This window comes from Lygodium microphyllum, chromosome 8 (assembly GCF_053477565.2).
Source record: "Lygodium microphyllum isolate KBCC chromosome 8, Lygodium_microphyllum_v1.1.10, whole genome shotgun sequence".
In the NCBI taxonomy this organism is placed as follows: domain Eukaryota; kingdom Viridiplantae; phylum Streptophyta; class Polypodiopsida; order Schizaeales; family Lygodiaceae; genus Lygodium; species Lygodium microphyllum.
In genome coordinates this window covers 26556332-26628420 of record NC_141142.1, presented here as the reverse complement: position 1 = coordinate 26628420, position 72089 = coordinate 26556332, and positions in this window count along the sequence as shown.

Below are 72089 nucleotides of genomic sequence, written 5' to 3'. Positions count from 1 at the left end.
GATGTCATTTTTGAGGATCTCTATGCATTGCATGATTATGTTGTTGATGTTTCAATTCAACCTGATATTTCTAAAGTTCTTGAGGACTTTGATCAGTCTATTACTGAAGTTGAAGTATATAGAAGTATGCAAGTACCTATAGTGGATATTTATGTAGTTCATATTGTAGTAGAAATGGTTTATGTTATTCATGCTGATTGGTTTTTGAGCATGAAAGAGCCAATTTTGTATGAGGTGGATGCTTGTAGTAAAAGTAATTTATAGTTTTCTGTATCAAGAAAGCTTTATAATGATCTACAAGAACCTAAAATTTAGCAATTCCTACAGTAGGACTATGAGTTCTTACAACAATATCTTGACTTCCTACAACAGCAACAAAACTTCGTATAACAATAGTTTGTCATTTTCCTATACCTGCAACAACAAGCTAAATTTTTGCAATACCTAGAGCAATAAGCTGAAATTCTGTACTTCTTACATGAGCAAAATATACTACATCAAGCTAAAAAACAGCCAGAAGTGCTACAACAACAATAAAAACAACAAATATGACAACCACATGATCATAGTTTCAATAACTTTAAAATCAATAGATACAATTTTTTTGGATTATCTTTTATATTTCTTTCTAGATGCAATGTCTTATTCAAGGTCTAAATTGGGTGGTACATTGCCATACATTTATTATGATGAAAATGCTAGAGCATCATTGATATATTTTTGATTCGATGCAATTATTATATGCAGTTCGAGTAATAATCTACTTATTTTGTTATGGTTTTATATCTTCATTCTCTATTATATATTATGGATGTCATTGTGTATGATGAGTTCTTAGCCCTAGCATATTTCATTGAAATGGTTGTACTATAGAACTATGGCTCATTACTTGTCAACAATTTGTAAACACTTTTATTCTAGCTATAACGCAAGGAGACATTGTTAAACTTGTAGCTAATGGATTTAGGCTCCAAATACTAATTTAAGTTGATTATGATGAGTCATAGAAGGATTCATAGGTTCAATAAGTAGTTCGAATCAATTTTATGCAAGTCACTATTGTAGTGCTTGAAGGAGCAATAGTGCGGAATTCTATAAACATTATGATCATTTGCTATTCTCAAACTTTGGTAGTATTTCATTGTACTTATGTTGGTGATATTTTAGTGTTGGCAATAGTATTTATTTGTCTTGAATGGGCAAAGCAGATGTCATTCGTGTCATAGGAAACTACAATTCTGATGAAGGCAATTGCAACCCTATTGTGGAATACCTTAACATCGTTGTAGAAAATAGGGTTATTGTAGCAAGAAACAAGGTTATCATAGTAGAAAATAATTTTATCACAATAGTATAAGTGATAAGTTCACCGCTGCATGGAATAGGTTCCCGCTAGAGGTGACAGTTAACTTGATATAGGAAATTAGTGACTTGATATAGAAAAGTAGTAGTTTGGAGTGACTACTCATTAATACCATGCAAAAAAGTCAATATATTGATGAAAGGATTTAGATGTTAGTGGGTTTGAATGTAGATCTTGATAGATATGTGTTTATGCAGATTGCTATTACCATGATGAGGAATGCTTTGGTCAAAGTTATGTGTGATCAATGGATTGTCATTGTAAGGAGAATATATCAAGTTATATCTTGGCCATATGTAGTTGTACAATAGTCATTTGTCTCATAAAATTTGGAAGAATTCATTCATGAGAAGGATGTTCTCAAGGAAAAGCTTGAAGGAATACAAGTTGAGTATGATAGACTTTTGGGGATGATTACTAAGATGGAAAGTGTCAAGTAGTATGACAATGCTAAAGCTTATTCCTCGGATTATGATATTGTGAAGGTTGTTATTACTAACTTTTTGCATGATATTAGTAAAAAAGTTAAGATAAGGGAGCTTATATCCGATAGGATTCATAAAGTTGATGTTCTATCTTTTTATCGTATGAGCAGCATGCACATGAGTAATCTATCACTAATTCTCATGATACTCATTAGCCTCATAGCTCATGAGGTTCCTTGCCTATCACTATCATACTTTATATTTTTCATCATATTTATGATATGTATGCATGTGTTTTGTGAGACTCTTTTGAGGGTTTTATGTGCAACCATAGTAGAGGGCTATAAGTATCCTATTGGAGAGCCTCTACTCATCCTTACTCTTCGGGGCTTACTTCATGGTGCAATGCTATGAGTAAGGCATACTTTTTCTTGTGAGGTATGTTAGTTTTGGATAAGGTATTTGACACTCTACTATGCAAGGATTTGAGTCATGGCTTTATCAGCTTTCCACTGAGTTGTGCCAAGTATTAACCATTGGCTTGACACATTATCTTTGCCCTTAGCATTGATTAGAATCTTAGTCTTCACTATTTCTTGTATGACGTAGACTTAAAATGTCTCATGAATTTGTATGCCTCATGAAGTGTAGCTATGTAGCTAGTTTTCAAGCATGGCCTGAAGAGGTATTATGGGTATCTCACATTTTTTGCTCATTGCTGATGATTACAATTTGATGTATGAAGGATTTTCTTGAGACTACATGATATAGTCTATTCTTATATGATGAAAATCATTCCTATTATGCATTTTGCATAGATTTGGCGCTGAAATAGTAGCATGCTTTATCTTGTATCAAAGACAAAGAATGTCAGTGATAGTTGAGGGATCATTATGAGGAAACTAGTGGTTGTTGTTGGAGCCTGATTTGGATGTTGAAATCATTGAAAGGTCTATATGGGAAATGGAGTTGTTTTGTGCTTTAGATGCCAAGTAGAAAGCAGTGATGTGGATCAAATGCAGCTCATGAAATTAGGATCTCTTAGTGGGAGACTATTTGGAATCAATTGGACTACTTGAATCTAGGCACCACAAAGGATGCTGGCTCGAGTTAGAAGTTGCAAGCTACTATATTTGCTTATACTTGCAAGGGAAGACTTCTTGTGATCTCTCCATAGGGAAATGCTAGGTGGATTTCATGCACAAGAAATATGTATGGATTGGGAGATGGGTCGAACTCAAGGTAAAAGCCAGAGTGTTGTCCCACACTTGGGGACACAATCCGTGTATAGGTTATGATGCGATTATTATGTGAGTGCATGTGCTTACATAGGCTATTACATAGTTAGAAGGTAGCATGCTGACTTTAATTTGTCAATGGTTCATGAATTAGGGGCATCAGCTCTATTGATGAATAAGTGATGGAAAGTGTTATCATTGCTATTGAGGGATAAAAAAGTCAATGGTGCATCATGAGAAGTGATGGAAAGTATTGTCATTACTATTGATGGGTAAGTGATGGAAAGTATTATCATTGCTATTGAGGGATAAAAAAGTAAATGGTGCATCATGAGAAAACCCTCAAAGCACCATGTGACTAATCCCAAGGAGTTTAGTCATAAATATATGTATATATCATGCGGGTTCAACATAAGGAATTTTTAAAATACCATTTTTACACATGTTTTACATACAAAAGGGTCCCATATAAAGGGTTTACTTACATATTAAATAGAAAAGGGTTATGCTTTATTATGAAAAAATTCAAAGATAAGGATATTTACAAATAGGCCTTGAATGCACGTGATATAGAGGGTATACATATAGTGAATTCCCTAGGTGACTAATGGGGCTCACATTCATGGATATGATGATCGAGGTTCCCTATAGCAATGCTTGGTAGTAGGAGTGTAGCCTTATGCGATGCCTAGATGACTTACTCATTGTCGTGCTTCCTATATTTTTGTGTAGTTGTGAGAGATTGGAAGGATTTTTGCAAGTGAGAGAGGGAGACGTCTCTGACTAAGGTTCCCTAGGTGCAAGTGACACATGGAGACATGTCTAACTAAGGCTCTCTAGGTGTTTCCAACTCTTCATGTGTCCTTTAGTTTACATGGGGAGCTAGGAAGCAAGGCTAGGGGGTTAGGGATAAAGTGAAGTGACCAAGGCTACTAAACATACCTAACTTAAGGACCTCTAGTTGTGGTGTTGTGTTTGTGCATGCTTATTCTCTCTCTCTCTTTTTCTTTTTCTTCATTTCTTTTGAAATACAATATAATAGTACTAAAGTACATTCCAACCTCAATAATAAGAATACAATGGCAAGATCAACTAACTTGAGGGAGCTCTTAAAGAGGGATAACTTGATTTAGATTGAAGAACTAATGATGGAATGGTCATAGAACTCAAGATAGGGTATTGTTGAAACTATGGCATGATTGATGAAGGAGCTCTCACCATTGATAAGAGCTTGTTTTCTCATCAATATTATGATAGGTTTGATGGCAAAGAGAATAGCTAAGAGAATGTTTATGGAGGCACACTTGGATGTGGAGCATTATCTTGCATATGTGATCTTTAAAGTCTCTCCTAGTGACATATTTGGACTTGGCCTTCATTGCTTGGTAGTACTTTTGGTCATTCTTCCAAGAGGTGGTAGTCCTTGATGGTTTCAAACATTTGATCTACCTATGTAATCATCTAGCTATCCTACCTTCACTTGATAAACATATCAGAGAACATGCAGTTGATGTGCTTCAAAATCCATTGATATGATTCTTTTTGAAAAAACACCATTTACTCGAGTCTAGTTGTGTTGATCTTGATTCTGGTCATCTTTGCTTGAGAATCATTGCTTGTAGGGTGTGCGTTTCTTTTATTTCTCTCTTTTTCTTTTAAAATTTTAGAGAAAATTAAAATAAACAAACAAAATGGTGATTGAGTTGTACACAAAATAATTAATTTATATACATGTTTACAACTACGAATCCATGTTACTCTGAGATGTTAGAAGCTAATTGTAAAACTTAGGATTATACTCTTATGCAGTGCAAGCATTAAGGAGTCGTGGAAACTTCACTAGAAAGAATAAGTATTTTGCAATATCGAGTAGTATTGTTCTGTGTCCTAGTCTACTAGCAATATGCAATTCCTCTTCTATTAGAATTTTGTCAAGAAGGGGATAGTCTAGGATGGGTCTCACTAAGGCCATATCACTAACATTAGCTAGCACATGAAAAGAAGTGGGGGCTATATAGGTCAAAGGTCTCTTTGAGAATGCCATATAGCTCGTTGCTCCTCTGAGATATTCATTAGCTCATCCATTGAAGCTTGATTATTAAACCACCGTGTCTCGAACTAGCTTTCTCCCTCAATTTTTTGTTTGAACTTCTCAATGATGAGCACATCATGATGACAAAGCATTTCATTGAATGTAACTATTAAGCAGTGCTCTTTGGCTTTCTCATTTGAGATGTGACATAGAAGATTATCTAGACGCCCATCAAACTGTTCGCCCAAGATGCTCTTGTTCCTCTCAAGTTAATGGATAACCTAGGTATTCCTCATGTTCTTTAGGCAATGTGCCCGTGTTAGCATGGACATTGATGAGTGCAAGAAACTTCAACCTAGCATCCAATTCTATGAGGCACTCAATGGCATTCCTATTTTCTAAGCATGCTTACTTTGTTGCCATTTCTTTTAGGGTTGTGATAGTTGATTTGGCCTTTAATTTGGCAAGAGGTTTGGGTCAAGACACGATCAAGATTGAAGGAGTGTAGGATTGCTTATTCTTTTAGGATTATTTTGTTTATCCCGAGTCTCAATGGCCACCATGTCTTGTTGCTTATTAGATGTGATAGGTGTAGTCACAACTAATGGGTGTGACTGTTCTATTTTCACACTTGATTGGACATCATGCACCTTGTTATCCATGGATTGATTCTATCTACAATAGTTGGAAGCATCTATTGCTTGGAATGCCTAGAATTTTTAGAAGCATTCACAAGTTTAGTGCTTTCAAGAGAATGGAAAATGGGGATATCTAAGGATTGGTCATGTATATGGACTATCTACTTGATTTTATGGAATCCTTTTTCATGGCTTCTATAGTTTTTGCTATTTTTATTGATTCTTTTTCTTCCTTTTCTTCCTCTTTGACAACGAAGGTGTGAGCTTCGGGGATTATGTGCCCTTCGCCTCATTTGAAAATTGTATTATCAGTTGGCTCATTAGTGATTTCTTCTCCTTTTGTCTTGTCATGGGTTTTTCCTATGTCAAGTTGAACATTGTTGCTAGGCTCTAGTGATTCAATTGACTCTTGTTTTGAAGAGTCAAGCCTTTTTGTTGTTTTATCTTCATTAGGCATATTAATTGTGGATGCTAGTGATTGTTCCTACTTAATTGATGACTTTAGGGCTTTATCATGTTCAATTATGAAAGGCTTGTCCTTAGGGATTGTAGTCAACATTGCCTCCTTTGATTATTTCTTTTTATGTTTAGATTTGTTTTTCCTCTATTGAGTAGACACCCATGTGTGGTGTGACAAAGTTGGTCTTGCAGGACATGGGTTGGGAAACCACAACAAATGATTTCCCATACTACCCTTGACTAAGTAGGAGGGATCCTAGAACCCATCGCTACATACTAGCCCTCTGCCGATGTGTTTGCCAACAAGGTTTGCATCTTTCTCAAAGTTTTCTATGATTTCTATTGGTCCATCTTGTATCATTGGCATTTCTCCTTAGATTTTTTGTTTGAAGAATCATCATGCTGACAGGTTTTCTTTCTTCGTAGTGTGCTTGAAGTAACTACTCAAGAATCTCCTTGCTTCTCCCACTAGTTCGTATCTCTTTTGAGTTGTGGATTTGCTCCTTGCCTATTCTTGGTTGAGGACTGGCAAGATCACCCTTGCTAAAAGTTGTGATTATTCTCACATTCAAGAGTATTAGATATATATATGTTACATTACATAATCAACCTTGCATTTTGTTGCTCACTTGAAAGCCCTACCTATAAGTATTTTCTTTTCCACATCTTCACGATTTGGGAGCACATGGAACAAGATGGGTAGAGTTTCTATCTCGATGTTTGTGAAAATTATGCATTTTCCTAGGAGAGAATATGGATTTCTCCCATAGGTATTGAGGATTGCATTGGTTGGTATAAGCTTTTGATTATCTATTTTAGTCTATGATTCATAGGTTAAAATATTAAACTCCACCCCATTTTCCATAAGAGCATCCAAAACATCTCATCTTTTTGCTATTAGTTTGACCCTAAAATAGGGGGGAGGTCTTATCTCATCATCTTTCCAGTCTAGGTTTATAACCCCAACCTTTTGAATGTGGTTCATTAAACTCTTAAGCTACACTACCAAATGTGGTCTATGCATTAGAATTATGGCTCTTTCATGCAATGTGACTCTTATCACATTCAAGATCAAGATTGTTGAGGTGATTCATCTTTGTGTTGGTCCTCCAATGGTGTTGCATTATGTTCAAACGGAGTGCAAATTGAATGCAATGTGCAAGTGCTCTTGTGTGGCCTTGTTGCCATTGATGGCTAGCATGGCCCATTAGAATGACATTGTCTCGATTTTTCTGTCATTTGGGTGCAAGTTTTCCTTGCTTCCAATTTTTCAATTTTCTAAAGTTGTTGAGGTCTATTACTTGGGTTCAGTCACTCCTCTTGCCTTGGAGAAGTTGAGATGCTCCTAGCTAGAGGTGTGAGGCACTCTGATTCTGTAAGCATAGCACTTTCCCTTTGAGAGGGGTCTTGGAAAGATAATGTTTGAGCACACTAATTCAAGGGTATCTGGCCTCTCCTCGTGCAATGTTTCTAGCTCCACAAAGCACTTCTTGCACAAGTTCCTTCAAGAAAACTTGAGAAGTTAGGGGATATTAGTATGTAATGCAATCAAACTACAAGGATCCTTAGGAATGTTTTGTGTGACTTCACCTCAAGTGTTGGCATCTTTTATCTGGACAAGGGTCATGGTTTGATGTGCTTTACTATTATGTAGGCTATTTCACTACCACCAAGGTCTAGAAGAATTATGGGTTTTAGATGTAGACCATTCATGTGATGATGTCTCCTTGACTACCCCTAATGGTCTCAAGAGATTGTTTCTTTTGCTTAAGTCCCAATACCAGTAGTTTTAAAATGGTGGCACAATTTAAGATTTTTCTCAAGTCATTGTTTATATCAGTACTTTTGAGGATCATTTAGTAGCCACGAGAGACTTCTTGTTGAGCCTAGGATAGTAAGTAAAACTTGCTTTTGCCTCAAAGGAGAGGTGAATGTGGGGTCAAGCTACGGGGTCTCTAAGTGCAAGTTTCAAGTGGTTGCAATGACTAGGAACATTTTTACCTCATTCCATATCTTGTAGACAATCCATAGACTAGTGTGGACCTTCCATGTAAGGAAGAGAAAAACACATTATGTTGTGCTTTTGGAGGAGTAACGATGATAAGGAGCACACACTAGTAGGAGAAGATGTAATTACTTAAAAGTACTCCCTTTAGTTTTCTACTTGGATAGTAACCAAGACTCGAGAATGTGAATTTTGTTCCTTGTTCTCCCTAGGCCCCAGTGGCTCAATGAAGCTCTCTTAGCAAGTGGACTATGGTTAGTAGCCACACAAGCTTAAGTGCATGGTAGTGTGGAATGCACGAATCACTCAAGTGGTCTCCCAATGTAGCTCCTACCTCATCATTGTGAGGAGTCTTGAGTCACAAGCAACTTGATATGAATCAAATTCCCTTACCTATCATATGAGCCCAAAAGAGGCAACCGAAGTGGCCCTCTTTTTCATCCTTAAGGGGATTTAGTGGTATGCAACTCGAGGCACACATTGCCCTCAAGGTGATGGTGTTGCAATTTGAGCTAGCACTTTCTAATGTGTTGAATAAAGCTTCCACCCCTTTCCAATCACCTCTAGTGAGCTACCAACATTGTCAACAAGATATGTAACAATTATCCTCAAGGTGGCTCAGGTGTCTTGACACGAAGTGGCAACATAAGCTAGAGGTGGTGCAAGCAACATACTTCTTTTCTCAAGTTATCATCCTATGAGAAACTTGCTGGTAGTCAACTCTCATCAAAGGTTGTACTTTTCCTTGAGTATCTAGGTTGGCGTTGGCCACTAGGGACACTCACTAATCCCCACTAGGTACACTCACTATAGCCTTGGAGTCCTAGTGTGATGTCCAACTATGCTTCCCTAGGTTCATTGTGCAAGGAGGTACTCTTGGGTGCCACCATGATGAGATTTTCTTGCACAACTACAACGCCATAGACTTAGGGGATGGAGAGAAGGGTTCAACAAGCGTCCAAGTATTCCATAAGTAGAATTCTAGGTAGTTCCAAATCACGCAACTGGTCGATATCTTAGCAAGACCCCGGTGTGATGCTCTCGTTTCTAGCTAGGCTACACATGTAAAGCATCAAGGTGTGATGCTCTCATTTCTAGCTCTTGCAATAGAATTATGATATTGTAATATATTGCATGGTCGGTTGTGGGACCCAATCTATGTCCGAGTTGTTGGCAGCCGAATGGATGGCAACCAATTAGAGCATAGCCATCGTAAGCTCACGTGGTCACCAATTAGAGCATTGGTGGCAACTCTGAATGGCTGCCTTGTAGGGACCCAATTAGCCTATTATGAGGTGGGGGCTCGGCAACGTGAGAAAGTGGTCAACCTCAGAGGACCCACGCAATGCAAGGGTGGCATCCGAATTATGTTGGCGTCCGAATTAGTTATGCCAAACTGAGCTATCCAAATAAGGTGCCCGAATGAGCTATGTTCGAATGCGGTGGGGAGGAAAGTCGGTCGAGTCGTGAGGCTAAGTGATTTTTACATTATTTTTAAGAAAAAATCATTTGGAGGCCTTTCGGTCAGCCGAATGCAATATGTAGGAAACGGGGTATCAAATGGCCAATGTGGCGACGTCCGAATGTATGATGGGGTGCCATCCGAATGCCATGTTGGGGAGGTGGGCAAAGAATTGGATTAAATGCTACAGTCAGAGGTGGAGGCTGGTCGACATTAAAAGCAACATGTTGATTGTAGAGAAAAAGGATAGCTACTAATCCGCCTTGGTCTCACCAATTGTGGAAGGGTCTGTGCTCAGGTAAACAAATGACAGTGTGGTCGACATTTTGACCATCGCAGTCACCATCATCGTAGTGGCTATCAAGCTCATATTATCCTATTCCATGTGGAATATGATGCTGGATAAAGCTCTGGGCCAAGTACGCTCACCATCGCAGTCACCATCATCGTAGTAGCCGTCCCGAAGGCCTTCGCTTACTAGCCTATCCCATCGTAGTAGTCACACTCTTATTATCCTATTCCATGTGGAATATGATGCTGGATAATGCTCTGGGTCAAGTACGCTCACCCTCAATCCAATGACCGTTATCAGGTCTGGATTGCAACGGCACTTACAGGGTATCATGAAAAGTTTCAATTTTGCTTATTTTGTGGTCGTACCAGCAAGCATACTTTAGTAGCGAGAGAGAGCTTTATGGTCCCTGTCAGAGCGGGCCATAAATAACAAAAAGCGAGGAGCGCAATTGGATAGGAAGCACCAATGAGATGCCGCACACCTTCTAGGCTGGCCAATGGAATTGCTTAGCGCTCCTAAAATTCTTCGAGAAACAACCTTTTTTGTCACGTACAAGCTAATGACTTTTGTGAGTTGATATACCTGCGTTAGTAGCTTGCATGGCGAAGCCTCTTCACTTGAAATTGTTAGGTGAGTAGTAACCCCACGGAGAAGGCCCTCGTACAATGGGGTTTGCAACGAGGCATGCCTTTCAATGCAACCAGCGGGACTGAATGGACATTTTTGAAGATAGATACATTCAAATCCAAGAAGAAGCATGCAGGAGTTCTCTCTTACTAAAACATGATGGGAGTTTGGGAGAAGGAACTCCAAACCACTTCCTATATAGGTCAGAAAAGAGAAATTGTTAGTTACATTTATACATAACTAGATAAAGTCTAATCTAAAAAAACAAACTTTACTAGGTTGCCAATCTAGAAAGATAGCTTTCAATATAGCAAGATTCTTCTAGTTGACTTCTTATATAGAAAATTTAATTTTCTAAATTCCTGTATAGCAACTTTGTCAAAAAAGTTACTATATAGCAACATTATTATATAACTTTCTATATAGTTCTTAATGTATGTAAAGATTTTTGTAGCTATGTTACTATGTAGCAAGTTTATTATCATAAACTTATTTAGTAACTTCTTCAAAAAAGTTACTATATATAGTAGCATTGTAACATACATTATCTATATATGAGTTGCAATGATTTAATTTTAGCTTCATGAACTAACATTTTATCATCTACATTACCCATACCAAATTAGTTATTTTTAATTCACCTCCTAATTGTGATTGTGTTTAACAGGCATCAAGCCTCTCTAAGTCTTGATTTGAAAGAACGCCAACTGCCCTATTGACCTCTCATTCTAGTCACAAATTTAAAGCATGTTGCTGATGTAATATGCTTCAAATTACCTCTCACATCTCATAAGCTGACTCCATAATACTGCAACATGATATTTATCAATGAATCTCCAACATTAGAACATGTTACCAAACCCTCATTACCAAGGATCAACGCTCCAATATTTGATGAGATGCATCTAGATATCTATGATCGTGATCTCTTTCTTACTCACCTTGAGATGCAAATACTAGATTTAAGTTACCATGGACATTGATATCCTTGTGAATACATAACTTTGAGGAGAGGATGTGGAAGAACACAATTAGATATCCCTCAAAGTTTACGTTCTACTTCTAGTGAGGGGATATACAATGCACCATCGTTTAACTAATGTCATTACCTACAACAAACAATAAAAAAACAATAAACAAGTTGACCTATTTCAATAAATAAGTCTAGTGCAACTTTTGATGCCTCTCCTGTGAGTAGTTCTATTTTCTATCAGGTTTCTTCTTCTAGGCATTTAACATTAGACTCAAAATCTCTAGCTTACTTGAAAAGAGTCATACTACAATCAACTATAACAATGTAAAGCCCTCTAAACAAGTTAAAAGTAATCATGTATGCCCTTTTATAAACATCTACATGGACAACTAGCATTCACATAGAAATGGATATATGCACCAACGATAGCAAGGAAAACTACTTCAGAAGCTAGAACATTGTTGCCTATCTAATGCTAAGAATGTAACTATGGTCATGAATATATCTACCACCAACTAGCATCATTGCAAAGCATAGAAGATGATTGGAAAGAGTGTTTGAAAAACACAAAAATTGCTACATGTTTGAATGGAAAATCTTGAGTCCTGGCATCAAAGAGTTTCCATTCAACACCACTGATCACTCACTTTGTGACAACATGAATCCATTTTTCAATGAAACATGTTCTTCACAGTTGTATCAAAAAATTAATTCATATTAGCTCACGCACATACAATCACTTACCCTAGTCTAAGTAACATTCAATAAATAAATCAAGTTAGGCAAGAAAAACGACTAGAAAGCCAATGTAACTAAGAGACAAATCATTTTGGACTCCTTGAGAACTTCAATCTTAACATTTAAAGTTGAATGCACTTGTGACTAATTCAAGGGTCTGAATTTGATGCTTCATGATTTAGCAAAATTAAGGGTGTACAATACTATATAGTAGATCCAAAAAATTTGCTTGTCACATTCCCACAGGGGAGAATTAAACTTTAGAACTAATGCAAGAAGTTAATATCAAAATTTTCCAATTGAATTGTAGTGTTGCAACCCCTTGCCAAGTGCATGACACATGTTGGAAAGCTAAGAACAAGACCCTAGCCTAGGTACTTTTAATAAAGGAAGAGCCATTGAGATACATCAAAACACTAGTATAAGTCAGCAACATTCACAATACCTCTACAATCTTCTACCTCAACTTAGCTTCCCATTATGCTTGGTATGCCGAGACTTCCTCTCCACTTCCTCCTTGGCTTGCTTTAATCTTGTGGCCTTGTTTGCAATGCATAATCACACAAACTTCTTGTTGGTAACAACATTTGAGAACCAAGATGCATCTAGAATGCACAAATCTAAACTTTAAAAATGGTCAAGCCTTTCTCTAATAATCAGAATTCAAGGCAATGATCAAGCAATACCTAAACAAATGAAGAAGATAAATGACAGTGATCCTTGCCATGGATATGTTGTGTACATAACATTGTAAAACAAAGCTTTGTATGATAAACACAATTATTGCTCTAATCCAATATACCCCAACTCTCTATCCATCCCTTTTCCTCATAGACTCATCAAGGTTTCCTTTTGAGGCCTCTTAGATAAGGCCTTCTAGTCCCTTGTTCATGCTCTTCAAGCACAAGAAAAAGCACACATGCTAGTATAACACATATGTAAACTTGTTTATACACAATCCACTACTTTACAAGTTAGGTGCAATTGAAATCATGGTGGGAAAGAAAAAAACACCCAATGCTTTCACATTGAAATATGCATGCATTGAAAAGATTGTGTATAATCAGTGCTTATTGCTCTATGCAAGATGTTCACATAGGTTCTTTGATTATGTTTAGGACCCTTACTCTCTAGATCCATCACTTTCTCCTTAAGGTGTTCACCCCCTATTAATGTCCTTCAGTTGCCTCCAGTCCCTCCCTTGGAGTGACTGCATACTTTTTCCAAGAAGCCAATGGACTTTCCTTAGCGGTATTTGGTGTAGTTCACACAGTCCTTGTGGGAGAAGTTGGTGTCAGTGGGGTAGGCAACAATACATTGATCTATAGCTTCTCTGTTTTCTTGAGCTGGTAGCACACATGACCAACAATGGCTGCAAGTGAGGAGCTATCTACTCACCTAAATGTGACAACAAATAACCTAAAGCACCACTACTCCATACATAATCTATAGGAGCCTACCATCCTATGATTGGAATGTTATTGCATGCTCACAAACTCTCGATCATTTTCCACCTTCTATGCATCCTATATGCTATTTGTAGTACTCAACCGAGAAGTTCAGGGTTTCCAAAGTACCTCAAGCTTCTTCAGAATTTGTGTGACTTGGAAACTATTTTTCTTGCTATCCTTAATGCATTGCTTTCTCCTTTAAAGCATATCTACCCCGTGTTAATGTCCTTCAACTACCTGCAATCCCTCCCTTAGAGTAGGTGCTCTTTATTTTACCAAAATTATTGCTTCCCTTAGAATAGTTGTCGAATGGAAGAAAGAATAGCTCATGCTCTTTGTTTTTTGGAATTATTTCTTCCTCTCCATCACTATTATTTTGAAGTTCATGTTGATCACGTCTAAAAGATTGGTACTTCACTTGAAACAAAGAGGAAAATGTGGTCTCCCATATTGTCTGCTGCTCCATCTTTGCCTCTCCTGATGATGTCAATGCCATGTATTTAGAATCTTGAGTTTTAGGCACATGATAACTACTCTTCAGGGGTGTTCGATTGTTTGTTGTTAATGTTTGAAGTCAAAATAATGAGTAGGTTTTCCTACTATTGCAAAGGCATGTCCACACACCATGTATCATGCTATAGGAGCCACTTCACCTCATGGTACGAGCTTTGCAAGCTGCTCTTTGCACTCTCCCAAGAGAAGAGATCCTTGTGTTTGTCAAGGCTTTTTTTCCCTAACATGGATGGTATGCTTTCATGCATCATCAAATCCTAGGTGCCTGTGACTCATCTAGCATTCTATCTGTGATTGACCAATGTCTTTCTCTAATTCTTTTCTAAACGATTTGTCTACAAAACTCGCCTTGCCTTTCTCTATTTCATATTCACATAACTTCCTTTCTACAGGTTCTAGGCTTGCTATCTTGTTTCTAGGATCCTTTTAGTATTTGTTGTGGAACTCTTCTTTGCTCATGAACTCCATAAGAGAATTATGTTAAATGAATTTCCTTGTTCTAGCATGATTATCATCACTATTTGGCATCCTTCCTACTTGCATAACTACCCATAATGCTTCTTGCCAATAGAGCTACAACACAACCTGCTTTAACCCCTTGTTGAGATATTAATTCCAATCAATGATACAACCATCATTTCTCTTGTAGAAAATCCTGGGACTTTACAACTATCTCGTCTTTCTTGTTGATAGGAACAATCCCTTCTTCTCGTGATTTTCTTGGCCTTCCCACTAGCATCTTACTTATAGACTTAAGTTGATGGCTATAGCACAAAGATTAATACTCATTCTCAATGTGAAGATGGAGGAGGAAGGAGATGGAAGTAGTAGAACTCCTTGATTGATACCTCCGTGCTTTATTTTTGCAATACCTCCTTTCTTTTAGATTGGGGATCACTCTTGACGTCTTTGTAGATCTCTGTTTTATCCACACTCTAATTTTTTCTATGTACTTAGAAGTCTCTCTAGAGACTATCATCAAGATAAGAACCCGCCCGCTTCCTTAATCAAAATATCACATTGTACTGTAATTTCCATAGTTGCACCATGGAGATCATTGCTTTCTAGTTACTATCCACTACTTCATGCCTTGTGGTGGCCCTGTTACTTGCAAAAGAATAGCTAATCAATCCACTTCCAGCCCGCGGCTTCTATACATCTCAGCCTCTCTCTCTCTTCTTCAGTTTCCTCAGCTTTTTGGTGTCCTAGCTACTCAAAATAGATGACACCCATAAGAAGCCTCCTACTTCTCCTACTAGCTCAACACAACCCAAAATCACTTTCTTCAGTTTCCACTTCCTTCCATGGCTTTCCTTACAATGTTTAGCAGTTGAATCACCTTTCTTCTATCGTTTCCACCTCCCTTAGATCAATCTTTACCTCTTCTTCATGGTTGTCATAGAGCACACCCAAGCCCCAAGAAAACATAAAACTGTGCCTTTCCAAGAAAATATGTATGTATTATAACAAAAAATTACTATCTAGCCTACAAACCTCCAGTGAAGAGACTCTGCAAGTTGGGGTGTGCATAGGATGCATTGGATGCAACAAATTGTCCATTACATCCATTGGATGTTGATTGACAGCAAAAATACCTCCAAATTTGCATTATAGTGGAAAATTGAAGCAAATATAAGAGCTTGGAATCTACCTTTAATCTTCAATAGTATATGTAAGAGTTTTTAAGGCTCCATTTCCATTAGTACATAAAACTCTGCGATATTCGTTAGTGCGTAAACCTTTATGACATCCATTTTCCCCTTCTAACACACATCGTCCCAACAACTCATTCAACATAACTAGAATTAAAAATTTTCATGCTTGTCTACTATCTTTTTTTAAATTTCCATTTCAGACTAGTCCAGACGGACAAGTCCGATCCTTTGATAAGTGGGCGGGAGATCTTTCACAACTAGTAATATAGCTATTGAATTTTTAAACAATCAAATTTGTGAGCTTTCTAATGAGCTAATGAGAAAGGTTCAAGTCCTAATTAAAAGTCCAAAATATTCATTTTCAACTTGGGTGCAATGCTACTACCTAACAAAATTCTTCAAGGGCTAACAATTTTTGCAGGTCCCTATGCATGACACATCAAGGAATGACCCTACAATTGAAATATGTTCGAAGGTGGGGTATTTCCCCTTATTCATGTGAGTTTCTCTCCATAATGTATTCCCATTAGTTCAATTAAATTTTAATTAAAATCGTACCCTTGATAATGTTAAATAGTAATGGTAATGATGATCGTAAGTTCAAGCTAATTTCAACTCCTAACAAGCCAACAAGCACGATTTATAAATGGACTTGGAATGGTGTTGCAAATTTGGTTGCAAATACTAGATTAAGGATATAAAGAGCCAAAGGTAACATGTGAGCCCACATCGAGGAGTCATAGCTCAATTTGTTGAGGACGGTGTATGCATTTCAACTAGTCTAATTGGTTGAGATTTGTGTACTTGTGAACCCATGTCAATGAGCCATAGCTCAATTGGTAGAGACAAGTATATGTGTTTCAAGTGGTTCGAGGATGCATTCCTCCCAAATTTTTTGTAGCTTTGCAACACTTGCCGTCCCTAAGGATGGTGCCCTCAATTGGTTGAGTGGGTGTATGCATTTCAACTGGTCCAAGGATCAATATCTCCCAACTACTACATGGCTCTAGGGCACTACCATCCCTAGAGATGGTGACCTCTAAGTTCTTCAGGCAATGTTTCACAATAAGAATCCAGATAATAAATGCATCCAAGTGGTGTCACATTGGCAATTGAATAGAGAATGTTATTTTTTCAATAGTTTTCAATAGTTTTAAGGTTTGGGAGGAATTCCATGAACATCATATAGGCATGGTTTTTACTTTGGCATTTTTAAGCCAATAATGAAGTTTGACTCCTCATCCTAGAGCATCAACATGCACCCCAAGCTAACCCCATGCAGAAATCACATTAGAACTTTTCCATATCAATATCCACATGGTCTTAAAGGAAATACATCAAAATAATTTAATATTTTATAGTTTTACCATAGCATATTCTTAACTTAAAATTATTCACAATATGGGAATCTAGGAGATTTGGAAGAACTTAACTATTCAAGGTCTAACCCATTGTACATAAAATTAGTTCTTAGATATTATGACTCCAATTCTAGTTCATAGTTTATCCTCCTATGAAGAGGATTATTAGATCATGAATACAAGATGAATGCTTACTAACAAAGACCACGAGTTGAATTGTTGGCATACTTAGACACCGAATGTAACAACCTACGTGAATATGGCAATTTTCATACTATGCCCAACCATTAGTCGTGGAGGCTAAATAGGATGATGATGGAGAATAGAAGCAGAGTTAAAGACTCACAGAGTGGTATGGGTGATGATACAAGTGACCCAACACACTTTCTACTCTTATTGAGATGAAATCAATAAAAATTTAGGATTTTTCTTATGGGGCACTCAAGTACCCTTAGTGAATTTGAGTTTGGGATTACTTGATCATCTTAGTGAAATTTTTAGTATTGATCTAGCTTCTTCAATTTTCCACACCCTCTCGAGACCAAAATAAGAACCAAGAGAGATTGCCAATGTTCATATGTATAAAGCATGGGAAACTTGTGGCACTTTTAAAGCATAATCACAAGCATGTGTGGAAGGATAGACATTGCAAGCTTAAACCATACCTTGCACATAGCATGGAGGGGTAATAGGAGTTAGTTGCAGACTTGGGGAGCATGATGCATGACCAGTAAATATGTGTAGCACAAATGGCTTCCTACTCAATCTTGAGATCTTCTTTGTGTGCTCCATCATACCAAACAAAGGGGGCTAACAACATACTTTGCATGGCTTTTGTCACAGTATAGGTCAAGTTTAAGGCTCAAATATAGTAGCCGTGTTAGAAAGGAGCTAGGTATATCACCATGTATAGCTAGATGCATGCAAAATGTATAGCCATGATCATGTAGATGGTGCAAGCTGCATGAAGTGGAACAATCTATTTGCCTCAAGTTCATCATAAGCACTATTATGGGACATTCCAGTAAAGTAGGAATGCAATGACAAAGAGACATCCTAAAAAAGTTGGCAAGACTAGTCCATAGTTCTTTCGACTAGGCCATAGTTCTTTGGATCATCAACTAGAATATCTAAAACATGTATATTGTAGTATCTCTAATTTCAGGCTTATGAATAATAGGCAAGGGAGGAAAACATCATATTCAACCTAGCATATTTGGCCATATATTTCATATTTGAGGCCGGGATACAATATCCATGCTAGAAAGATATTAGCTATATCACTAGTATGCATGGATGCCTACATGTTGTATGGCCATGATGAAATAGTTAATGCCAACAAAGGCCACATCTTTCCCAAGTGAAAGTGTGCCACATAAAACCAATATCAAGTACTTGCTTAAAGCTATTTAATGGCAACCAATACTCAATTAGCATTCCACACAACAAGCTTTGTAGCAAAATAGGTGTGTGGTGCGTCACTATACAGGGGGGGAGCCAAAGAGATTTAGGACCACACAACCAAAGGTAGACCATTATATATCCATGGAGTATCGAGTGCCATGGGCAGCTATTAGAGACCTAGTTTAAAGCGATCAATATTTTAATATATACCACATAAAAAACTCTACAAGAGAAAACAATACCATAATATTAGTAGGCACCATCATCAAGGAGAAGTCCAATGCTTGACATTACAAATGATACATGCCATGAAGAACAAATTGGCCATCATTTTGTGTGTATTTACATACATATATACACTTATATACACATAGATCCACATCAACAATATGTAAATATCATCATCATGGGCTTAGATTCATGTATGTGTAGTGTGCTTTAGGTGTATATAGTTGCAAAAAGAAATATACATGTTTACATATATATTCATAATGTGTGTTAGATGCACATACTTGCATCATCTATATAGACCTATATGAGTGGAAGTTTTTAAATATGCATATGTGTATAATGTACTTATAAATAAATATATAAATATAAATATAAATAAATATATATATGTACATGTGTGCAAAGTAGAGAAGTAAGGTCATGTTAGTACAATAACCCTTCATCTAGCTAAAGGTACACTCATATCCAATGTAGTAATTTTTTCATATATAGATTTTGAATTTAGCAAGTATTATATGAAACACTATTCTAGTTGAGGACATTGATTTGCATGTTATAACTGGGAAAATCATGAGTTCCTAGAAAGACTATGTAGTTTTTGCCAATTACAGGATAGTAATTTATTAGTTAAAACTAGTGAAATCCAAAATTATCAACTTATACAACAAGTTACTATATAATATTACTAGATAGGGATTTAATTTTCTAGATAATAACTAGAAAAAAAGCTTTACTAGTTAAAAGAAACTTGTGATGCCGAAATTTTGTAGTTATAAGTAGGAAATTTTGCATTGTTACTAGTTTCATTGGGATTCTTATTAGTTACAATATGGATAATTTGCTATATAGTAAGGGGTTAGAGTTCCAGCTTGTGCATGATTGTCCATTGGAAGGGAGTAGCTAAAATCATTCTTTCTTGCCAAAGCTAGCCTTCATTTGGTGGCTTTTGCAGCTATACAGGTACAATAGTACTAGATGCCCTAGGAGTCTACCATTGCAAAAAGGATAGTATCTGAGTTGCCACATAGACAGATTTGAGGATCTGTACAAACTAGGAATGAGAGAAGAAATTGGTGTGGTGAAGAAGGGTCAAGTGAATGTGCCCCTCAGGGGGGTCACTCATGAATATATGTATATATAACGTGAGTTCAAAATAAGGGGTTTTTAAACACCAATTTTATAATTTTTTACATACAGAAGGGTGTCATATACAAGGGTTACTTATAGATTGAATAGAAAAGGGTTGCATTTTATTCAAGAAAATTTCACAGATTAGGATATTTATAAATAGGCCATGAACGACGTTATATAGAGAATATATATATAGTCAACCCCCCGAGATGTGCCCATGGTAATAGAAGACACCCTTATGGCTGCCAGAGCGATTGTAATGGCTAGGAATGTGGAATTTTGGAGAGTAGTGGTGATCAAAGTTAGGATAAGGAGAGGCTGAGGACATCGATATGCTTGTGGATGCGTCGATAGGCTTTGCTGGCAAGGGCTTTCAATGAGCCTTTCATCACGTGCATCATGTGTCACAACGCGCCTGGCCCTCTAGGTACCATACTAATTGGCCATGCTGCTCACTTTGCACTTCTATGGCCAGGCCTTGGCAACACACCATCATCTTCAACACCTTTGTCTTCTGCCAAATCTTCAATGTGGTCAATGGCCCATAACCATAGTGCAAGGACATCTTCATGGGAATCCTCCATAATCACCTCTTCTTGAGCATCATCGCCTTTGATTTGTTGTTGTAGGTGGTGATGGTGGAGTTCTTGAAGGACTTCACCTATGCGTTGCACTTGGGCTAGGAGCAATGGCTTAAATACATAGGCCTTACATCTCTATCTTGGCCCATTGGCCTTCTAGGCAAGTTCAATGGCCACTTCTAGTGGACCACAAAGACATTGTCCAAGAAAAAAAGAAAAGTTTGGCATGTCAACATGTGAAAGGGAATCTTCCTCACCACATAGAGCCTTTGCTAAGCTTTTAGGAGATTCCCCCCCCCTTTTTTTAAAGAAAGGCTTGAAGTTTGAAAGATGCCTCAAGGATGTACCCAAGCTTTGAATTCACACACGCATGTACACACTCACACGCTTAAACCACTTGACCTACAACCCTATTAGCTTTATAAAATCTTTCAATGTACAAGAGGTTTAAGCTTGGAAATGATCCTTTAGCCCTATACCACTACCTACTTTAAGTTGTACGTGACGTGCTAGAGTAGCATGCAAGTCTAGCAATTGTCACATGACTTCTTGGACATGGTCTTGCTACGGTAGAGTTCTTATAGTCTAGCAGACCTGCACCCACACGCTTAAACCACTTGACTTACAACCCTATTAGCTTTACAAAATCTTTCAATGTACAAGAGGTTTAAGCTTGGCAATGATCCTTTAGCCCTATACCATTACCCACTTTAAGTTGTACGTGACGTGCTAGAGTAGCATGCAAGTCTAGCAATTGTCACATGACTTCTTGGACATGGTCTTGCTATGGTAGAGTTCTTATAGCTTCTAGCAGACCTGAAAAACATTGCAGTACAAGATGCCTAATGAAAGTGATAGGTCCTAATTCAAAACCAAAAAGATCATATTTATGCATATTACATTCAACCTGCTACATTGTACAAAGATAGCTAGATTTTAGAGACGAAAGATTATAAGAAAAAGAGATGGTATCAAATTTCAATGTGGATAGGGAACCAAATAGACTCAAATCTCACCTATAACTTATGCATATTTTATACGAGCTTGCTTCAAAAGCATGTATAACATAAACATTTGCATATATATCAATTTTTGAGACTTTTACTTAGTATAAACCTACTATGAACAACCCAATATGCATATAATTTAGCATATATAAGTTTAGATGGCATACAACATTTTCTATGTAACTAGAATAACCATGTTCATAGATATAAACAATTTTGCATTGAATTAGCCCATAAGTAGTTGAAAATCCCTACACTAGATAAAAAACAAACCTCTTTTTCATCCCAATATATCTAACTTTCGACCCAAGATAGTAGCGAACAAAGATTCATGCAAAATTATCCATTATCTCTCTAGTTTGAGGACAAACAATGCATCTAGAATAATAGTGAAATTTATAATAGTAGTGGGATATTATAAAACAATCCTAAAATACCCTATTTTAGCCATAGACATTAATCCAAAATTCTCTAGATATCTGTTGTCTTTCTTTTTCACAAACCAACCTTGCTCATACCCTATAATGATCAAGATAAAGCTCTCCAAAGATCTAGCCTATTTTTTCACAAAGTAACCTTGCTCATACCCTTCAGTGATCAGTCCAAAGTATGCCCAATGTATGACCTATACATGGCAAATAAGAAGAAAACAACTTATAGCCCTAAAAATCTAGTTTTATTTGGGCTAGAAAATCTATGCAAAGCACGTCTATATTACGGCCTCTCTTCTTCAATTCTTCTCTTGTTACCTTCCTCTAAACTAATAGGACACTCTTGGTTTTTTCCCTACTTCACTTTCAACCCTAAACCTACACATTCTCTTTGGCATGTTCTATTTCTTCTAATCTTTTGCATATTCAAGTTCCTCATCTTCAATGTCTTCTTCTTCTTCTTAGCTATGATGAACATACTTTGTAACTTATTCTTCTTCTTTATAGGTACTCACATCCCTTCTTTTTAATAGCTAAATCCTCTTCCTAAATATAGGAACCTTGAGCTTTGTACCATCAAGCTCACATAAAGAATAAGTAGCATTATCATGTATGTACTTCACAATGTATGTGCCAAACTTTCTCTTTGAAAACTTGTTGACAATGTATGCTAATTGTCAAGATTTCTATGATGAACTAACACCCAATCTCCTTCTTCCATTGGTTTAAGATGAAGCATGTGCTTCTTATCAAACATGTCTTTCTTCTTCAACGTGACTTCTCTCAATCACATTATTGCAAGCTCAATATCAAGTCTTCTTTATAATTGTCAAATCCATACTATAATAAAATATTCTCTACTCATATCCTCCTCCTAAGGTAGCACATTTCAAGTAATAGGAATATCCTCTATGAGCAATATATGGTTTTCACCATATATCATCTCAAAAATCATATATCCTATCATTGTACTATATATAGTACAATCATCCCATAAAGAATAAGGAAGTAGCCTTGGCCATTCATAAATTTACATACATAAGGCTCGGGGGGGGTCACTCATGAATATATGTATATATAACATGAGTTCAAAATAAGGGGTTTTTAAAACACCAATTTTATACATTTTTTAAATATAGAAGGGTGTCATATAAAGGGGTTACTTACAAATTGAATAGAAAAGGGTTGTGTTTTATCCAAGAAAAATTCATAGATTAGGATATTTATAAATAGGCCATGAATGCACGTTATATAGAGAATATATATATAGTCAACCCCTCGAGACATAAGGGTGTAATACAAAGGGGTTATTTACAAATTGAATAGAAATGGGTTATGTTTTATTCAAGGAAAAATTTACAAATAAAAATATTTATAAATAGGCCTTGAACACATGTGATGTAGAGGATATATATATAGTAACTTCCCGAGTACCAAAGAGAATATCTTGCAAGAAGCACAAGTCTTTGTAAACAACAAGACATCTCTATGCATGCCTTTTTATTAGTATCTTTCTTTTATCTTTGTGAATGTTGCCCAAACACCTCGATGACCACCCATATACTCTCATGAAACTCTTTCATGATATGTTGTTATGTCTTTGTTACATAATAATCTCAATGAAGTACCATTTCCTTACTTTGGATGCTTCTGTACAAACCCATTCTTGAAGAAATATCCATATGGTTTCGTTTAGATCGTCTTGAACTCTTGCTCAATCTCCCCTTCTTGCCTTCTCAAAATAGCCAATCTATAGCCATTCACCCTTATATATCTCTTCTGAAAAAGACTCAAGTGAAGAAACATAGCATACATTGTGAAGTGTTGCTCTTGCACTTTCAACTTCTTTGCCATTCTGAAACCATATCTTCCTCATCCTCATACCTAACCCTTGATAGCATATCAGCAAAGCAACTAGCTTAGCTTTACTTACAATATGATGAAACACTAGAATCAAGGTCTTGATATAAGCAACCCATCAAAGCATAGCAATATCTAGAATCATGCAACTAATATATTATGCCAAGAAGTAGTAGGCAATCTATTTCAAAAACAAGTAAAGCTCTAATAAAATACTCTTTGTCACACTTCAATGTTGTAACCACTTCCCACAATTCCCTTTTTATCTAAAGATACTTTCTTTCATATTAGTTCAACCCTTTGTCTCCAAAAACTCATAGTGTACTTGTTTCTTTGCTCACCATCCTATCCAATATCCCATCCAATCCCTGTAGGACTAGTATCAACCATAGCAATGATAGATATGCCACTTTTATAATTATCCTTTCTCAATGAAGGTATTACTTGCAAGAAGTATTTTAATATTCTCATTGTTTCTGTATGCATTTCATCCCACTAAAACCTTTTTCCTTTTCTCAACAACTGAGAGTGTATTTGCAACATGAGCAAAGTGTGGAATCTATATGATATGGAATACACAAGCACCCAAGAATCTATATACTTCTTAGACTGATGAAGGTACAAGAGCTTTGAGGAACCATGACTCAATACTTAAAAAGCTTCAAGTTTAGGTTAAGGAATGGGAGATTGCCATGAAGAAGGTTCAAGATAGACTCAAGGAGCAATATAGTAACTTGCAAGCTACAGAATAGAAATAGTGGAACTAAGCAAATACATAACACAAATCAGCCCGCCAACTCACCAACGCTAAAATCAAAGTGACACAGGAGAAAGCAAAGATAGATTGGTCGATGAGAGACGATGTTTAGTGAGCAATGTATAAAGATAATCCTCTCACACAAAACAAGACGTCAAGGACTGTTGCTTAGGGAATTAACGTTTTCGAGGTTCAATACAAAATGAAAAATTTCAATTTTTGACAACCACAACACAACCAACACACGAGCACAAATGACTAATTATGCCTCTTCTAGCCTTAATTTCTATGAAAAAATACAGTCTATGAGGAGCATCTAACACCTTGCACAATGTTCTAAAAGATTGTGAACTTCGAAGAAAACAATTGCATAAATTTCTCATGCCTCTTCGGAGTTTGTACACTACTTTGAACCTTCAGCTCCGGAGTTTTCAAAAATGTCGACCAACACAAGGAGTCCCCACACACTTGTGTGTCTCCCTCTTTCGTCGCACAATGAAAGAGATTTGGAATTAAGGGAAGGGGCCCATAGCACTTTACTCTCCTCCCTTTATATAGCTTTAGTTCTCTCAAAACACGTTGTGAGCTAAAGGCTTCCCTAGCGTTTTTTGCTTTCCATTAACCTTTTCCAAGCCTTTATCGTCTTAAAAACTTGAAAAGCCTAAAAAGATTATTTCCTTTTGGTCGTTTTTCCTTTGTTAATCTCCACCCTTCAAACGATCGTTCGCGAAATGCTGTAGTCCATCACCCTTCCGCATCTCTGCGTCACCAACTACATTCTTGAGATATTGAGACTCTCCAATGGAGAGGGGTAAAGGTTTCCAACAAAACATCTCGTAATGGCTGAGCAACTCCTGGCAACTCTGGACGCCCACCTCCTTCAAGCTAAATGCCCGATGTAAAATATCCATGTCAAATTCATACAGACGCGTTCCCAGTAAGTTGTCCCAATCAGATGCTGCTACTTGCGCCTTTCTGAGAAGTTCTGATTGTTTTGGCTCCGAACTCTTTTCCTCCACCTTCTGCCTCAGTAGTTCTTCAGCCTTTTCCAGTTGTAGCTTCATGGTCTCTCTTTGCCCCTTCCGATTTCCTTTGCAACCCGATTTACCTCCTTACCATACATTACTTCTTTCGCGTGTGCATCTTTTAGCTCTCTCTCTCTCAGGACTCCTTTAATTTCCTTCTCTTCTTCATAAAATGAGCATCTATCTCTTATTATCGTCTTTCGGCACCATGAATGACTTCTAAAAAATCAAAAGCATCTCATATAGACTCCTATTGTTTTCCTGAGATCTCATCACCAAGATCTTTGTTGTGGAAACTTTCTGCTATGTCATGCTGAAAAGTACTTGATCCAGCTCCAATTTCTTGAAATAACTATTCTTTCTTCTTGTCTAGAAGAAGGTATGCTTTAGAAATACGAAGCCTCCTTTTTGGGTGTTCTCTAATTTGTAAGTTGACATCTTTATTGTCCTTCAGGTCTGATGCTTTTTCCTCTACAAATAGCTACTCGCAATGTGCCAAATGACAGGAACTTTGAGAGGCTACACACTTACCTGTATGATAAGTATCCTAACTCTCTCTTTCAAATCAAAAGCAATGTCAAATCTCTAGATTGTTGATAATTAGTGTACTATTTCTAACCACAGTGACTTCAGTGGTCCATTTTGCAACATTGCTCTCAAAGACTTGATTGTGTTCAGGTGTTACAGACAGCTCTTGGCTTTGCTATCCTAATAAATGCCACCATCTAGAACACAGCTCCCAACCATGTTTGACGAATTCATGATATCATTATCACCCTTTGCCACCACAATGTCATCGTATAAAATGCCAACTACTAACTCCCCTTCTCTTCCATTGAGTATCTTGGAGTCAAGAAGCCAATATACATACTGATCTAGTTTCCCTTGACACTTCACATCACCTTGCTCTTATTTTGATTGGCTAAAGCCTTCCAAAACAAGTGACATTTTTCCAGATATATCTACTTTGATACCATGCAATGTGTCCTATCACAACATATGCTTTGAAATGGAACTCCATGCTCAATCTCGACCAAGGCTATCAAGTTTCCATATTAAAAAATCCAAACAAAATGACAAAAACAATTTCTAATCTAGACAAACACAAAAAATTCAACTACAAAACAACCACACAATAACTAAGCTACATGAAAATGCTTAACAACGATATCTAGAGCATCTAAAAATATAGGGTCAATGGATTGCCTCATATGCAGGCTTATATGAGACCATCTCCACTAGCTTGTCAGGGTCCATGAGGATGATAGAACATGATATGCAAAGACTCTTGAAACAACCTCGATGAAGCTCTCCAATGACCTAGAAGCAATAATGGATAGTAAAAGCTAGCACAAAGCCTAGGTAGAGGTTTGCTAAATCAACAAGATCTATTCATGGAAGTTGTGATAACAAATTGTATCCTCAATCTAAAAATCCAAATAAATACTTAAAGCCTAACTCAGATTTCTCTCCAACACCTTGAAAAGCACAGAGAGAAAAGCATAGAAAGGGCAACCAATAGTACCTAATCCAACAATTCAGGCAAAAGGGTTATGAAGCATGCAAACTCAAGACAACAAGACTAATGCAAACTAAGTAGCCCCAACTGACCTCTCCCCTTGCCCTAGACCCATCCATAGTAATGACATCCCCCATGGACCTACCATTCTCACCAAATTGTTTCAAAGGATGAGCCAATAGTTGAAGAGGAAGACCTGAAGCAAAAGGAGGGCTACATGGCTATAATCTAGACCCTATGAGCTCAATCACAAAAGGGTAACAAAGTATCACATCCCCCCTGAGCTGCTTCCATAGGAAGAGGAAGAAAATCCCAAGGAGACCCACCCTCCTATAAAGTTTTACTTCAAGGTGAATGAGGATAGCAGATTCAAGAAACAACTCCCATTATGTATTGTATATCTAGTCAAACAAACACATGAAAATATTGCTACAAAATGGTTAGACTCCCCTAGATGTGGAAGCTTATTAAAATTCATGCATGATTCAAGGAAGCAAGGGAATGTACCTAAAACTCAAGCCTATCGAAGTATAGCTAGGATTACCAAAATGGCGTAACCTCTTCTATAAGGTAATAACATGACCTAGGAGGATTTAATCTATTCCTAAAAGGAGTGGAAAGATCCACTTTTTTGTCCCTATCCACAAGAAGGCATGGCCAAGATTATTACGAAAAGCTACATGTTAGGTACAATTTCCCAAGGATCCCCAATATTAGAGCAATCCATATTGAGAAAACTTACATGCTCCAACCTATTGGCCTAATCCCCTCTTTGGGCATTTCTCAAGAGAGTTTTCTAATTGTCTAGATCCCTCCTTGACCACCACCTACAATTATCTCCACCTCCTCATCAGGCTCATCCAACAATTGATAATCTCTCATGAATATGGGCTATCCCTACTCTTTTTTGACATCAATGTTGAAATTGATCGAGTGGCAATGGTTTTGACTTCATCTCCATTCCCTATTATTGCCAATCTATTGTACCTATTACTAGAGGACATAATGGATAGCAGATTCACCATGTATATACACCCATTTTACACAAAGGTATCACCTATGGGAGTATGTCAAGCAATAATTTTTAGCAAGGGTTGTGTCTAGTGAATATTCATGCCAATAATTGAGTGATCTATTCCTCTCTTATATCTAGTCATTTTTTCCATATTTTTTTATTCAAAAAATGAGAAAAAAATAATTAGAAAAGAATAAAGAAAAGAAAAGAAAAAGAAAAGCACATGCACATTCGTTGTACCTAGGGTAAAACCCTAGCCCCTTCTCCATGTCACAACGTCAAGGCACATCAAGGGTAGAAAATTCTAGGATTGCTTGGATGACCTTCACCTTAGGATTGTACTGCACCACACTCTTTCCACCAATTGGGTCCTTAAGTGTGGGACATTATTCCAAGTTTACTTGGAGTTTGACCTAGCTCCCAGTTACACATGCAAGAGTATACATTCACTATAGGAATAGATAGAATCACCCCTTAGGAAGAGAACAATTGAACATTAGGGGGAACATAGACATAAGAAGGGTCCTTTAGCTTTAGAGTTAACGACTTTCCTAATGGCAAGAGATTTGAGATGGACCAATGTGAGAAGGGATGGTGTGCACATTTTATCCACTCCATTTTTCCTCTTGTCCCTACCACTTATAGGCTTGTCCCCTTTTATCCCCCTACTTTTACCACCCCCCCATGTTAGATGGATCCCACTGGGCATCCAAAAATGTGACCCAAAATTCTAAAATTTTCTCCCCCCTCCAAAAATGGCTCATCTGCCCCCTCTCAAACTTCTTCTGATGACATATATAACATTTTTTGGTGTCTTTCTACGAGACATGCGTTCAATTTGGTCATTCTCTTACCTCCATTCCATAAATCTTCTCAACTTTCTATGCTCCCAACATCTCTCAGCCATAGTCACATAGCCCCAACTTCTCTCATTCTTCCATGGTCATTCTCTTACCTCCATTCCATAAATCTTATCTTATTTCTATCCTCACACAGCCATAGCCACATATCCTCCAACTTCTCCCAACCATAGCCACATTAGACCTAGCCTCTCTCTTTCTTCTGAGCATAGCCATAGCCAAACAACCCCCATATTCTCCTAGCCATAGCCACCCAATACCCAACATCTTCTCTTTCTTCCATGGTAATTTTATTTCTTTCATTCCACAAAATTTATCGTCTTTGTGACTCACACAACGATAGCCACAAAGCCATCCTTACTTTCATTTCCACTCCAATAGCATCTACATATTAGCAAAGGTGACCTTGTGATTCCATATCTCTTGTCTATATATACAATATAAAGGATGAATATGGCAAATGGGAAGAAGCAATTTTTAAGAAGAATTCATGGGTCTACATAAAAATTTCAGTAATAGGTTCTCATCGAGTTCATCTCGTGGTGGTGTACTACAAAATCATTGGAAGGGCTGAGTACTTCGATTTCCAGATGCTCGAGATGGTGGTCTTGTTGCATTAGTTCAACATGTGTATGGTGTGAGAATGACTTGAAGCTACCTCTTGGGACAAAGGTAACATATTTTTATGTAGAGTGGTGATCTCTAATGTTACATTTCACTACTTGATTTCACATTCATCATTGTACATGCACTTCTATTATCGATATTGGATGAAGAAAGCAAGCCAATGGATTCCTTGTCCACTAAAGAGATGAAACAAGCATTCAATATTCAAATTCATATACTAGGTGGAATGATCGAGTCAAATCACAATGAGTGATTATTGGAGTCTCCTAAATCTATGGGAGCATCTTGTCTTGATGGGAAGCATTCATACGAAGAGCTTCAACTTCTATATTGATGGTAGAAAGATTAGCTTTTTTAATATTGAATTTTAAAAATTTTGGTTGGGACATAGTAGTTTGAATCTTATTTGGTTTTTCTTTTCCTTTCAAATGAGCAAAATAATGGAGAAGAACTATGTGTTATCGATTGCTTTGCAATAAGTCAAAATTTATGTACAAAATGATATATGAGAAATCAATAATGAATAGATCATTGAATTTTATTTTTAAATTATTTATATATAAATTATATTTTCTAACATTTTTTAAAATATTTTTTTGGTTAATTTTTTTACTTTTTAACATTGTATTAAAAAATTTAATGGATTTTTAAAACTAAAACTCTAAGCCTATGGCCTATAAAAACCATTCACTGAGTCTCATTTTCATTTTCCAACTCTCCAATAACTTCTCCTCTCCCAAGCACCCTTGCACTTGCCTCCTTCACCCCTTCTTCCCTCATGATGGATCACACTCTTAATAGCTTCATGCAATTCCTTTAGCGCACAAAATTTGCTGGGTGATTAGATTTGTACAAGATCTTTTATCCCAATCTCGAGGGGGGGTCACTCATGAATATATGTATATATAACGTGAGTTCAAAATAAGGTGTTTTTAAAATACCATTTTTTACATACAGAAGGGTGTCATATAACGGGGTTACTTACAGATTGAATAGAAATGGATTGTGTTTTATTCAAGAAAAATTCACAGATTAGAATATTTATAAATAGGCCATGAACGCACATTATATAGAGAATATATATATATAGTGAACCCCCCAAGATCCCAATACAAGTACTATGATATGGTCCAAGGCAACAATACCCTATCGAGTACATGAATACATATTTACAAGAATATACCATTGGGTTTGAAGATTCCGATGAGAAATGGGTGCCATGCAATCTCTTGAAAGTACATCAATGACACTGAGGCATTTTGAAAACGATTAGGTTGTTTTATACAAATCTCACCTCCATCTACTTCAAGCACCTCACTCCTCAACAAGCTAGGAAATAGGATTTGATCGACATGGCACTGACTACCTCTCATGGATTGCAACTTTCATTTTGTTACTCAATGAAGGTAAGGACCCACTTGTAGTCATAGTTGATGCTGAAGAGCATGTAGGAGGCTTATTGAAGGATGTCCTTAATCTAAAGCCTTCACCATGGACAATGCTAGAGGGGAAGTAGAGGTTGTAGAAGAGGTAAAAGTCCTAGACCTTATGGTCATTAGAGCTATGGTTGTTGTGTGGAAAACACCTTAGGAGGTGGCTCAAGTGAGCAAGTGGCTGCACCCTCTACCATCATCAATGCAGACTATCACATAGGTAGTATCAGTAAAGTCTTCATCAACAACAAAGAATTTGTATTTCTCCATAATGTGGAGAATTTTTTTAAAGGGAGACAAGATAAGGCATTCTTAATGCTAGCAATCGCCAACAATGACTTTCCCCTTGTGTTTGATGATCTACCTACAAATTATAGCAACCCAAAGCTAGAAGACATAGATGGCATACTAATAGCTCTCACAGATATCGTGGACTCGATGGAGCACGCTACGTGTTTAGTAAAAGAATACAAGTTGACCCATGCAAAATTAAGGTTATTAATACATGGCCTACACCCAAAAATGTGCATGAAGTCTACTCATTTTTAGGACTACCCAATTTTTATTGTGAGGAGGCAAATCAATCGGATCCAAAGGTAAGCTCACTACATTTGTGTGTGGAAGAGCATGCACTGTTATATGAGAGGTAGCCATAGCTGTTAGCTTGAAATGCTTGAAGCAATAAGTAGTTTGTGGGTCTTTGTGATGCGCTCACGAGAGCCACAACATTTTGGTTCCTCTCCAAATCGAGTGACGAAGTAGGAGTTTTCTCTAAAATGATGCTTGGTTTTAGGTAGAAATCTTTTGATTTACCAAAGCATACATTAACTTATGCACTTGTTTTATAACTCCTTAATTTTAGTAGACTATTCTTTCTAGTCATTGCTAATGCTAGTGGTTCTGGCGTTGGTGCCGTATTGATGCAAGATGACCTTCCAATTGCATACTTTAGCTACTATAAATTGAAACCCTCTGAACTTAAATATAGTACATATGACAAGAAACTTTTGGCTGTAGTACATGCATGATGAATATGGAAACATTATTTAATGGGCTCAGATTTTATGACTAGGATAGATCAACAAAATATCAAACATCTTCTTTCTTAACTATAAATTTTTTATAAGCATATTCAATGGGCATCTTTCATTTAATCTTTCCATCCTTTAATCTAGTATCAACTTGGTAAAGAAAATATTGTAGCTGATGCATTAAGTCATAGGCCATTTCTAAATAATATTTCTATGCTTTCTACATATTCATTAGATGCTATAAAAAATACTTATTTGGATGACTGATCTTCATGATGCTTGGTTGAATTTGTCTCAAAATCAATGGATTCCTATTATTATATTTTTTTTTCTCTCTAATGGATTCCTCTTTATGAGAAACATTTGTGTGTTACTCAGACTTTTTGTCACTTTGTTCTCCAAGAAGTTCACAATCCACCTTATATGGGTCCTTGTGGCATCATTTTTACTCTTCATAATTTGCAATAAGATTTTTATTGGCCTCACATGAATCAAGATGTTTTTGCCTTCGTTTTTGAATGTCTTGTTTACCAAAGAATTCAAAGACATCATGTTAAGCAATATGGTTTGTTAATACCTTTAGCTATTCCTAACTTACCTTGAAAACAAATCTCAATGGATTTTATTATTGGTTTTCCAATGACTTCTTTTTCAAAATAATATGCTTTGGACTATTATAGATACCTTTAGTAAGGAGGCATATTTTATTGTATGCAAGAAAACTCTAACTACTTCACAGTCTACTAATCTTTTACTTAAGCATATCTTTATACATCATGGTCCACTGAACATTATTGTATCTAATCGTGATCCTTGTTTTTGCAATAATTTTTTGGATAACTTTATTCTCTAACCTTAGCACTAATATTGATTTTAGTTCAGTCTTTTTTCCAAAAACTAATGGAGAAATTAAAGCTACTAATACAAACGTTCTTAATTTAATTCATATCTTTACTATCTCTTTACTCAGCACATGGGATCAACATTTATATCTTTTATAATATGCCTACAATAATACACCTCACTCTTCTACGACACACAAAGCACCTTCTGAAATTATCTATGGTTGCAAAATGCCAATGCCAACCTTTCATTTAAGTTAGAAAATGCCTTCTGCTGATGATTAGGTACATACTCATTCTACTATTTTTGAACAAGTTAAGCAATTGATTGCTGAGGCCCAATAATCCTATGTTAAGCGAGCTAATAAGAAAAGACAAGCTATGCTTTTTAAAGAAGGTGATTATATTTGGTTATGAATTGAGAAATGTAGATTGCTTAGTGTTGAGAAAAATCCTAATGTTAAACTTGCACCTAGATTTTGTGGACCATTTAAAATTATTCATTCTATTAATACTAATGCTTTTAGATTAGAATTGTCTACACATTGTAAAATTCTTAATATCTTTCATATTAGTCTTCTCTATTTATGTAAAGGATCCTTACCTGCCCATCTCATGTATGATCCTCCACCGTTGCTTGAAGATGATACTAAGCTTTTAATTCATAATTCTATTATTGATATTGATTATATGACCACCCACATTGGCAATAATTATCCTCATTATCTTGTAAAATTTTAAAACTATCCTATTGAGGAAGCTCAATGGATACCTACACATGCTTTGTGTAGTTTTTTTCAATTTATTAACTCCACATCTAGCCAATAGCAATTGAGAACAATTGTTATCCCACCCCAAGGGTCTGTTGCTACGTGTCATCTACATAAGGGGATGAGCACCTTCAATGGTTCTCCCTTGTATGCACATTGATGAGATGAGCACCTTGAATGCACATTATTCATTATAGCGTGGGGCACATTCCTAAGAGTGATTACTTTTTGTATTGGGTAGAAGGTCGATGGAGATGCCTATCCTTTCTGGGCGTCAGACTTGTAGGTGTGAAGGTGGGAGAAGTCGTACATGGGTTATGCCACAATATTCATATCTCAATGTCAACCTCTATGTGATTTGATTGTTTAATGGAATTCCAATCATTATTTGATTTATTATGGCTAGTTGCATTTATTTAGTTAATTATTTTTCTAACATGATTTTTAAAATTTTTAGCAAAGCTAATGTGTAGAGCAAGATGAATTGGATACATGAGACAAAAATATAATTTATTCCATAGACTTATTTATTGAATTATTTAAATAGGTACATCACCATTTACTCTAAGGTGTGTGCACACTCTCTTTGTAAATATTTATTGATAGTAAAGATTTTAGGAGATATATTCTAGAAGTATTTTATGGCTCTTAGCAATTGTGAGTTGTGCAATTGATTGCAACCATTTATTCAGTGAACTCATACTCTTTTTTAAAAAGAGTGATTGTAAAGGGCCTATCTTTGAGCAAAGCAAGATTCATTTTAATATTATAAATACGGCATGGAGGAGATGCCCACTCTATATATGGGGGGAGATCACACCCATATGTGTGTTGATCAATTTTACTTTACTCTTTTTTAAGTCTATTTTGAGTTTTATGAGTTGTGCTTTCATTTTTATGAGTAAAAGAGAGTGAGGGAGAGCTTCTGCGCTTGCTACACGTAAGCCTCGCATTTGATTTGAGCAATAGGACAATTGCTCTAACCTTCCTACAAACATTTAATCTAATACTAGGACTTCATGCCTTGAATGCCAATCCCCAACAAAAGAAAAATTTTCTAAGTATATATACACAAATAATTAAGGGAAAGAACTCGTAAAGTTGGCCACAAGAAGCTTCTATGTAGCAAGAGACTCTAGGTACTCTGTTGAATCTATTTAGTGCCGCACTAAAATAAAATCCATTAACGGTACTTACACTAAACAAAGAAATGGCCCACTTGGCCTAACAAAATCAAATAATTCTCTACAAGAACAAAGGGCCCTCTTGGCCTAACCAAATGTAACCATAAATCATACCATTCAAGAACCTACTACTGAAAGCAAATACTTCCTCCCCACATAAACCTTCCTGAAGCACAAACCTAGAACAAAGGGATGGCCATTCAAGCCCTATACTAAATGCATCAAATTATTAGATAATCCCTTGCATAAATAGCAAGGGGTGTTCAATGAATATATTATTAAACGATCTGATGCATCCATGACAGAATAGGAAGATAGTTAGTTACTACATGGCTCATAACCCATACTAACCATTGATGGCCAAAATAGGAGATGTTAATAAATAGTCTCCATAGTAGCTGTGGACTAACATCAAGAGGAAATTGTAAAAGCCCCTTAGGATAACAATTCAGAAAGACATCTTGAACAAAGATATAATTAGCTAGGGAGTCTGCAAAGCCATTCACTAATGGGGTACCAACTGGCAAGTCACTACCTCAAAGATCTCAAGGGTGTCCAAGATTGCACAATTGTATATCCTTAGAATGGGATCCCTTACACTATAGGTCCTATTCAATTGGTTGATCACTAACTGCAAGTCGCCTTTCACCAATAATTGGTGAATATCGCCATGTTTGGCTGGATTTAACCCCATAAGCAAGGCTTTGTACTCTACCATCTTATTTGTAAAAGTTGTGCCTAAATACACTCCCATTTTTAAAACCACTTACAACTATGGGGATCTTTTATGACAACCCCAATACTTGCATGCTTAGTAGATCCTCGAGAAGCTCCATCAAAATATAATGTATAAACCAATGCTTCATTAATATAACATGCCATGGCAATCAACCTATTTGTACTTATGATAATCAAAGTCTAATCGAGAGAGGGGGGTGTAAGATAAGCACAATTCCTCCTTCCTCACTAAACTTGATGGTTGGGATGCTAGTAAGAACCCTATGATAGTAATGGAAACAGACTCGAATATTCCACATGAAAGAGCCATCTTGCCACTTAGTAATGTGATAACCCTTACTCTGTTAGATCACTTTGCCTTAGTGGTAACACTGCTCTAAATATGGATGATCAAGATAAGAAATGACTTTTCCCATCCAATAGTCTTGTTATCCCATGCAAGCTTAAGCTCAATCCTGAAGGACTTGTAAAGACACCAAGTCCAACATCAGCCCAATAGGGCTTCAACTTATTGAATTTTACTTTAGTTGTGAACTCTACCCCTTGTAAGTCTACTAACATGACTGTAGAGCCATTCCTTTCTATACAAATAATCTTATGATGAGGACCATCACATTTGGGTTCTAACTTGCCTGGGAAGAGCTCATGCCAAGCATCATAATATAGGACCAATTGACCTTTAGTAAATTTATACTTCATAACCCAAAGGTCTTGAAGCTCTTTAATTAACTTCTTCTTGCAAAAGCAAATTTGCAAAGGTGCAAGCAAACTCCCATGGATTATAAGGAAAGAAAATGTTGATTACTTCTAATGCTATCACTATCTTGAATGGTGGAGCATGGAAAAGATCTTTGCAAGCATTAAGATTCGTTATTTTCTATAAAAGACAATCTGAATCTGCTTTATCAAAAAATGTCTAGTTTTCCTTATGAATTTTTTCAATGATGCTGGAGGCCATGGTGAAGGCCAGCAAATGGAGCTTCTAAATGCATTCTTAAAATGCGAGCATTTCATTGGAATTTTGAGAGACCCTCGACATCGATCCCTTCGGCTTGCTATTTGAATGAGGTTCTTATAGATGTTCTTACTAGTTTATATGTAGAAGAAGTTTAAATAGCATGTGATACAATCGAGGCTAGTCGACAAGGCTATGAGGCCATATATGGTATGATAGCAAATGCATTGGCTCGTAGCAAAATAAAAGCACATGATTTTGCCTCATCCATTTCAGTTGAGAGATGTAATGAGAATAAAATATATCCATTGTTGATTCAATAGGATAGTTTTTTTAATCACTAGAAAAATGGAAGTGGAGGGAACTTAAATTTGAAATATTTCTTATGACTATGATAACATCAACAATATTTTTATTGACTTGGTTAAGTTGCAATGTGCCATGGCTTGTTTCTACAACGTGCAAGGCTCAAAAGGTATTGACTTGTCCTAATCTAACATTATGGACTCAATATAATACACTTGTTTCTTCTAAGTTTGTATAAATTATGATTGCTAGGTTTTGTTTCAACCTTGGAGTTTGTTATTAAGCTTGACAAATGAGAAATCATAAAGGGACGCAAGCTCGAGAGGATGGTCCTTGCATTGATGAATTATGCCATGGACTATGCAAAATATAGATTAATGCTTGTCCAACTATTTAGTGTGCAATCAGAAAAGGAAATTTGGTAGCTAGTAGCAGTCCAAGTGCCCAAGGAGACCCATAATGTTCTCTCTTGGATCTTCCAATGTAGTTCATATTTGGATATAATTTCCAAGAAAATAAGTGGGAAGAAGCTCAACATGGAAGAAGTTTCAGAATTTAATGGTAATTGGCACTTGGGCGGCAATCTCAAGACTCTAAAGTGTATGTTTATTGTGGCTCAAAGGCAATAGCATCATTACCTTGTCCATTTTTCATGAAAATAATCAATTCTTCTAAGGCGTTAGATAGTGTTACATGGAAGGAAGGAGCATTGGCTTGCAATAGAAAAGCATCACTAAATAGGTCACATCTTGATAATAATTGGAAAACCATTTTCCAATTAACATTAAGAATGTCCATTTTTGCATGTTGCATTGCCTAATGCACATATTTAACAAGTTATTGAAGTTTCATATCAATTAGGTATACACAACGAAGTCTCCCTCAAGGCATGAAGTAGCTATTGAGAAAGTTGAGAAGCTATTAAATTCTTTAGGTGTACATGGAGGCAAGGTAAAGATTAAAAAGGACCAGAAAACATCGAGCCTAACTTATGATGTAGTACAGAAAATATCAATGAGTGAAATGAAGGTGAAGAGATTCCTGAGCAATATGACTAGCAAGCCATCAACGTTAAATTGAGAGTTGTGGAAAGATTTATACAAATGTAGTAGAGATTTGGATAGATACCCTTGTCTTAAGAATGTTGAACTGGTATTCTTTTGATAAGCTAGTGTATATAATTGCTAAAACCATTAACAGATCATTCCACTCAAGTTTAATTTCATATAGTGGTCAATGATTTTACAAAGCTAGTCATTAATGCATGGGGAGAAACCAACATCACCCACTACATGGTACAGCTTCCACTCTACTACTTGCATGTTGTTTAATATTTGGATACATTGACACTCCAAATCTAATGTCAATACTCCATACCTTTGCACCACATATTATATGACCATGGATCATATTTTTTGGAGAAATATGGATCTTTGGAAATTTGGAGTACCCAAGGTATAGAAAAGTCTCCATTAGGGCCAAAAACGCTTCAAAAAATGCACTTTTGTTAATCACGGGATTAAGGAAAGGGCCAAAGAGAGTTCGCCACGTGTGCAAGAATATGGTATTCTTGTCTCCTCTTTTTTAGAGATAGTGGAGTCCATTTCGTGATTCTCTCTTCTTTTTTAGCCAAAACCCCTAAAGTCTGACATGTTTTGGAGTCCCAAAGACGTTATTTACTTACAAATCTGACAAAATACATGACAGAGATGTGATGAAATTAATAATGAGTTTTTTGAAAGTCGGGAGATCTTTCAATATTGTTTTTGGCGCCCAATACATACTCATTTGGGTTCTTGGCGCTACTTTTTAGTTCATTCACCCCTCTTTGAGCTTCTTTCTCTGCGCTTTCATTCTTTTCATGGCTTCCTCCAGGCGCCCTTCTCGTTTAATACACTCTTGCACAGTCTATAGCCAGGGAGTAGATGGAAATTTTGAGCCCAAAACCTTTGCTGTAAATGATTGGGTTACCATGCTGCCATCTTGCAAGGGCTCCCATAAGGTGAAAAGAAGAAAACGAGAAGATATAAAACATCACTGGAAGGGGCGTATCATTGCCTTCAAAATTATGCCCGAAGGCTGGTTTGTCAAGGTGCAACATGTTTACATGGCCAAGGATATGCATTTGCCTCCAAACGAACGTGTTCCCCAACAAACACATTGTAAGTTATAAGTTGAATAACGTATATAATTCTTTTCCATTTATGCAAGTTCTAACAAACGGTTCGTCATTGTAGATATCTTTCCGTCAACAAGTATTGAATGGCAACCTGCGGAAAGCCTAAGTGGGACTTTCCATGCCATTCATACGGTATTGGCAGACATTATTTATGCCGATCAAACTGTGTCTTTTTATAGTGAATGCAAGGTTTTTATATATTATGCACAGTATGTGGTTCCCTCTAAAGCGGATAGGTATGGGAATATCGAAGATTTGCCATTGCCAAGTCTTTCATCTCTAAATTGGGAGATTCCTGACAAGGTAACAGTGCAGAGTTTCAAATTCAAAATATCTCAGGATATTAAAAAGTCCATGACAACTGGAAGGATCTCACGAAGAATACGTTTATCATGGTTTGTACCCCTCCATATCTTCGTGGCTTGCTTCAAAACAGCAAATTTACAAAGAACGAAGGTATCCTGGTTAAGTAGAAACTTTTCGGAAGAGGATTTGGACAACACTATAGGGACGCATTGGAAATCTAGAGAGTGCGATCATAAAGGTGATATCTTGAGGTGCAGTGCATGCCCTCAATCCTTGGCTTTGGCTTACAGTATCCCTCGCCAAAATCTTGCTTTGGCCTTTGATTACAGGCGATACAAACGAAGATTGGGTATTTGGGTTCCCTTGGATTCTGATACAGAGAACACAACATATAAACTTGTGGTGCACGTTTTTCCGCATGAAGAAGTAAAGAAGGTGAGTGTTACTTCCAATTGGAGTCTGAAAGATGTGAGGGATACCTTGGAATTGCTAGACAATACATCCCCTAGATATAAGTTCAAAGTGAATGGTGTAACAATTGGTAAAAGAGCCGAGCGCTCTTTCTTTTGTACGAGTTGTTTGTCTCCCACAATTGTGAGTTTGGGACCTTAAGAATGAAAACTTGGCAGGAATTTATCTTAACAGACTGTCCTTAAGATATTTTTTAATGGGAACTTCATAAGCTATCGTGAAGCAAGTCGCCTTTCGAATGTGTATAAATAAAATGTACATTGCATCCGATTTACAAGTGAAAATTTTCATTACACAATGAGGTACAAAAATTGCATTAAAATGTACAAGGCCAAAATAATAAGGCTCGTGTATAAAATGTACATTACATTCGATTTACAAGTGAAAATTTTCATTACACAATGAGGTACAAAAATTGCATAAAAATGTACAAAGGCAAAATAAAATGGCTCGTGTATGCTTATGTTTGCTATTTTCATTCTTTATCGATTTCTTCAAAGATATTTTTCCTCACAGGGCCTTTCTTTGATTGTTGAAAAAATTTGACCTTTACAGGTAGTCTCCTTTCTTGGGGCTTAAGAGGGGATGGATCAAATTTAAGAGGAGAGAGCACTGGCATTCCTTTTTTCTTAGACTCTGCAGCAGTGGTCCCATTGCCTTTTCCCTTGCCCTTGTCTTTACCATTGCCATTGTCCTTACCCTTTCCCTTGACCTTTCCCTTGCTTGTGCCCTTTGCCATTGAAGTTTTGGGAGGAAGAGGGGAGTCAGGATCATATGGTGTGATTGCTTTGTCTAGAATCAGCTCGATGCATCTCTCCCTTATCCACCAAACATATGATTCAGGATAGTCTCTACACTGTAAGAATAAATGTTATAAGTTAGTGAAAAGACATCATGATAAGGGTTACACAAACATCAAATGAAATAAACTTACATTCACTCCTTCTATTTGTAACAGCTTTGAATCCACTGTTCTACAAATGTTTGAGATAACTCTCCATCCACAAGAATGCGCATCGCTTTGCAATGGAACTTCTTGTAGAAGAAAAGTATACGGCCTTTGAGGATCAGCAAGATCCTCGTATGTTGTATCTAAAAATGTAGAAACGAGTCTACCAGCACTGCAAAAGGAAGCTTTGTAAGTTCAAAATATTATTTATAAAAGAAATCAAAGTAAGTAATTTTCTTCCAACATACATTCGTGCTTGACCGTGAACACCGCTGAGAGAATTCATAAAGATAACTTCCCTTGAAAGACAATTAATGTAGATGAGACTCCAATGCCCTCTGCAAATTCATAAAAGAGGTGAGTAGAAGGGTGAAAGCAAATGAACATAAATTCTCCTCTACAGTAAAAGAAAAATACCTTTCTACATAAGGGAAAAAGATGTGGTAATTTCTCACACTATCGAAGCTACGAAAAAATGGTGAAATATTAGAACCAGATTTTGCAAAAAGACCCACAGAGAGAAGTGGATCAACAATGTATATGGTTCTTCGGATATCGAGAGTGAGAGAGGACACCAATGCCCTGCAGATAATAGCAAAAGCTATTCAATACCAATTTCATCCAAAATATAATTGAAAAGACTTAACTTATGCAACAAAAAACCTTACCTTATGCAACAAAATACCACGGAGTCAGATAGTTGGAGATCCCTTTTTTCCAACATGGGCTTGTCCTCGGGAGATATACTAAGATATTCCTCCTCAGATCCCCCAGCAACATTCACAAGAATCTGCCCATACACTTTGCCCATCCTCTCGCTGTTGACGGGAGCAAGTGATGCGGCTTTCCTCTTGTAAACATCGTCTTCAGTTTCAAACACCTCCTGATTTTTTTCACTCAAGAAAGCCTCTTGCTGGGTGGCACCCCTTGTAGGGTAAAGGTCACTAACATCTTCAACATTTAGCTTTTTCTCTTTCCTGGACAATTTTGGGGGAATGTTAAGGATTTCAAAGGCTTTTTGATCATTGGAAGGCAAGGGCCTCAAGACTTTGTCAAACCTATACCTCACTCTGCTAATGATGCTGAAATATTTATTCATAAGGGTGATCCTATGAGCATGGGCGGCAGCAATGTAAGCGTCGTTCATGAAATCAATAACAAAATCTTCTGCGGCCTCTTGCAGGGCAAGAATGGCTGAGAGTTGCCACTTCTTATTTAGACCAGAGACAGTTGCCACTTGAGACAATCTATCAGAGATCTCTTTAACCACCCTTATAAAAGCAGCTTTTGGAATGACATGCTGTGTAGCTCTCTGGGCTTTCCTGATCTCACTGAAACATCTTTGCATATAGAAGAACCTGGACTTCCTCTTCCTCTTCTGTGGCTTGGGGTGTTCAGTGGCTTCAGCAGATGTGGGCTCAGGTACCATTGTAGGGAATGAATCTTTCACAGGGTTAGCCTCATCCTTTGCTTCCTCAACTTCAGGTGAAGAAACATTTATGGAAGATGTAAGGACAACACCTGGTGTAGGAGGGATTTCTGTTGTAAAATGCTCTGGAGCCTGTGATGGACCAGCTTCTTCTAACCCTTTAGATTCATCAAATTTTAACTTTCTTCTACCCCCACTGTCCTTCCCATCTATATACACTCTTCTTGCAGTTTGCTTTGTCCTTGCCATCCAGAAAAGGTAAAATAACAACCAGAAGGACAATAACTGAAAGACAAACTGGCGAGGAAAGTGACGAAATGAGCAATTCCGATATGGCACGATATGAACAAAGCGAGCAGAATGGAACAATGCCCTCGCTCCGTATTGGAGATGAGAAGCCGATACGGCGCGATTAGGAGAAAACGACCACAACGTTTGCACGCCCTCGCTCCGTATCGGAGATGAGAAGACGATACGGCGCGATTAGGAGAAAACGACCACCACGTTTGCACGCCCTCGCTCCGTATCGGAGATGAGAAGACGATACGGCGCGATTAGGAGAAAACGACCACCACGTTTGCACGCCCTCGCTCCGTATCGGAGATGAGAAGACGATACGGCGCGATTAGGAGAAAACTACCACCACGTTTGCACGCCCTCGCTCCGTATCAAAGATGAGAAGACGATACGGCGCGATTAGGAGAAAACGACCACCATGTTTGCACGCCCTCGCTCCGTATCGGAGATGAGAAGACGATACGTCACGATTAGGAGAAAACTACCACCACGTTTGCACGCCCTCGCTCCGTATTGGAGATGAGAAGACGATACGGCGCGATTAGGAGAAAACGAGCTCACTGTTTGGATGCCCTCGCTCCGTATCGGCACACCTCTTTTTGCTAGCGAACAGCTCGAGAATTGAAAAGTGTACACGTCGGACAAATGACCACTTATATACCCAGGTAAATCATGACACGTGTCCGATACTGATTGTGCCACGTATCTGCATTTATGGTCCGTATGCTACGTGTCAAGTAATGACCGGTCCACTTGTTTGCCACGTGGTTTTCGGCCACGTGTTGCCCAACGGCTACTGCCACGTGTATGACACTAACGGATACTGCCAGGTGGCATAATCCGCGCCTACATAAGGGTGTGTTTCTTATCTGTACGGCTTTTTTCGGTTTCTGACCTTTGTTTCTATTGCTGATACGGCGCGAGGGCGACTATTGGTTTTCTTCGCTTTCCTCTCTTCGCTTCGTTTTGGAGGTTCTGTAGATCTAGTCTTTTTTCAGCGTTCTTGAAGCTTGTGTGACCACCTTTGTTGTGGCTCTTGCGCTTCTTACTGGGATCACCGATACGGCGCGAGGGGGCCTTTCCGTCTGAATCGTTTCTCTCTTATCGCGCCGTATCGTCAGAAGTTGGAAACATGTCTGAATCCATACAATCCAAGGTTTCTTCAGGAACTGGTAAAAGAAGAAGGCTTTCAAAAGGCTCAAGTGCATCAACAGCTGATCAGCCTGTGCATTCTTTTTCCTCTCCATCCTCTGCCACCAGTGTGAGAAAGCCAAGTACATCTCCACGGAAGCGAACGCCAGTAGTGAGAGGTCAAGGAGTATCAGAGCTCATTGATATCACTCCATCAGAGAGGCTACTTGATTTTATGCTTCAGAATGGAATGGATCTCTCATTCTATGGAGTTGTGAAAAATATTTTTAATCCTGATTGGGAACTTGACAAAGTTCTGAAATCTTGTGAAAAATATATTATGGAGGACTTTTTGGAGTTTGAAACTCTTGCAGGTCCTTCTGTTGAAGTTGGCACAATTGACTATGTCCATATTCCCATTGGGTCAACAGGAAATGAAAAGGCAGTATTTACTAGGAAGTCCAGGGCCTACTCTATGGAGAGGTTTCATTCAACAGACATATTTTGCTGCACTCATTCCAAAAACTGCAAGATGATGAGAAAATCTGCTGCTTTTATTATATTCATCCTTGTCAAATACCCTATGAAAGCTGAGGAGCAACAGTTGGAAGGAGCAAAGAGTGCCAGCTTTTGCATGTTGGATGATCTGGCAGATGAAAGGGAAACAGAGGAGGTTGTAGATACAGATTTTGAGGCTTCCATTGCTGAGAATTTGGATGTTGCTTACTTCAAAGCTGAGACTATCATTGAGGAGAGCCAAGGAGATACAAACCCTCAACCTGATGAGAGTTCTCACCATATTGTTCCTTCCCTGCCATGTATACCTTTCAAGGACAAGGAGTACATTTTACTATCAGATATTCAAAAACTTTTTAATCTCAGGGAAGATTATTGTCTTGCAATTATTGCAGAGGCATCTGATGCTGCTAATGGGATAATTGACACAGAAAATGAATCAAAGGAAGAGATTCTGAAACTTGATAAAGAAACTCTAGATGATAAGTTTATTGATGCTGGTGAGGCATTCTCTCTTTGTTTTGAAAAGGCCAAAGAAGCTGAAAAGGAGTTGAGTATTACTGATGAGGACTTCGATCGCATTCAAAGCGAGCTCGGCATTTCCAATTTTGGAAGAGAAGAGTCTGAATATGTTAAAGAATTGACTAACACCAATGAGACAGCATCATCAATTAATTTATGGAATCCGTTTAAATTGGAGTACGATGAAAATCAAGTGGTAAGATAATTTTGAATTTGCTTTTACACATTGGTAGGTTTACATTTCATGCTCATTCAGTATGGCTTTTATTTGCAGTTGGAGATTGCCGATACAGATAACTTCTTGGGGCGTGGCAAAGGATCGAGAGCTGCTAGTAACACCACCAAAGACATTGCACTCGGCCACTACTTGGCTAGGATTGACCCTGAATCCTTTTTTGTACTTCATAGTAGTTTCTCAAAGGACGCAGCATGGCCGATACTTTGTATTAAAGCTCTTACAAGGCTTCTAGGTTTCTCAGGATTACAATATAATGCCCACAAAATAATGTTTTTGGAAAAGACTGCAGCAATTAGGATTTTTGGCTACAGTCCAGGTTACTCTGCTTCTAGAGCAGGATACTTTTTGGCGTTTTCATCCTATGCCTTAGCTGCAGACAGAACTGATGTAAAATCTATAGCTGGCTACAAGAGAAAAAAATTTCTACGTTATAGAGGAAAGATTCCTGAGGAGGAAGAGAATGCGAGAGTTTTGGAAAACTAGCTTTGTATATATTCTTTCTTATATATAAAAGTGTGATTGCTCATGTGTCATTGCCGTCTTTTATTTGCATTCTTTGAAGTTGTCGTCGAAAAAACCAGTTGAATAGCTCCTCCAAAGCATTGCTTTTTGTAACTCCTCCCCCATGCCTCGTGCTTCGAAAATAACTTGTGCATGCTTGATAGTGGGATTTTTCCATGCCTTGGTTGCTATAAGTTGCTAAGGGGCCATGCTCCTCCACAAAGAAAGGTCCATGAATATGAAGAATATGCTGCAATACAAAGTAACACAAATTTTATACCAATTGAAAAACCTGTCAAAATAAGCCGATATTAAATAATTATTACTTTACCAGATAAAAAGTGATATCTTTTTCTCCCCATGCCTCTTTTATCGCCTGAACAAGCTTTGTGATTGATCTTTTGAACTCTTCCGCATATGTATATGTTATCTTATGTTGCCTGAGGAGTTTCAGGAAAACATCAAGGTGTATCCAGACCTCCATTCTAAGAAACGCAAGCCTCGGCGTGCTTGCAACATTTGTTGTGATCTCACATAGCTCTCTCCAACACTCCCAAGCCGCATTCACCTGCTTTCCTGAATGATTTCCTAAGAATCGTCTAGCTTTTGAGCCTCCCATAGAGACATCAGCCAAGATATCTCTTGTTTTTCCTGAAAGTATTGGATCCTTTCTTAAGTGAACTTGGCCCCCATGAAATCCCATTTTCGATAGCAATGCCTCGCATTTATCAATACACTCATCTGATAAAGATAATGGCTTAATGGAATATACGTAGTCGAGATGCAACCTGAGAAGCTTATCGATTATTCTAATCGCTGCATGCAAAGTACAAATATGAACATTCTTAAGAGAGATGGAAAGAATGGGATCCCAGATGTCTTCTATGTTTTTAAATTTACTCAAATCTATAGAGTCTCTATTTGGGGCTCTTCTTACTGGTCGCAAACTACTCCAATCTTTGGATCCAATACTTTCCATGCAATAAATGCAAGGATATTTTGCATTTGCACCATTACATATTCCAAGCATACATTTGATAGTTTTCAAATCAGCACTCATATGCCATTCCACATTAAATTTACCAACCCCATCAACTACCAACATTTCGCCTTCACTTTGAGACTTAATGATATTTGGAATACCTGTATGGTTGAACAACCATTTCAACGTTTGATGATTTTCAATTGGTACCTGGGCTGCACCAATCCACCAAATCTCCATCTCGGATTGGATCTTATGCAATGGAGCTTTGCCCTCGCCATTGCCATGGTCCAATGCCATGTTCATGAGGCAAATGCTAATTCTTTCCATCTTCTGTCCCTTTTGAATCTGTGCTTCATCCAACTTCAAGGCAAACTTTAGAACACCATAACTTTCTTCTACTGTGATTTTATACATGTGAACCATTGCAATTTGCACCTTTTTTAGATCAACCCATATATTGTTAAACTCATTGTAATAAAAAATTGCCTGTTTTTTTTGTTTTTCATAGGACATAGACCTTTCGATGTGAAAGTAATCTCCAAAAACATGTGGAATCTTGCGATTCATGGAAATTCTTGCAGTGGAAACTGCAAGGGCTCGGGGCAATCCAAATATAGTTACCCTATTGCGTTTAAGATTTTTAAACCATAATCCAGAGATAGCACGGTAACCTCTTCGACTTATACCCACAGTATCGCATGTCTCTACGATTTCATTTGCTTTCACTGTGCCTTTTAAATCCTTCACTAACTCTCTCAGAGTTGGACCTCTCAAATCCACATTTTCTGGTGACTTAAGAATCCTCAAAATGTCTTTCTTATTCATGGTTTCCTTCAAAAGTTTGATTCTTTCCTCATTCTCTCGGATATTTATGCCTAATATGTTAGAGACATATTTCTTTGTAAGATTTAGTCTCCTTTTTTTTGCTCTCTCACACAAGCTGGTTATATTTTTTAACGGTCTCTTCCTCTCTCTAAATCCTACTGGAGTTTCTCTCAAGCGTATTAGCTTATTCTGCAATGAATTATTAACATTTTTCAAAATATCAATCTAACTTGTCAACTCTAAAATTTTTGTTTGTGTAGTTTCTAGTGCTTTTTTCATTTCGTGCACTTGGGCTATATATGTGTAAGATGCAGAGTATAACCTCATATAGTAGCCAAGCATTCCATTATAACCTTCTCCAGCATATCTTATATAGTCATGGACATTCAAAAAAGGAGGTGGTTTACCTGTAGAAGGATCCCTGGGATAGATATTTCCATCCACCCACAAATCTATATGCTTCATTCCTTGTGTTCGCAACCTGTTGGCTTCAATCTCATCTATCAATACTCGATGATGTATACTTCTCCAAGATGTGTAAGTCGGATCTAGCTGAATAGATAGCTTGTATTGACGTGTGCTTGCGCCTGTGTTATTTGAAGTAGTATTGCTAGACATTCTAGCAAATGAACCGAGCAAGAATCTCACAGTGATAGAAAGCAAGTGCAGCAAAAGGAATGGTAAAAGAGAATAGTGTATAGAAAGAAAACGCAGGAGCAAACAAATGCGAAGTTCGTACGAAAATCTCGAAAATACAAAATCTCTTGAGTTCCAAGACAATAAACGGCCGAAAAGGTGACCCCTGACCTTGATTAAAAGATGAGGGCAATTAATGGCCGACCTCTTCAATGAACCAAATATTCTCTCATTAATCACATCTGGACAACCAAATTTAGAGGTTTTATTCTTCCTAAACCTCAACTAATTAGCAACTTAATCACTTTCTTACAAGTGCCATTTTTGAAGCGTTTTTGGCCCTAATGCATTAGTGAGCTCTTAGTGCATATTTCAAGAATACTTGACATGGAGGTAGTCACATCAAGAAAAGCTGCCTTGTAGAAATGTTCAATTGGTTTTATAGTTGCATCCTTGGTTGCTCCATCGCATTGGAGAATGCTAAGGGTACCGCATAGGCTAAATCTCTCAACTAACAAACCCACACACATAATAAGGATAAGTGGAGAAACACATATATAGTGAATAGACATGTAGCATGGTGCATGATAAGGTGAAGGGAAGGGTCAAAATGGGCATGTATGTAAAACTACATGTGAACCGTCCTTTAAACCTAATAGGAGGTTTCATATAAATAGAGCTATTTTACTTCATTTCCTATTTTATACTTCTATTGTTGTCTTCTCTTCTTCTCTTCAAATCCACCTCATGGCTCATCGCATCAAGGCAAACTATGTGATGACATCCACTACTAGGCCAAGGCCAAGGATAAGTTTTCACTTATCCACCATGGGAAGGAAAGGAGATCCCAAATTTCAGCCAATCGGATGACTCCAATAGCAACACAACCTCATTGTCTCCATATTGTCCCCCCCATCCATCCAAAGGCTCAAATGTCCTCCCTCAATCAACCTTTGACACTTTGAAAAGAGCTCATGAGAAAGAAGATTCTTCCGAAGAGGAAGAAGCAAGGAGGGATGTGGAAGCTAACAACAATGAGGTAGAGAATAATGAGGGTGACACCTCTATGAATGAGGAAGGTGAAAATAATGATGATGAGGGAAAATTTGATGACAACATCAATATGCTCCAGGACAAGATAGAATGGTCGAAGGCTAGTGGAGATACAACTGTGGGGCTCTCAATAGGTGGTAAGGGCACCATGTGACTCCCCAAGCTAATAACAAAGCAAGCTAGACAACTTTCCCCTCCTCAGATATCCCTTCTCCCCACTCTAGAACCAAGAGTAACCCACACCCTAGGCTCAACCCCAAACCCAACAAGCACAAGGATGGCAACCACAACGAGATCTAGCGAGAGACGTACCAGGGAAAAGGCTAAAGCAGAGGAAGAACTATTGCCTAGTGACCCTTAGGGAGATCCACAAGTACTAGTAGAGCATAGAGCTACTAATTAGGAAGGTGATCTATGCATACTTAGTGAAGGAAATCCTTTACTCTTATAGATATCAATTCCGCATGCAAGGGATTATAGTGGAGGCCATCCACTAAGCTGCAGAAGTGTACCTTGTTGCCCTTTATAAGGACTCATATCTCTGCATGATTCATACCAAGCAGGTGGCCATCATGCAGAGAGATATGCAATTAGCTAGATAGATAAGAGGGGAGAGAGATTAGAGTTGCCAAGGAAGGGCCTACAATTTTTGTAGCACACTGGAATGCGATGTACTTTGTTAACTTTGATATGTAATGAAAAACCTTTCATTTTTATATTATGCCTCCAATGTCTCATATTGTATTTGTTCATGATGATGTAATGATTAAATTTGTAAAATCAATGGAAAACTTGATAATTTAGTAGAATGAGCAATCGATTATCGAGCCAACAATCTAGTAATTAATCTTTATGCTTTGTCAAATAATTTACAATAAGTTAGTATACATCATAGAAGTGACGAAGTATAGAAATTTTTTAAAAAATTAGTTGATCAAAACCTCGTGGCTCGACTGGCCATTCAATATTGTTGTCCCACCCATTCACGTGCCATACCATCTAGGGCTAATTAGACTACCTAGATCACCTTTCTGATGGCATTATTGGAAAATTTGAGCCAAAACTAAGCTGAATGGCAGCTTGTTGAATCACAAATTTGTGTCTAATAAATTTTAATTGTATTTTATTCATATATTGTACTTTGAAAATATGCATATCGGTATAACGTAGCATCAATTTATAAAATCCTTCAATCTTATCATAATTCAATGCTAAAAAAAGACAATATGCTTGAGAAGTAGATTAAATATATATATATATTTGTATTATAATACAAAGTACAAAGGGCTTCTCCTTTACAGAACTATGCTTAAAATCTTAGACCTCAATACAAGTTTTAGGCCATCTTCAAGTGCTTGGTTTTGTCATGGACTTACTTCCATCTCTTCTTGGCCTATGGATTTTCCAATCTCCATGGCGTCTCTAGTATCCTTTCGTGTAGGCATAAACTGAGACTTGAGTTTTAGAGCCGATTTTAAAGCGCAAAAGTGACCCGAGAGCTGTAAAAGAGACATTTTTAGTGAAAAATATATAGATCTCATAGATCAAGGAGTTGACTTTTTTCTAGATGCATTTCAACATTGGGAATCTAAGACAAGTGTCTATTTGTTAATTGGAGTCCGTTTGACCCCCCATTTAATAGCCACAAGGTTTTTCGTTATGAAGCAGCTACTTGATCCTGAAGCTGGAAACCACATGATGGACACCAAGGTAATAGATTTTGATGCCAAAAAGAAGCATGTCTAGTCAGATCGTGAATATGAGGTTGTTTGCCTTTCGGTTTTTTCCTAGTCTACATTCGTTTTTTTTTGCATTAAAGTGGTCTTTTAGAGGGTATTTTTATGGAAAACGTATCGTGAAAAATAGAAAATACCCTATATAATAAATGAACATATAAAGAAGCTGAAATATCAATAATTTTACATAGAAATATAAGTGCTTGTGCACTGAAATGAAGTATATAGGTTTCACTTACTTTAATTTTAAAGGAACAATAACACATATTAGTTTGATGTTGTTTCTAGCAACAAAGAAATATGTTAGAAAGGAAATCATTGAAAGAATAATTTTCACACAATAAGTTGGCTGATTTATGGTTAATTTGTTTGAGCACTATATGGCATTACACCTTGCATTTGTATTCTTATACTACATTGTGTCAAGCAAAAGAAAGTCTCTTGGATGTATAACAATTGGTTGTTTTAAACAACTAACCAACAATAATAAGAGTGTGAGGATCCTTTTGCTGTAGGATAGTAGGATTTTCTTTGGAGACTCTTATGTGAGGATAAAAAATTATATCTTGGAATGCTTTACTAAGAGTGGATGATGTTAAGATCATGCTTTATGTTTAGATAGTTCATCCTTAGGCCAATTTTCGAGGTGTAGGAGAGCCATAGGAGCCACAACAATCAGCTAGGGGATGCACTGTGCATGTGTGTGCAATGAGGTGTTAGTCACCTATATGTATGGTATACTCCCTCTGTTGGAGCTGGGAAGGGGCAAAATCATTGGACTACAAATCGATACAAACACATGATTTATTTAGAGCAATGTATAGTCTCTAGAAAATCCCTACCATTAGGCCATGAGGGTGGTTTGGTGAGCATAGGAGTCCAACTAGAGCCCTACAGTAGCTAGTGTCGGGCACACTTTTAGTCTTGATAGATGGTGTGTTTGTCGAGAGCCACTAATAAGTGGTGGCTTTTGAATATTGGTTAATAGGGACTAGTTGTTCATTGTATACCAAAGAACATTGAAATAGATCCCTTATTTCTTACTTGATAGACACCATCAAGCTGAGTCCTTGGGAGATATTCTCCTAAGCATAGTACTCCATCATCCTTAAGAAAGAGAGGTCTTGTTGACCCTACTATCACAGTCAACAACTCATTAGGGGAAGGGGGAAGCTCTAGCATGCCTCTTACCCTTACAAGTTAGCCAACTTCGAGTGGGGGTGTAGTCCCACCAATACAGATCCCAATAGAAAATCTGGTCATCATTATGGTGCAATCTATTGCAAAACATGTAGAAACGCTCGATTTTACAGCCCTAAGTTTCTCTCTACCCATTTTTAATGGGCTAGTAGAAGAAGATGCGGAGCTCCACATCAGTGAGTTGTAAAAATTAATGTTCAATTGTTGCTGAATTTAGGACGAAGGACATCTCATGATATTTTCCAACATGACTTTAAAAGAGCTATAAGATGGTATCATGGATTGGAAGCGGGGACCATAACCACGATCAAATTATTCTTTATGGCCTTTTGAGAGAGATAGTTAGTAGTATTGGCTGCGTGTTCTGAATGTGATGTGTCAATAGCCTCATGAGAATGCTCCAACATATGCCAAGAAATTAAAAGAGGTGTTTTGCAAATTGCAAACCTCTATTCCTATTTCTCTTGCTACCCAACTACAATACTTTTTACATTGATTAGACTTCAATATCCAAGTGCAGTTGAGTAGTGTTTCTGTTTTTGATATTATAAACACTGTTATTACATAAGTAGAGGAGGTAGAGTTGCGCTTACAAGCAGCCTATGCATGTAGGGCTAACCTATATTCGAGTATAGGCCCTGGAAATAATTTATCATTGATTAATAGAAGTCAAGTGCGACTAATATACCTAAGACCGATTTGAACGAAAGAGGAAGCATAATGCAAAATATACTTATGTTGCCGGCTCCTTCTACTGTTGCTATGCCGATGGCTAGCCAAATGGTTTCATTAAATAATGGAAGCCAAATGATGAACCATTATGTCATACTACTAACTAATCAACGGTCAATACCATATCAAGTGGTTAGACTAGCTGAACAATAAGAGGATGACTACAGTTGTGAGCCTCCATTCTATCATGGTATACTGCCATAATGCATTATCTATCCATAGGCAAGGTCAAAGTCGCTTTATCGAAAGCTGAAAAGAGGAAAATTAGGTAGCAAACCTTGAAATTTACCTTGATTGCAAGAACACTATATCGATAAGGGATCAATGATATTTATCACCAATGTGTCATGCCTAATGAGGTTTCATTTATCTTGGAAGAGTGTCATGACTCCGCTTGTGCATGGCACTTTGTTGGATGGTTGACTGCATAGAAAGCTTTGAGAGCTAGATATTGGTAGCCATCCATTTTTAAGGATGCATTTACGTATGTTAAGAGATGTGATACATGTTAGAGACATGACAATAGGGAGAATAGGAAGTGCCCCCACCCACTAACTCCTATCATGCCTATACTACCATTTGAGAAGTGGAACATTGATTTTTTTGGATCTATACATCCTTCCTCAACTACATGAAAGTGTTATCTCATTGTGGCGACATACTATTTCACGAAGCAGTTTGAAGCTCACTCTACAATGAAGGATAATGCCAAGAAAATGGCTAGTTTTATTTCGAAATAGATTATTTTCCATTTTGGTCCATCTAAGGATCTTGCATTTTACGGATATATTTTTTGAATAAAGTGAATGAGGACAGAAGCTCTGAAGATTAAATATAATAAGACTACGCCTTATAACCCCCAAGCTAATGGGCAAGTTAAGAGTATTAATGAGTAGCTTGTGGGGATTTTATCCAAGACTATATTTGAAGGTAAGCATGATTGGGATAAGAAGTTGTATGTGGTTGTTTAGGCTTCTAGTATGATATTCAAAATAACTATAGGCCACACTCCTTTTAATTTAGTATATGGAAAATAGTGTGTTTTACCTTTAGAGATTGAGCTTCCTATAGTAAGGTTTTCTCTAAACCATTCTTTTGGTGAAGAGGAAGCACTGCAAGAAAGGTTCATTTCCTTGCACATCTTGATGAGCTTAGATCCTTCTCCATCTTCTCCAAAAGCTATTTTAATGAAGCATTCTTCTCCTCCAAGGTTGAATTTATTCCCATGTCTGTTGCCATGTCTTGTCCATTGTCTCTATATTGCTTTAGTTCTTATTCAAGCTTTGCACTTTGATTTGTTCATCTTGTAGGTCTTTTTGTAATACATTTAAAGAACCTTGGGATTGTAACAAAGATTAATGAGTGCTATATAATATTTATTAATAATATTGATGCATATGAATATTTTCATCTAAGCATTTGCAATAACCTAGTAGACCATTTTCACCATCCCCGACAAATGTAAACAACAAAGAAGTAAAATTGAAAGGTGGAATTAGCCTATTACTAGGATCATTAGGATACAAGGAACCATCCACCCAAAGATAAATATTTTTCTTTTCCTCTAAATGATATTGGGAAGTAGTTGTTGCATCTAGCCACACTTACTACAAGGGGACTATGCAATACCATACTCTTCATCTACATGAACATACAAATCCACCTTTCTCATATGATTGCTTATGTTCTTAAGTGGTTCCATTAGAGCTGGAGAGGAAAGGGACTAGATTAACTTTTCATGGAATAATACTACTTTGGAAGGGCTAGAGAGTAAAAGAGAGCATGAAAAATGCTTAGATGCATATTTAATATGGTTAGGCACCAGTAGATGGAAAATACCATATTTTGAGACGAGGAAAAAAGTCACTTTTTGGGATCAAAATTCGTCCACTCTATTGATGTGACAATTATGAGGATAGTGGAGCCTAAAGTAGATATGTAACTACCTCTGTAGGGTCCCAGGTCTCATGTGTGTGGATATTGAAAATATGAGCTAATTTTAATGGTCTTCAATGCAAAAAAGTGTATAGAAAATGAGTTTTCAACTTACAATATGATTGGATGCCTTTTGAGAAAAAGAAACCTATTTTCTGTAAAAAATTTAAAATTTTATTTTTTGAAACAAAAATAAATTCGAGTTGTTGGTGTGGCACTTTTGGAAGAGTGGTGGTCCCTTCTTAGAGAATAAATTGATATAGATGGCTTTTAATGCAAATAAGTATCTTATAGAAAATGAGTATTTCAACTTGCAATATGATTAGATACCTTTTAAGAAAAAAAAAACCCAACTTTTGTGAAATTTTATAAAAATTTATTTTTTGGGACAAAAATAAATCCAAGTTGCTGATGTGGTACTTTTGAAAGAGTGGTGGTCCCAACTTGGAGGATGAAAAGGACTAGTTACTAGGGTGAAAAGAAAGAGAGACCCCCCCTCCTTTCCAAGCAGGGTCCACCATTTAAAATGGGTGGAGCCTAAGAACGTAGGGAAACCAAGGGACAAAAAGGCATGCAATGACAATAATTGAAGATAGATTAATTCAAGATAAAGGTCTCCTAATCAATTTCTTATAACACCATTTTTTAGTCCATATTCCCCCTAATAAATAGGTATCACAAAACTCCTCAAAAAGCATCAATATCAGTGGCTTGCTCCCATCACGATCCCTTCTACACTGGCAATAGCGACACGTATATTGACGAATATAGTGACGTGTATTACGATGCCAATAGCGACACGTGCAGTTAATTTGTGATGCTAATAGCAATGGTTATAGAGAAAAAAAATTATGGCAAGGGAGCTTAATATAGCACTATGTGCTGTATTTATATTCTACAAATGATTTACATGTTAGGTGTGCAATGGTCGTCAAGATTAGCGCAAAATATACTTGAATCCACAAGACTGATACATAGAATAAGTACAAGATTGCTGATGAAAACTCATGGAATTATGGCAAAATACAAAGGATGATAACAACATAGTACACAGAAGATGCCTGCAATCATAGGACTAAAAAAGAAGAGGATGTGTGCTCCACGAATCCAAGCGTGAGCTATAGATCCTTGCTATCCAAAATCTTGTCTCGACTCAAAGGACCATCGAACGGACTCTACAAAATGAATAGCTACACATCAGTCCACCATACATAATGCATTTAAAAAAAAATTGTAACTATGGATAAAAAAGATGATTGACTTACTAGGCCATCATGTGCATATAGTCTACCGATCAATGCAATGAGACCTTGTCTCTGCATATTGAGTCTCCAGGCTTGTGGGAACACGGTTTGTAATGGAGTGCCGCAAAGAAAATAAAAAACGACTATTAGAAATACGATTGTCATTACAAGTGGTATTTTAAATAAGGAAGCAAGAAGAATAAATTCAAAACTTATAAAGTCCTCCAGATAAGTCCTGTGGCCACCACTCCCAAGATGATGCATGACCCCTATCTCCAATCGTGCCCTCGCTGCCTTCCATTGCTATCACGAGCGTCTTAGAAAATCAGGAGCCTCCTCACTTAGTCTCTACCAATCATTTACTTCTAGCCACTCGGGCTTTGAGGTGTCACTCTTGAGTGCCTTGTGTGTATCTGATCGTCTATGTGTGATATGTATGCACGCAACATGCACTCCATCATCCACCCAGTGGAAAATCTCTCTGCTATGATAAGTACCGAAAACTCCTCGTACAAGGATACTACTATATACTCCTTGCTTCCCTCTTGGGTATGTTCTTCCAATGGTCCAAGACGTTATGTCGAAAAACTTGTAGCCACAACTCTCTCATGCGAGACATCACCGTCCTCCCCTCATTATTCATGATTACAACTCATGTCAAGTCATCTACGAGGTATCCATATCCCTCTCAGGTATGTCTAAGGTGTGTCATCTCCCACCTATGACCATGCTCCTAGGCATAACCAAGAGACCCCTGTATATCTAGTGTACCCACGGGGGTGCTATCTCTTAGAGTAGCACCCATAAGGGTGCCACCTGTAGATGGCTCAGCAAAATCTAGAGTTATTAGAACATATATCTCCATAGGTGTTACAAATCCTACAAGTGATATGCCTCCACTAGAATGACAAGACAAAGACACTACATTGGTACCTCCATGGCACCCACCTGAGCCACACTCTCTCTCGAACATGTATGAGAGTGAGAGGTAGCATCCGTATCTCAAGCCAACCGTGGGCTCACAGCATCCACATCTCCACAACATCCCCAGAACCACTCCCTTTGTCCAAGCGGAGTTTGGAGCGTCGACCTCCTCTACTAGAAACTGAAGCATCAGAGCTTGCCAAAGTAGATCTAAGGGAACAACCCGATAGTGTCCGAGACAACTCTTGTCTGCCATATCTCTGAATCGGGCCACCTAATCTGGAGACATATATGTGAATATCTCTTGCAACTCCTTGTCACTCCTCATCGCTCGACTCATCCTGCTCTCCCAATATCGTCAAAGGTAACCTACATAGACAAAAAATGATGTTAGCATGATCAATATAAAGATTCAAGAAAAGCACAGTAATATAGCTTTTAAAAAAATGATGTTATTTAAAATGCATATTCTAGAGTACCCTTATAAGCGATTCATCAACGAATTGAGTAGGCGGCTACTGCAAGTATGACATAGTCTATAGTCCCATGTCAATCTCTTGGCACAACTCCGCGGACACTGGAAGGTCAACACATAGGTCATCACAAAAGGATGAATCCACTTCGTTCTCAAAGAATTCTTGGCCTCCTATCTTTCCATCATCATCACCCAAATCTGGCTCCTCTATATGCTCCAAGCCATCTTTGACCTCTACCCCTTGCAATATCGACCCCTCCACATGCATGGTCTCCTCATCTACATTGGAAACATTTCTTTCATCATACACTCTCGCACTCTGAGGAGCTGAAGGCACAACATACCACCATCGAGGTTGTCGGGGGTTTGCATAGAAAATTACTTATTCAAAATCACATATTATAAGAGAGATTCAACATTTGTGACTGCTCTATGTCGTGAAAAAAAGTAAAAAAACATTTCATGCACTTATTTACAATGGGCCGAGCAAGACAAACGTGTCGCATAGATCCGTTCATATTTTCTCAAAATCTAGATGGACCTCATCAAATGGTCACCCCGGCTCCTTCCAATACCACTTTGAACTACTGTATATCGAGTATGATCATGGAGAAGCTATAGTAATCCACTAAGATAACACTTTGCAAGTTTCCAAAATACTCCATCTCATCTATAATGGTGTTTGGATCCGTGGCTCGCCGTCGTCACTCTTGCTCGAACTTTGCCATGACACCATAATCCGTTCTAGAGTGCATTTTGTCGATACATTCGACACTGAAATGTCGCCCATGCGACCACGTCGCATTGTATATTTTGTATTGTACATTGAAATTGTTATATTAGTAGTCACATATAAAATCTAGATACATATGATAACTTATAAAAATGTGGTCACCTTCTTCAGACTACATCCCCTCCAGAATTCCCACTCCTCAGTAGAGACCTCCACCCCTTTGCGAGAAGTTGCGATCAAAGCTCCATGTAACCATTGCATAGACATAAATCACGGCATCTCCTCCATGCCCTCAGGATATCGAATCGGTCGACGGCACATAGTATGTCAAAATTTCGATCGTGCTTCTTCCCGATCTATCTTGGCTTACTTGTATCTAGCGAGCCACATCTCCATCGATGCATGGTGCAACATACAAAAATGATTCACTTTCTCCTCCATTCTAGCATCTATCCTTTTTTCTACCCCATTTCCAACCACCACATTTTTGGTAGTTTATCATCATCCTTCAATGAGAAAGGCATATTGTTGTGTGAATCCATTGTTGGTAGGCACTATGAAATATGCACTAACGCCTCCGACACAAGCCAACCTTCAGTCATACTACCTTCTGGTCGAGCTCATTATTACACAAAGTCTTTCAGGGTTTTTATGAAGCACCCCAAGAAGAACATCCATTGCGTATGGACAGGTTCTACCGTCTCCACTTCATCTACAGGATGCACTAGAAGGTGGGTTTATATCATGAGCATGCTGGTGGACAGGTACTTCTCAAAGAGATAGACCATCTCTCCACTGCTCCCCACCTCGAAGATTCAATAAAGGATGGGTTGATCTCCTTTTCTGAGATTCATTGCACTAAATTCGACAATCTATAAATCGCTCCGCGTATTTCTGAAGTGAGGCATTCTGGGATCGCGATTGGTAGTACAAGAAACTACCACAAATGAAGAAGCATTATGAACACCGACTAGACACTAAATAGCAAAATATGCACGCCACTTACAATCAAGGCAAGTACAAACCTGACATATCTTATGCCAATCATGGGATTTTAGCCCTAATAGTTGGTTATCTTTAGAAAAAGAGGATATGAGGAAACACATCATACCCATTGGAGATACGGATAGACATGATAATTTGCTTCACCATGTGCTCTTCTTTTGTGGACATAACCCAAGAAATGTGAGGTAGCTACAAGCAACCATCAGTGCTCAAAGAGCCTCCATCTTGCCTACCTCCTTCAAATCCATTCCTACCCCTACAGTGTCTCTCTTTCCTATGATATGGTCCCATAGTAAGCTACCCACATTCTTGAAAATATGCATGGGATCCAACAAGTGGTTGATCTGTAAGTAGGTCCAATACGACAACTTGTAGAAAACTGAGAACCGTCGCATTCCATTTGGATGTTACTAGCTTTGGATGTTCATTTGTGCTGGAGGTCATCCAAGAAAACCTTCCGTCAGCTCATGACTCTTTGACAAGAAAGTGGCGTGTCTTTTGATATACCATCTTCTTCATGGTTCATGACCTTCGAGAATCTAACTGTGGCCCACACAATATACATGCATGATAACCTCAGATAACGAGATATGTCCAATACCCCTATTTAGTCAACACACAGACCTAAAAGAGCTATGTTAGATATCACCAAAATGAGAACAAAAGCCTACTTACCAAAGCACTCTCCGAATCCTAGAAATTCATACATGGTCCACATGAGAATGGCTCGTATATTGGTGGACCGTCGACCATCGTGCTTGCTCATATCTTCCATGAGGACCCTCTCCTCCCACAAAATCTTAAGCTCATCAACTAATGGACGGAGATAGACGTCCATATTCTTGACTTTGTAGCGCCTAGGAACAAGCAAGCTAAGGATCAGGTGTCCGTTCTTTGTTAAAAGCTATGGCGGTGTTGGAGGGGTTTTTGTCGAAAGGTCATATCCATCGGGGATCAGAGATAGAAGGAAGTAGATGATAGGAGATGGACGAGAAAAAAAAGAATAGACAAGAGGTAAAAACGATAAAGACAAAGCACAATGAGTCAAATCACTATGTATTGATAGAACCTGAAATCCCTTGTTTGACACTACTCAAAAGTAATCTCGAAGAATTAGATCTCTTGGAGCTCTCTCATAGACAAAAAACGTGCATTAAAAAAATAGCTTCCTCTTTGTTGCTCAAAACCCAAATCTGATGGCCCCGTTGGCTTTGAAAAGGGGGTAAAACCCTAGGACACCTTCTCAAGAATTTCCCAGACCACTCCTTCTTTTCCCAGTTCAAAGTTCTATTTACTGCCTGTCAATTGCAATCGCAATGTGCACAATTTTTCCCATATTTCTTTTTCATGAAAAATTCCAAAACTTGTTGAAAAAGCCACTTTCTTTTTGCATGCTACCCTAATCTATATGTTTTCCTAACTTTTTAGGATATTTACAATAAATAATATCTAAAATATAAAAAATTTGCTAAAATTATACAAAAATCTAGTATTTTTGGACCATCCATGCCACGGATACTAGTACTAATGATTCAAATGACATTGACTCTCTAGATCAATAAGAAAGTTGGATGATGATGCACTCCAAAGCTTTTCACACTTTGTCCACGTAGTGGCACGACATCCACCCCCTCTAAACTTGCATATCCTCTGATATGTGCCAAAATCCTAGTTGTCACCAGATTTTGAGTTCTCATCCTCTATAACCATGTCCTTTGCTTCTTCATCTTCTATATCTTCATGGCTAGCCCTTGTATCATGGCCACTATTTTCTTCCAATTCTAGCAACTCATAGTTAGTAGATTCTAGCCTCTTGAATAATTTGATTCTTTTCCTAGCAACTCATAGTCAGTAGATTCTAGCCTCTTGAATAATTTGATTCTTTTCCTAGCTGCCGGATTTTATGGCTATCCCATCTAGCTCATTTAATACATAAGTAGCATTATCAAACATGTGTCTTGCCACATAGGAACCAAACCATATTTTGGAAACTTTACACATGGCACTATGCTAGTTGTCTAAACTGCTATCATAAACCAATACCCAATTCCCATCTTATATGGTTATTGGCCTCAATCAATGTCTTTTTTCAACCCGTTTCTTGCTCTATATCCTTGTTGCCCTTAACTTTGCAATTGTTGCCTCTATGTCTTCTGACTTTCTTTCGAACAGTCTAATGCGTAAGGCCAACAACTCCTCTCGATTCAACTCCTCTTCCCAAGATAGCACACTCCATGTGAGTGTCATTTCTTCTATTGGCATGATAGATTTTTTACCATACATCAATTCAGCAGGCATATATCTTGTAACAACACTATGAGTTGTTATGTCAGCCCACAAAGCATAAGGGAGCAATCGTGGCCACTCTTTTATCTTCTCTCCACATGCTTTTGCCAATTCTTTCACAATAGGTGGATGATGTCTTTTACTTTTCCCATTTCTTTTAGGGTGATAAGCTAAAGTTAAAGCAAGCTTTATCCCCAACTTTGTAAAGAAATCATGAGCATCATCTGCATCTAGCTCATCCCTATCTGCTGTAATTTTTCCCACACAGCCATACTAATAAAAGATCTCTTCTAAGAGAAAATTACACACTGCATTTGTTGTCTTAGTACGTAGAGCTCTCCCTTCCACTTGATTAGTCAAGTCTTCATGAGCAAGTACAAGATATCTCATTTTCCAAAGACCTATAGGCATTGTTACTAAATCCACCACCTACATAAATTGAAGAGACAATGGATATGTGGGTTGTAATCCATCCTGATGTCTCACAGATGAATACATTTGATATGTTGTACATGTTTCCACAAAGTGAGCGGTATCCTTATACACACCCTACCACCAATATCTTTCTTTGATCTTTGCAAAATTACCCCAAACACCTCTATGGCTAGCCCACAAGCTTTCATGAAATTCTTGCATAGCATTTACTTGTGATGCTCTATCACCCAAAACTCGCAATGGCATACCCTATTTCTTTTTAGCATGTTTCCATAAGTATCCATCTTTTAAGAAAAATCCATAGGCTTTCATCTTGATCTTCTTAAACTCCTCATCTGACCATTCATCTCTCTTTGTTAATGTATTGAGGTATTAATTAATTCTCAGTCATTCTCCTGCATATTTGTTTTCAAAAAACTCTTCTACACAAGATACAAAACATCTAAAGTGTCTTCTCTTTGTTGTCCAAGCTTTTGTTTTAGTGATGTAGCAACTCCTTGCATTGCTAAATTCACTCTCACAACATCATTTTTAGCTGCAAGAAAGTCATCTTTTTTCTCCTCATCCATCTTCCCATCTTCATTCTCATAGTGTGCATGAGATAACATGTTTGCCACTGGGTTATCTCTTCTTGCAATGTACTGAAATTCAAGGTTCAAATGTTTGACATATGCAATCCATCAGAGCATAGCAATGTCCAAGGTAGCACAACTAGAAATCATACCCAATACTAGTGAACAATCGGTCTCAATGACTACACGAGCACCCACAAAATACTCTTTATCACATTTAAGGGCTATCACAATTCCCCATAATTCTCTTTTAACTTGTGGATACCTTCTTGATCGTTTAGTCAATACTTTAGTACCAAAGTGAATTGCTTATCTCTGCCATACTTTATCATCTTACCCAATTGCTCATCCAATCCCAATTGGCCTTGTATCAACGGTAAAAATGATAGGCTTTCCATGTGAATAATCAGCCTTTCTCAATGTAGGAACAAATTTCAAGAGTTACTTCAATTTCTTCATTGCTTTCTAATGCTTCTTTTCCTAGTAAAACCTTTCACCTTTCCTCAAGAGTTGATATAGAGTATCAATCACATGCGCAAAGTGAGGGATCCAAATCAAATAGAACACACATGCTCCCAAGAATCTACACACCTCTGATACATTCGTGCATACATATTGCATTCTATCAATCCCATTTATTTTTGCTAGTGATGGTCTTCTCCCATAGGGCCCACACATATGCCCAACAATCAAAACCTCTTCAACTCCAAAGACAGACTTTTTTCTAGAAAGAGTTAAATGCACCTCTTCTAGACGTGTCAAATTCTGCACACCCTTTGATTGGAATATCATCTAGGAAGGGCATTGTCAATTGTGGTATAAAATCATTGAGTACCCTATTCATAGCATTTTCCATGTGTGCCACTGAGTTTGTTGCACTCTACGGGAGAGTATACATCCGTACTAACCCCAAGGGAGGCTTCATGGTTGTGATATCCCTGCTTTCAACTGCAAGCTGAAACTGATCGAGTAAAGATCACCCAAAGAATAGATTGCTCTACCTACAAAAGCCTTTGCAAATTCATCAACCATAGGACCTGCACCCACATTTCTTATGGTCACTTTATTGACTGGTTGTATGTCTTGAAAAAATCCTTGGGTAGGGTACTCAAGAATATACATGTGCATCACGTGGGTTCAAAATAAGGTATTTTTAAAATACCATTTTTATACATTTTTTATATACATAAGGATGTAATATAAAGGGGCTATTTACAGATTGAATAGAAAAGGGTTATATTTTATTCACAAAAAATTCACAAATAAGGGTAGTTATAAATATGCCTTAAATGCATGTGATGTAGAGGATATACACATAGTAACTTCCCTGAGAATAAATCTCAAAGCCCCATTCTTTTTTGGCACAATAAACCAACAATTTGAGTATGGCATTGAAGAGGGCTCCAATATCTTCATGTGAATCTTTTTATTTAGCAAATCCATTAGTTTTGGAAAGTAAGCTTTAGGCGCTGGAATAGACCTCAAGTTCCATGGTGTTGAGTGTGGAAATGATTTTTTTTTTGGGTTGATTTTTTGCTGAATGGTTGATTCTGCAAAAACTGACCATCTGTATACCCTACACAACTCTCAATCTAGATACAAAGCACTAACAAATGTTGTGCAAAGTAATGGCTACCCCTTCAGGGCTTATTCCTCTAATTTATAAGATCAAATGACCTTCAAAATTTAGAGTCTCAATATGAAGACATATGGCTTCCAAGAAGCAGCTGTTACTTATCATGCTATGGTGAAGCTTATGCTTGTAAGCAAGCACTTTCAGCCACAAATAAAAAAACCTGGCATATCTCATGGCTATAAAATTGTAATGAACATCTTGAGATACCCATTTCAAAGAATATGAGCATTACCATCAAAATAGTACCAAGCATATGAAGCTTAGTGAGCCATGGATTAAGCTTCTAAGCATCAACCTCCACACTTGTATATAAAATTCTACCAAATCAATGAGCTGGCTATTCTAACAGAGGTATTCCCTTCTTAAGAAAGTTATGAACATGAAATGAAGCTTTCCTTGAATCATGGATGACTCTCCAATGCCATTATAGTGAGACGATGGTCAAATAAGAGTTGGTATGCCTACAGATTTATACTTGTCTAAGAGAGCACAAAAAATAGTAAACCAATCCAAGGGAACACATCCAATCTAGTGTACATGTAGAGTAATACTCTAATGTCTACACTCTTGGCTTTTCAATGGGCAATTAGAAACTCTCAGATAGAGCTATTCATGTAATCAAACTTCAGCATAGAGTTCACGCCTTTACCCCTAAAATAGATAGAATTAGAACAAGCCAATTTGATAGCCTATGTGAATCTCACATAACATACAAGGACTCCTGCAAACTCGAGATCAGTAGTAGGAATTGGTAAAGGATCAAAGAACCATGTGCACAATGGCTGCTAAGCTGACAACTCAGCAAGGGATTGAACAGAGATATGCATGCTTTCTTAAAGTGGGACCTTCTAGCTATGAAGCCCTTCGTATTTGTGAAGATCTTCAAACCAAAACAAAGGTTGATGTGCACTCCATTTCATCTTCTTGAGAACTAAGGTAGAGACTCTATTTCATTTTGACTACGAAAGTTGAAGGTCTAAAACAACACCATTGGTTAAGCTCAGCCTCAAGGCCATCAAATAAACTCTTGCCTTGTTGATACTATTATAATGTCTATTGAAATTCTATGACAATGGTAATGGATCTCTGGGCAACAGAGTGGAGAAGCTTATTGAAGAGTTTACTACCCTCAAAAGGCTAGGGTTTGGAAGAAAGAAAGAAATGTTTACTGGTTGCCTCTATGAAAACTATTTGAAATCTTGAGAGAAGGGAAAGAGAACCCTTAACTTTCAAAAATAGTGAAAACTTACACCTCTACTAACCCCAGTTAGCATACTGTCTCCAAAATGCCTATCAAAATGACTAAAAATTGATCGACAACCTACTATTTTGGCCATCCACCACTATATCTATCCCTTCTAGCTTCAAAGATCTCTAAATTTGTCTTTTCTCCAACTGTAGGTGTCATGTAAGTCAGCGCTAGTCAGAGTCCATGTCTTCTTTGTCTAAAATTTGTTTTTATTATGAAAGTTGACATGATTGAATATGAAGAAAAAGAGGAGAAAATGGATCATAGACCAATGCTCTAATATCACTTGTTAAGGAGAGAACTAAGAGGTGAGAGAAAGAAGAGTAGAGGAGAGAGAAATAAGTGATGAGGAGAGAGAAAGAGAGATGGGTGGAAGCCATGAAAGGATAGGAGGAGCTAGAGAAAGAAGAAGGACAAAGTTGTATTCTTATGTAAAAATTTGATATCCTATACATGTGTTGTTTGCCCTTTTATATGCCCCTAATTCAACTCTTTACGGTGTTATTATATAATGACACCAACAATATCCATATAATAATGTCACTAATAGCGATGAGGGTTCTATAGTAATGCTAATAATGATACTTTTAGCGGCACGACGAGGGGCATTGCTATAGGACCAATATGTTGTAGTATATCCATAATGTGTAACTACAATATATTTCAAGTATTTGTCATGGTTTCATTATGATTTTTCAATAGTATTCAAGAGCCAAGCTCACTCCCATGAAATTTGTTGCATCCAAATCTTTTGGGTAAATTACAAATTTCTACTAAGGAAATTTCTTAAGATTTCATTTAAAAACACATAAAAATAGTATTTTTTTCAAATGATAATAATTGCAACATAGCCCTTTTGAAAATAAATCAATTTTAATAAGTTATTTTGAATAGTGGTATATATTAACACTCTAATTTAGAAAAAAAAATTGATTTTAGAAATTTATTTTCTTAAAAACATAAGATGAAACACAAGAAAAGCCATGCATCATAAAAGCATGCTAGTTTATACATTGTATCTCAGTAGGGTATTCATAGTTTTAATATAGATATAAAACTCTTTAAAGATTTTTTTATTGTAGCCTTACCACTTAAATTGTTGTCTTAAACCATTGAAAATTCTTTTGTAAAAATTCCATTCAAGATCAGCCCTTTCTTAAGAAATCATACTTGTAATATTATGATCTATATATAGCTAATGATTTGTACGTGTGAAAAAATATAGTTGTATTAAAGTACCTTAATTATTGTTTCTTTGAAAAAAATATCAAATAATAGAGTTATCAAAAAATAGTAATAGTTTCAACTCCATGTATAACATATTTAAAAGATTTTATATAGTTTTGGTACCTATAAGATATAGTTTATAGTTTTTAATATTTCATATTAATAAATCATTTCAAGAAAATTTAAATTCTACTCATTTTAATTTGGATAAAATTATTTAATTGGTTGTAAGAGAATTAGCTTAATGTTTTATATTTTCTTTCTAGATTTATAAGACTATATTATATTATAAGTATCTTCTGTGTCATCCAATGGTGAAGGTTTTATTGTAATATGCGAATGAAGTTACATTTTAGATCCACTCATTAAAGTACTAAAATAAAACTATAAATTTTTTGTTCTTATATAGGTTTTAACAAGAAAAATAGATTTAGCTTATTAGATTACATGAAGAGATATTTTCAATTGAAGAAGGAAAGGGAAACTCTATCAATCTTGATACCTTTGGTAGTCTAACTCAAAAAGATAAGTAATTATTTATCATAGCAAGTATTTGACTCAACTATATTTCTATCTGGACCTAATTCCTATTGTGAAGTTTGAGTGCAAAAACAAAACACTTCTATAATTTTATCAAACAGAAAGTGAAAAGTTACTTTTTTGCAAATATATTTTGCAACTTGATGCATTGAATCAAAACCAAGAATCAAAGTCTTAGCTTTTTTAGATAAATTCTAAGGGAGTTGGTGTAGTGCATCAAAACCAAGAGAAAAGGCCACAATTTATGTATATACAATACACCACAAACAAAAAAAAAACTAAATATTTGAATATAGTTTCTTTCAAACTTCATGCAATGTATCAAAATGTAAGAAAATTTTACTTTTTTTCTTAATGTAACAAACACTACAAGATATAGGCCTCATACCCACATTCAAAGTGACAAAAATGTTCACCAAAAAATTTGCCCACGTCGTCGCTAAACATGTCGGTATTAGCGTCTCCATAGAACCATTGCTATTGTTATTCCTATTCACGTTGCTATTTGTGTCATTATTTGCATCACATTTAACGATGCAAATAGTGACGCAAATAATGACAGTTTGCAACGCACATTGCGACGACAATAACAACGTGTGCAATAAATTTACAATGCTAATAGCAATGGTTATAGAGAAAAAAAATTGTGGCATGGTAGTAAGATACCCTACTACATGTAGCACCATGTGCTGTATTTATATTCTACAAATGGATTACATGTAAAGTGTACAATGGTCCTAAAAATGAAGGTAAAATGTACTTGAATCCACAAGATTGATACATAAAATAAATACAAGATCATTGAATGAAAGCTCATGGAATCATTGCAAGATACAAAGGATGATAATAACATAGTGCATAGAAAATGCCTACATAAATCACAGAACCAAAAAGGAAGAGAATGTGCAGTTCACGAATCCAAGCGTGAGCTATAGATCCTTGCCATTCGAAAGCTCCTCCCAATGCAAATGAGCATCGAGCAAACTCTTTTTAAAAAAAACTACATATCAATCCACCATACATAATGCATTTTAATAAAAATAGTAACTACGGACAAGAAAGATGAGTGACTTATTGGGCCGCCCTGTGCATATAGTCTATCAATCAATACAGTCAGACTCTGTCTCTTTGTATATCAAGTCTCTAGGCCGGTGGGATCACGGTTTGTAATGGAGTGTTGCAAAGAAAACAAAACACAACTGTTAGAAATATGATTGTCAATACAAGTGATATTGCAAAAATAAGCGAGAAGAACAAAAGAAAAACTTACAAAGTCCTCCAAATAAGTCATATGGCTGCCACTCCCAAGATGATAAAGCACCCTTGCCTCCAATCGCACCCTCACTGCCTCACGCTACTATCTCCAATATCCTGGAGAATCCATAGCCTCCTCCCTGAGTTTGCGCCAGTTATTTATGTCTAGCCACTCAAGCTTTGACGTGCCACTCTTAAGTGCCTTGCATGCATTCGATCATCTGTGTGACATGTACGTACACAAGCACTCCATCATCCAGCGTGTGGAAAACGTATCTACCATAGTGGGTACCAGAAACTCCTCATGTAAGGATACTACTATGTAGTCCTTGCTCCCCTCTGATATGTTCTTCCAATGGTCCAAGATGTTGTGCTGAAAAACTTGTTAGCACAACTCTCTTATACGAGCCATCACCCTCCTCCCCTCATCATTCATGATCATGGTGTAACATGTCCACTTGTACCTTCAGGACACATCTTAGCGGTCCATCGGAAAGGATGTCTAGAAAGCTTTGCCCGGCACTCCCATGGAATGTTACGGGGTTTGCGATCTAGGGCTTTCCGCGTTTGCCATGTAACGGAAGTATTCTGGCCATTCCAGATCTGAATTAGGGCTTTTCCTTATTGGTCATTTCCTAACAGCAACTAGTGTCAGACCCAATCGAACTACTTTACACAGAAACGCCAGGTCTGAAGCGGATTCACGCTGCACTTGGTTCAAGGAGAATGGGAAACGAGAGAGAGGCAAATCTCAACCTCTCTGCCATAAGGCATAGTCCCATTCCATTCCCCTAAAACAATGTAAATCGGGTATAATCATAACTCTAGGTCAACGCTTTTATTGTTTGTGTTCTTTGACGATCTTCCTGCTGTCCGTCGTGATTTGAGAAAAGTTCCCGGCCAATCGGGACCACCCATCCGTAGGACGGACCTATGGCCCATCCTCCACACTTTCCTCGGGTTGTTTTTAGTTATTTAATTACCTAACACATTAGTTGGACATGTAACAACCAGCTTCTTTAATTAACCCGTTAGGCACTGGTTCTTTCACATAATCTTATCACTTGACATAGAAAAACAATATCAGACAAGTTCCTTATTAACAGGTCATCATATTTATCTTTGAAATACAAAGAGTCCAGCCCGTAGGCTTATCCACAATCCACCCGAAGGCTATCTAGCAATCCACAGGGATTACCAATCCAAGTTTCCGCCCGTAGACTAGTATGCGGGCCTCGAGATCTAATCCCGAGTCACATTAGCCTCTTGTGCAGGGCCCGGAAGGCGAGGGATTTACGGCCAGAGCCCCCCTGGCACCCAAGTGTCCTCCTGCTCCAAGTAGCGCTCAACAGAGAGACCTCTCGCGGCGGGTTCGGTCCACTTACCCAGCGCGGTTAACAACCCCCTTGGTTAGGGTCAGGCAGGTAGTCGGGGGTAACTGAAGTTGCCTCTCCCTTCAAGCCTTCAACCTGAAGTATAGATATCCATTTATCTTTTAATTCATTGATCAAACAAAGCCAAACAGTGCTCTAGAATCTGTAGCAAGCACAAACATTTCCATTGATCGTTTTTGTTGGCAAACTACTAAGGAATGAACCCTTCCTTTCGAATGCATCTAGCACTCGATCCAGGATGACTTGCAACTTGGCAAGATCCCCTATATCCTAGGTTAGGGCATACCCTATTAACCCAACTTGGTCAAACCTTAAGTTCATTGGATACTTCAGTTTATCGGCTGGTCTTTAGTTTCCAATCAATCTTCTTTACTCAAGAAAGACCACTAAATTAGGATGATTATTCATCCTCTTGCAAGATAACTTGCATAAGGACATGCCAACTTCATTGCAAAAACTTGGCCATCCCCTTGTGATCCAATCACAAGATCATATGACTCCACACTTGTTGCGCAAGTGCTGCATCAAACTATGAGTCTATGGAGTCACGAAACAATCTGTTTCAGGTTACTAGGCTGACGTCGTTAGACCTAGGGTCTCCAAGTTTCATCTTGTAAGATTCTTAGGGACAAACCCTAGCTCATTTTACGATTACATTTCATTGTCCCTACATTTAGTGAATGTGGGCAAGCATTTAAGGTCTAGGCATTTCTTGGAATTTAACTTATTCCGAACGAGTACTCCGCGGCTTAGGTGTCTTAGTTTTATGCCAATTTGGTTAACTCTAGAAGATAATTTCAAGATTACTTCCACATGATTCATTGACTATGCGTAAATTGATTTTTCAACCCTAACTTATCGGTTTGAGGTCATGCATAGGTTAGGTTAATTTCAACTAATCTTCCATTTTCTTTGCGAACAAAATTCATGCTAAATAAGAAACCTTTTTCTTGCTAATTTGTGCAGTTGACAACGATAATTTCATAAAGTTTATGCATCGTAAGAATCGTTTCATACTTTGCACTTTCCATGATGATTCATTGCGATATGGGTTAATAGTGCGAGATGTAGTTTATACTTCTAGGCTTAACTGAAGTATACTATTTTAATGGATAATAATCTAGTCTTATAATTCATTTCAATGCATAAGCTATTTGCTAGAAATGCTTTTATGCTTTCTTTATTTTACATGTTTCATTAAAAGTATTAATGACTAAGTTCCTTCGTCGTGAGCATCTAGGACAAAAATATATCCTATTTCTAACAATTGACCTTGCATGATTGAATTACAACAATATCAAATAAAAATTAGGGAGGGAAACCTGGGTTTGGGGTGAGATATACACGTGGATGCCCGGAGATGACCCTCCCGCGGCTACACCTTGGACTTTCTTACGAGGCATCGCAATTGTAGTCTTTTGGACGTGGAAGCAGCTTTACAACTCTTCTTTGGAATTCCACCGTCGCTCCCTTGCACTGTCCGTCGAAGTAATTTTAGAAGGCTTCCTCCTTGAAGTCGGGAATTCGAAAGGGGTGTTTTAAAATCTTTCACGACTAAGACCCATTGAAGCCATGGGAAGGCTTAATGACCTTTGTAAACTCGCACGAATGGGGAATAGAAAGGTGTGAAAAAGAAACAAGGTGTGGGAGAGTTCCAAGGGGTATTTTTGCACGGCCTTCAAAGGCCAAGGAAAGGGCTTAAGAGAGATTAAAAGCACGAGGGGGGTAATAATAGGACCTTTAAGCCCCACTCTTATTGGGGGGAAAAGGGGGCTTATAGACCTTAACACAAGGGGGGGGGATAATAAGAGGCACAAAAAGGGCCCTTGTAAGGTTTTACGACACCGCCGGGGGGGGGGGGGGTGATCCCGAAGCCAAGGGATAGCGGCTTAAGGGATTAAACACGGGGGAAAAAGGTAATAAGACCCTTAAGGCCTTAGTTCTCTTGGGGGTGGGGGGGGAAGGGGCTTATAAAGCATAAGGAAAAAAGGGGGCTTATAGGGGGTTAAAACCGGGGGGGGGGGGGGGGGGGGTGACTCCAAAGTGAAGGGAAAGGGGTGGGGGGTGAGAGGTTGCTTAAGGGTTAAACATAGGGGGGGGGGGTGTGAGGGGGGTTTTAACACCAGGGGAAAGGGGGTTAAGAAGGCCCCCTCCTCCCTTGGAAGCTTCTCAACTTCCAGAAGCCTTCCACGTGGGGGGGTAATACGGCCGTCCGTCGACGGCGGATGAAAGTGGCAGCGGCGAGGTTTGGCAGCCCTCGACTGGTAGAATGCTCCTCAAGCCCCTTCTCTCTCTTACCCACTGCACAGAGTGGTATCGTGGCGGCCCTCCTGTTTCATCTTGTCCCCTCACGGCAGTAGTAGGCGCAGCCTTTCCATCCTCTTTCCGATTTCTGCCCCCTCTAGTTAAATAGGGGGGAGGGAGATCCTCCCTCTCCTTCGTGTCAGCGCACGCATGGTCGTATTATTCTGCGAGCTCCACCGAGGAGCTTCTGTGCCCTTTCTATTCCCCTCCCCTTCCAGCATAACAGTC